Below are 71489 nucleotides of genomic sequence, written 5' to 3' on the forward strand. Positions count from 1 at the left end.
AGCTGGTCAATATGTGCGGCTGGAAGATGCATTCAAAGATGACAAGGCGGATTGTACCAACAAGAAGAAGAAGGGCGAAGCTAAGGTGACTCGCTGTGCTTCGGAAATAGTCGAAGAAGCTCTTGTTCGGTGAGCCCTTTGCGGGGGCGAAGGTGGCTCTGATACAAACGCCCCAGACAGTGATCATTCCAATGAAAGCTGCCCTATGAAATCGACTCCAGTAAAAAAAAGAAAACCAAGCGCAAATGCATATTTCAGCTAGAACCAGAGCATCAAGACAAATGTTTAAGAGAAGAAATGGAGCTACGGAGGCAGCAATTCGAGCACCGAATGAAATCGCAGATTGGCCAACCCGAGAATAACATGGCATTAGCGCGAGAGATGGAAGATCGTGAGATCGAAATGGATCAGGCCCGATTCGTCGCTTATTTACAAGCTGAAGAGCGCATGGAAAGATTTCGCTAAGAATCAGAAGATATGTCTCTGACTGTGTTGAGGCTCTAAGTGAGGCGTTTAGCAAGCCTGATTAGTGTGGGACTACCGCACTCTATTAAAGCACACGATGATAGTATTTGAGCATAGCTGTAAAAATATATATACTTCAATTTTTTTATCTACAGCTAAGATACTGTTTAAGCCTTGATGGTGACGTAATCGCTAATAGTGTTCCCACCTGGAGCATAGGTCAGGCAGCTAGTAAGAAATAGTCCAACTCTGTACATTAATCCAACGGGTTGGATCCAACTTGAACTTGTCGCTTGAAGTCGAAAGCAGGCCAATAACTTGCAACTTGCCCATAAGACCACTACACTGAAACACGTACATGCTTCATTTTCACATTAACTTGCCGTTGCTGTCGGAATACATTCCCATTAGCACGCGCGTATGTTGGACAAGACATTGTTGTTGGCCTAAACTTGATCTCTATAAATCCGGTACGGACTAAACCGAAGATCATTGCGAGTTGTCTAGGAAATACTTGAGTCTTTGAAAAGCTTTATATCGTGATTTTTCTCCCTAGATACGGGTCATAAAGATGAACAACTAACCCATTAGTGGTATGCAGCGTTTGGTATTTAAGCGCATGCTTGCGCTTGTGTCCGTTATACACAGACTTCTGGCTCAAGCGTTTGCCGTCTCGCCGGATACCCCTTGGCACAGATCTACATATACCTCTTACCGTACCATCAATGAAGACCCAAACGTTTTGAATAAGGCGCCAGCATTTTATATAGCATCGGCATATGATTGAAGATTTTGCGCAGCATAGGAATGGCTGAATAATAGCAGGCTGGTGTATTTGTGTCAATGAGGTCCAGTACGTGTTGAAAAAGACTCGATAAGCCACTTGAATCCCTGCCAAAAAACATTTTTTCGATATCCATCCAGCGAATTGGCACAGCGAGTTTATAAAGGATCCTTCAACCCCCGAAGCTATCGGCCGCTCTCTCGGTTTATTTCCTTAAATCCTCAAAGTGAATTACGAGCTGCACTATCTGTTGCTTCGAAAACCGAAATTTGTCGATGCACTCGTCGTTAGAGAGTGAGAGAGAGTTGAAGCTGAACGTGCCTGTCGAGCTGCTTCCGGTGGTATTTGACCTGATAAGAAGGTATGTATGACTGCACTTACTGTCGTATTGCCTTTCAATTGAGCTTGCTGGAGCACCTGAAGCAGGTTTGCATTCTTGTGGTGACGACGTAGACCTGACGTTAGACTACGCACCAGCAATACAGCTTTTCCGGCCTCGTCGTCACTGGGGAATTGGCGCTCATGGCTGACATGGGTACTGGCCTGCGGCGCTCTTGTAGGCAATCGGGAAGTGCCTAGAGCTTGTTGTAAATGTGGCGGATTCTCTTCCGACTACCGCCTATTCCCCCTACCCTTTACAACCTTTTGAAGAGCAGATAACACATACATCACAAACGGTAATATCGTATCGAATAGATGTGTTCGAAGGCATCTACCTGCTCAAATTAACCGGCTCGAAGATGAGGTTAGGCAAAACTTTCGCATGACATATCGACTTTTTTTAGATTACTCAGTTCTGCTACAGACCTCTGATAGTTGGCTCTCGGTACGTATGGTGTCGGCTCTAGTGCAGAGAGGCCGTACAACAATGCCCCCCTTCCAATCAATAACGGCTCTTGAAAGGTGGAAGGCCACACTTTGCCCAGGTGAATACGCACCGGCAGCGCAATCGAAGGAAATTAGTCTTCACCTTTGTCACGTAACTAGCGTAGGACGTCTACAGATTTGTAGAGCTCTAACAAAGACCAATCTGTGCCTTACGCTTTGGCAATCGACATATCCGCGTTTACCTCGTCCTTGACCTTCTTCGAATTTGGGTGCGAGGCAACTTCAAGCCACTCAGGTACCAGATCAAGCCAATTTGATAGCATCTTATCCGCCCTTGCATCAATTCCATGCACCTTCACTTCTTCTCGTGCCTAGTTCAATCGGACACTTCGCAGCATAGCGGACATAGGTTTTGGTGAGCCGCCACAATTTTCACTTTTGGTACGGCTATTCCAAGTGGTGTATCAAGTCCCACACACCGTCAGAAGTTCCAGATTTCCGAGCACGTCTTACGGAGAGGAACCCCCAGATCAGAGACAGATGAGGGAGGGATTTGGTCAGCGATAGCTGCATCCTCGAGTGCAAGCACGGTTTTGACTTTCGTCTTACGCCCCAGAGTAGGCCAACGTCACCTGTCTCACCGAGTCAACCTCTTTCTTATTCCCTACCAGGCTGGCAATCCTCCTTCTCCGTTATATCCGGAGACAGGACATAATTAGAATGGGACCCGGTCATAATATAATAGAAGATAGCGTTTTCCAGCGCAACGCACTCTTTACTGTGCTGTTACTGGCATCAGGCCTGGTATAATTGGCTTGATCGGGATACACCTGCCTCACGTAGGCTACACAGCGGAATATAGGGAGATGAATAATACAATGAACTGTAGGGAGTATTAGCTACCGCTCATTCAGTGTGCTGCCCTTGCCCTCAAACACGCCGATGGAACAGATGTAGTAAATCTGCTTATCGCATACTGTGCAGGGTTCGGTCCCACCCGACAGGCTTTCACGCCACACCCTATGCTTGATCCGTTTTAGTAAAGCTGTTGCTCGTAGATTTCTGTCACTTACTACGCGTATTTGAGAGTAGTGATCCTCCACAAGTGACGAACCAAGACCAACAACCGTGCAATTGCAAAATGATGTGACTTTGCCCATTCAGAGAACAAAATAGTAGTACTTTACGGAACTATAGTACCGCCCTCAGTGAGTGATACTAATATATCTAGTGAATATCGTATAGCACGGTAGTACATGTAGTAGTAGTGCTACTTGAATAGTAGTAATTCTGCAAAGAAAAACCGGTCTGTTGCCAAATGCCGTCTGTTGTTGAGATTGCTGATTTCAAGATTAATAGTGGTCGACAGCATCGAGGACACCTTTTTACCCTAACATTAAAATACACCAATCGAAAGGCAGATTCTACGATCTGTCCAGTTTTTTTTTAAAGACAGCTGTGATTGTTCTTTATTCAATTTAAGTATAGAATCATAAACTTTTAAATTCGAATTAATACGTGTCATAAAACATTAGATGTCATAAGCTTATACAGTTTAAATAGAAACATAAAATTAGCTTAAAAAAACGTTTCGGAGGCAAGCAACAAAACCATAGTGCATGCTCATTTCTTATGTTATTTCCCATCCGTTTCTAGCATACAAGGATCAGCATAAGTTTTGCTCTGCCTAGAACCCGCTGATTTTAAAATTGGTCAATGTTAGAGTCACCGAGTGTATCGTACTCAAGTGAAACTTAGAGCTACAGGTGGGTGTGCCTTCGCGTACCCCTGGGTACGAAGAACAGAAAAGGGGGTAATTTACTGTAAAATACCTGCAACAGATTCAGAATTTTCGGCATATGTCGAGATGTTGATGAGTGGCGTAGGCTCAAGCCCGCCACCAAGTGTTACGCGATTGGCAGCCATATAACAATGTTACTAGAAGGTATACAAGTACAAACCTTTGTAAATATCCGGGATACCGCAAGACTCGGTGTGTTTCAGGAGAAAAGGACATATTACTTAGTTGTTGTGGTAGTGCTGATGCCGCGGTTAGCATAGGTCAATGTGTACCCTCAAGTGAATAGCAGTTGGCGTAGAAGATGATTGAATGGTATCACAAAGCACATCTATACATTACTCATTAACATTCAGACAAACCCGCAGAACAGCTTCTTTTACAGTAGCAATCATGTGACGAAGATCTATTTCAAGCATTTCAACATGTATCGCAACCTTAGGAATCTCATCACAGCTGGGCTAGGCTTTGATGGCATGGTGACGTTTTTCAGGTTGCACTAAAAAAAGTCTAGCAATGCAGCACCACAGCTTTCACGATCGGGCTGGCGTGCATTTGTGTGTCTCTTGATATACAAGAGCACGCATATCCCCCCGAATAGATCTTTCAGCTGTTCTTCGAATTCATCGTAGTACTTGGACTTGGAGGCTTGGTAAGGGTAGAACAGCACGATGTCTTGACGCTCAGATCAAAAGTCGAAAACGGCTCCACACCAGTGATTGTTGTCGACATGTAGCGGCAGCAGGACGATCTTGTTTGTCTCCTTGAAAGGGCTACCAGCGTTGATGGCGCTAAGCTGTACACTCCGCTTGTTAAACCGACTGAAGATTGGGTTGATGACGCTTATATTGTCGTGTTCTTTCTGGAGCAAAGCAATTCCGTGACCCATTCAATTGTCATCCACGCCGAGATCCCCCCGCAGAGTTACAAGCGAGTGAAATGGTACACTACCAAATGAAGTTTCACGTCCACCGCGGAGTAATATATGCTGTATAGCTCGCTCCCGCTCTTTTTCTCCGGTGCTAGCGCCATCCAAAATTGTATCCGGGAGTGTGAGTCGCTTGACGCATGTGCTAACTGCCCAGTTGATAGCTTCCTCAGCTGCGGATATATGCCCCGTTTATCTAGGCCACTTAGCCATCGCAACGAAGTCGCTGGCTGTGCTGAAATATGCCAAACCTCGGCACTCGATCCCAATCCTGTCCTCGGCGCAATCGGCATCCAGACTCTTGCGAAAGCCCAGTACAGCAGCTTAGCACTTTGTAACGAACTGATTCGAAAACACGAACCGGACATCGCGCTTGCACTCGCTCCTCTTGTAAATTCCAGCCATTGCATTCTTGGTCCTTGACACTTGTCGTACAGGGAGGTTTGAAAGCATGCGCTTTGCAGCTTCGTAGGTGTAGTCAATTTTCAATAACTTGACTATGTTCTGCACGCTCGAAACTGGGTCTAGTGTACCTTGAGCTAACTTGGCTGCGTTCTGCGTACCACGCTCGACTCTCTGTTTTTTTCTCAGTGTGTCCATGTTTCTTTCGAGCCTGAGGGCGCCCTCAACTCTTTGCAATCTTCGACAAAACAAACAGCCCAGAGTGAGACGACTCAGATCAACTACCGCAGGTATGTTGACGCTTCAATGTCCGCGGATCGTCAGCATGAATCGACAGTCTCTGACCAAAGCTCTCCTGTGTGTGGTAGTATGACGCAATTGGCTTTGTGAGATGGTGTGTCTAAAGGTACGTTTGCTGTCCGCTGTGTAACTATCGGTACAGGTGGTGTAGCTACAGATACAGATGAGGTATCGTCAGGCTTTTCTGGTGCACGAGTTTCAGTGTCTCGCTGGGTTGCCAGATCGTCTATGATTTGTGGATACTTGCGCTGGATAGCGCATCTTCGCGTATCGTTCCACTTGCATCGCGATCACTCATCACAGTGTTATATCCTCGGCTAAGCGATTTCATCCTTGATAATATCTTCAAAGGTCTCCAAACCTTTCATCATCTCTTTGAACACGAGCGTTCCGTTTCTGCTCATGATATCGGCAATACGCTTGCCGCGCTCCAGGGCATGCGTGAACTTCGTGGATGCATTGAGAACTTGGTGACGTCCTGACGTTAGGGCCGAATCGCGAATTCGAAAACTTGTGCACGCGTTTTGCCTCTTGGGTGCGTCGTTTTCAGCAACAGGCTGATTCAGCTTGAAAGACAGCTTCCAATGTAGCGCAATGTGACGAATGGGGATCGCTGACTTACTCTCTATCAAACACCAGTACATGTCGTGACACAGGGTAGTAGTATGGTTCTCATGAACACGCATGAGCACCGATATTGCTGGACACATTGTAAAAACAGTTAAATATTATACTGAAAAAATGCAAAACGTTAAAATGCGTACTACCGTGTCAACGTGATACGAAGCAGCCGGGTCTCCACCGGTAAGAACAAACAAACTTAAAGGGATTTCCGGCATCTTGTAATGGATTGCGCGATCCTTGGACAGCCAGTAATGCTCATCCACCAATTTGTATGCGTAGGGTTTGGCCAGGTTTTTTAGCTCATCGTCCGCTCCATCGTACCGCATTTGACCCACATCTGTAATCTTCTTGGCGTACTCCATCACTGCTACGGCATGAAGGAACATCCGGGTATTAACACTTTCATCAAGCGCCATTTCCGGCTTTAGAAATTCCTTGATGTGCCCCCCGCGAGGGTTCACGTCTGGCAAAGATAAGATTTCAAATAAATAGGAAAACGTAAAATTCATGATTTACGAACCTGAAATTGGTGTGGTTGCCGAGGTACGGAATATCCGAACGAGCGTATAGAGCCCATCGCTCTTTCATAGAGTCCCAGTTTTTCATGAAGTATATCAAACACGGGTGCTGTGGTGGGACTGGATCATTCCGCGCGAGATGGACACTATCCAATAGGACGTACAAATACTTAAGATACTTCGTGTATTCTCCCGTGGATGATGACAGTCGCATCATGTCCACAGCATCTTCCACTTGGTCTATGTCAAAATCCGACGGTCCATCGTACTCGCTCTTCGTCATCTCAGTTCGAATGTAATTCTTCAAACGAAAGTGACATAGAATCTTCTAACATCAGAAAACTCGCTCTCTAGTAACCCCAACTCTTCCATGTCCTTGTCGATGACAATGACCTTGATCTGATCCCACGGTGGACTATTGAGCTTGAAGGCACTGATTGCGTCTGACGGACGTTCGGCGCTTTAATACTCCATGGGAGTGTGCTGCACGTATTGACCCTAAAAGCAAACAACAGTAGAATGTAAGTACATTTACATGCTCTGTATACCTTTCTTTTAAGAGTACAACTGGTATCTAGCGACACTCTATAATACATCACATGTGTCTACAGCTACAACACTAGTGCCTACAGCTACAGCACTAGTGCCTGCAGCTGCAGCACATGCCTAATGTTGTACTACGACTTACAGGACCGTACACGTCGTTCACCACGAGTGAGAATAACTTGTGCCGCTAGTTGCTGGTATTATGCGTGGCGTCGATTAGAGCAACCTCCGCGAGATCTTTGAACCACCTCGCATCTACCGAGTTTGCGTCGTAATGGATTGTGCTGTCTCCGTCTCATCTACAAACACAGTGGCTCGATCACCGCGGCTCTGACAAATTTCTCTCAGTGCCCCCCCTAATCGTTCCTCTGTCGTGGACCCCCCTCTGCGTTTTTTTCTTTATCCTTACCACCATGTTATGTACGTCGCGTAGCGTAACATTCTAGCCTAAAAGCATGAATATAAGTAGTAGTTAGAGCGCCATCTTATAACAGATTACAATACAGCTAAACGTACTAGTCTTCTTACGGAGAAACTGCATGATCAACTTGGGCTTGGACCCTGCGGCATGAAGTTCGTCCACAAAAGCCAACAAATGGAGTCTTCGACACGTCTATTGGACACGTGGCTCTCGAAGATGGCCTTGGATACTTGGTGGTTGTGTACGACACTGAATTCAGTAACACGTACCGTAAACCTGCTCTCGGCGCCGCTCCACGTTACTGCTGCCTTGACACTTGCGTGGCTCCCGGTGATTTTGTCAAAGAACGCCTTGCATATCCCTTTTCCTCGATTTTTCTCTTCCAGCCATGCGTACACACTAACTTGACCCATCAATTCTTAAATGATTCAGGAATCAAGCGCTCCGGAATATCGGAAACTCGAGCGACTGCTTCATGTGCACCTTTCGCTGCAATCACGCCCCCCCCGGAGCTGTAGGTGGTTGCGAAACGGTCTGGAACAGCCTTGGCAGGCCAGCGATTTCTTGATTGTGCTTTCTAACCGAGACGGATGTCCGCTAGCGGAAGATCTGGTACGTTTTCGCTTAGTACTCATCCATGTACGCGCGGAAAGTGCCATTCGACGTCAATGGGCGGACAGACCCACGTAGTGTCCGGTGGGACTTGTAGCTCGGGCTCACTGTAACTCTTGCTCCTACTTGACTCCAACCTACCAAGCACAACAAAATTGCGTCAGTACATATACAGCCCATCGTGATCCTCAATTCAATTTTCCTTGTAGCCCTACACTGTTGCAGAAGTATACTCTCCAAAACGCAGCTTTGTGCTGAGTTTGCGCTTTTCCGAAATGGACGGCTCAGAACGGGTGAAAGGGGGATAGGGTGCATAACTTTTCAAAAATCATGAGATTTCAAATTTTGGAGTACATGAGCGTAAATTACAGATGCTGTACCAGTTGTGTTAGCAATTAGATACGATTCTACTCGGTGTCCCGAACCAGCTCCTTTATAATTTAAAACAGCTGTTTTTCACCAGCTTAAGTTGTAATCTACACATACAGTACTGCACCCATTTTCGCGGGGGGGGGACCATTTTAGGATTTATAAATAAATCAGATTTTGGCTTACAAACTTTAGTTCATTTGGATATGGGATCATCACATCCGAAAGTTTATCAAAGGTCCAAGAGCGCGAAAACGGGGTGCAGTACTGTACCGGTATCATAATAATACCGTATTCTTAATGTGATCGACGACAGTCATACATTCATGACCTATCCGCCACCATAAAAGATACCTGCAGAAAAAAAATTGTCGGCGACGACACGAAATTAAAATTGATTGGATTGGCTGTTGCATTTGTCGCTAATGACTAATGCCGTGCTAAGCCCGGTGAAGCTCTGGATATAACGGTATTTTCAAAAGGTAATACCTGTAACTACTGCGAAATGAAGGACTTTTTAGAAGAAAAAAAAGGAGAAGAATTGCGATTTTACTAAGACTTCCAGTCTACAGTAGAAGAAGACATCAACAAACCGAGCGAGAATGATAGTCATTCATTTGAGTGGCTATCCCCGAACTTCGAAAACTTGAAAACAAGTTGGTACCCTAACTTAAGAAAGTACTGTATTTTAAAGAAGACCTGTAACGATTTTTCCACAGCATTATGGTTTCTTAATCTGTTCGATCCTCAATTGCATGAAGTCTTTGGGTTTCTGCCAGCGCATCACGGCTTGGAGTAAAATACTCCACAAACTCTTTCGTAAGGGGGGTCATGAGATACAACTGCGATAACATTTTCACTCGAGTGACGGCGGCATAGAAAGATGAACGCTGAGGAATCCTGCGAGTCAAATGACGAAACTTAGCAATAATCATTTTCTCACTGTCAGTCCTCCTTTTGAAATACCCGACGTGGTAATTCGTTTTCTTCCTCTGATGTGCGTGATGTGTGTGCGTGTGTGTGAGTGTGTGTGTGTGTGAGAGGGAGGGGGGCTTACTTACGCGTTACGTCGTATGGTTGATGTGTATGAGGATACAGTTTAGCCAAAATGAAGAAGCCGCGGTCGAACGTGCGCTGTCGTCCGACCTTGCTGTCTTGACGCGAGACGGCCTCGGTAGGAATCCTATTAGTATTCATCTATTCCCTTCTTTACTGTTAAATCATGTAGCCTTCATGTACTGTACCACCCACCATCGGTGGTATCGTATATTGGAGCAACATCCACCGAAAACCAGATAGCGTGAATGTTGACCCAGGCGGCTTGGAACGACATTCACCAGTTCTTTTATGCTTTACCGTAGTTTATTAGGTATTCCGTCCTTTTAGCCTATCACTTGCAAGCCACTATACTTTTAATAATTACAAATGTAGCACCCTAATATTTTATCAAGGATCGTCGATGGTTTTCGATCGCCCCTAAACATCTGGATATGAATATCCAGAGAACTAAGCGTCGCCAATCACATAAGGAATACGTGTACGGTACAGTGTATAGGATAGCTTGGGGTGTTCTTTCAATAAAAAAAGCAATTTGCTTGGGTACTATCGGACACTTGCGTGCAAGTAAGAATGATTCAAAGTCCCATCGTCATTGATTGACTCGTCAAATCCCTCCAAAAAAATCGGTTGTTACGTTGTAAGATCCATTTGGTTTGACATTTGAATTTTTTAGACCACCAGCTTCCTCATTGTCATTTCGCTATTCGAGAAGCCAAGCTCGAACCGAATCTCCTAGATCCAGTAACTTACCATCACACACATGCGCTGCAATCACACCCTGTGTGTTGTGGCAATAACATTCCTTGTCAGCTGGAGCCAGACGCTCTCGACGCCTGTCGAATCACGCAGAACGGAGTCGCCTCTTGTACGCAGCGTAAGTGCCACCGAAGAGAGAAATATCTTCTCACAAACCGCAGAAGCAGTCGCGAAATGGGGAACTACGACGGCATTGCTTAATCTCGGAAAAACCGACGACGAGGTGAAAAAGATTCTTGGATTGGAGAAGCTGTCGGGGGAAGCTCTAAAGGCTCATTCAAATTACCACCTACTGGACGACTTCATCACTAAACTTCGAGACCGCAAGGTGACGGGGTGGCTGCATAAGGACACCACCACAGATGAGGTCTGGAAGACATTGCAACTGGACGATTTATTTGCAAAACTGGACGCGAAAGAGTTCCGCCACTCGGACGAGTTGAAGACCTACGTGCAGTACGTCAAGAAGCTGGATGACGACATTTGGAACTACAAGAGAGCAAGTTTTGAGCCGGACAGCAGCTCTCCATTAGAGTTGGCGGTGAAAATCCACATTTGGGCCAAAGCAAAAAGACCTTCGTGGCACGTTCTTGAAATGATGGGCAACAACGCTCTCAAAGGCAGCAAGAACCGCAAGTTTTACAGAGAATATTTGTTACTGATTAAGGGTAAAAAGCCGATAATCGACTTTTAGACTCAAGCTAAAAATAAAAACTGGTCCCTGATGCTGCAGCACAATAGCACGAACCAAGTCACGCAATACAGAGCAGAGGAAGAGTAAAAGAATGACAAAAATACAACAGGAAACAGTCACTCTAACAGCATGCACATCACCAGCGCAAGGCCTGATATTATCTGAGTATGTGTATCAGGCTGTAGTAGAACGCTTAGAAAAAAAACACTGGTCTTCACTGACGTTAGTGAGCTTTTTATTTGCCAGATGCCACAAAACTGTAGCAACTGAGTTCAGCATAACCCAAGATTCCTGTCCCCGAACGATTATCAAAACTGCACGTGGTAAATGTGTAAGGCCCACTAGTAGACGAAAACGTGGCAATCCAAAGCTGACGTGCTGGCACTTGTTTGCTTTTCCCTGGTCTTCTTCCACGCATTAAACTTTCCAGGATTAAGCTCGATCTCTCGCTTACGTAGGCGTAACCACGGCCTTACCCGGATACTTCCGTGCGATACATGAAATTGTTGACGTCGGGGACACTCCTGGCCTTCGAGCTTGTCGGGGTCAATTTCAGGCAGCAGCTTCTTCTCCTCGATCAACCTGAAAAGCTGCTGCATGTGTTCAATCAGCCATACATTCTTTAGTACGCTGTGTGCCAATATTGCGGGTGCGGCTTTTCTCGAGTAATTGACGGATTTCTTTCGAGTAAGGCCCTTATTCGGCGACACTTCGAGTAAAAATTTCCAATTTGGATTTTCTACATGCCAGTAGATCTATCGAGTAAGCTAAAAACATGGGAACACCGTAAGCTCGCCGCAAAAACAAGCATGTTATTCAGCAGTGAGAACCCACTGTCTGACAATGACGGCCCATACTGCCCAATTATGCTATCAACTGGAATGTTGGGACCGAGCGATACCGTGCTCGACAAATTATACGCGTAGTAGCGTCGGCACGACGGTAAGAGAACAAGAGAAGATGGGGCAATAGCAGTGGCCTGCTTCAGAAGCGCTGTACCGCGCCATCTTGATGGTACGACTTCGACGGACTGGCTTCGACTCGAAGCTGCACCTGGGAGCAGTGCGTGTTAGTCAAGTAGTTTTAACATTTTCCAATCAATTCACTTTTCAATTTACCTTCATGAGCTCAAGCCCCCTCCACCAAGCGTCGGTATTTACCCCCGCCAATTTCCAACAAGGTATATTTGAGCGTCAATTTGACGTCGAGAGCGCAGGACAACTATCTGTTACTATAACTCCGCCCTTCTTCGAAAACATAATTCATTTTATTTAAGTGATCAATTATTGGCAGTACTTTATTGCAGTCTCATAAATATTTCAAAACAAATGGGCTCGAGATTGCCCAAACTGCTTGTGTGTTTTTACAGTACCGGTAGTACTTCGAGGTAGTATTTATCGGGTCAAACCAAATTTGGGCCAAAGAAAAAATAATCGTGACACGCAAATAACAGCAACAATCGCAACTTCTACGTCGAGAGTGAAGGACACAACGAGCCATTTGGTCAGCCACCAGGAGCCTATGTAAGTGCGAATCAGATTATTATCTACTGTAGACGAGCATCGATATGACATCTTCGCTTCCATTGGTGTGACGAGGATACGCGGTGGACTAATCTTTCGCTTACGCAAGCTTGACCACGACCTTACCCATGTTCTTCCGTGCGTACATGTAATCGATGGCGTCTGGAACACCCTCGAGGCCTTCAAACTTGACGGGGTCAATGCCAGGCACCAGTTTCTTCTCCTCGATCAGCTTGAAAAGCCGCAACATGTGCGGGTGGAACTGGTCGCGGTAGTGAGCCGAGATGAACCCACGCACCGACGCCGACTTGAAAATGAGCTTGGGCACCAGCTCACTGGCTGAAAACTCGTGCTTGTCTCCGTGGTAGCCCGAAATGTGTCCGAAAGCGATGATGCGGCCCTTGACCGCGATGTTGTTGGCAACGGCGCGGAACAAGTCGCCACCCACCGACTCGAACACGAGGTTGACGCCGTCCGGGTATTCTTTCTTCAGGACCTCGTCCACGTTCTCCGTGTTGTAGTTGATCACGCGGTCGCATCCGATGGACTTCAAGTGAGCAGCTTTCTCGTCTGAGCTGGTCGTGCCGATCACGTGGTTGCCTGCCAGTTTCGCTAGCTGCACCACGAACTGCCCCGTGCCACCAGCAGCAGCCGTGACCAGCACTGTCTCGTTCGACTTCATGTGCCCCGCCTGCTCTAGAGCAATCGACGCGGAGCTTCCGCAGACGATCAGCGGGAGCGCATCAGCAGTCGGGGCTGGCACCTTCACTACCATCGCCATGTCCACTTCGTTGTACTCTGCAAACGCTCCCAACTCTGCAGCAGACAGACGAGGTCAGGATTCCTCATTAGACACTTAGCCTTGCGTTTCTACGTACTTCTGTACGCGACGGCGTCGCCCACTTTGACGTTAGAGACCCCCTCTCCGACTTCCAATACGACGCCAACAGCGTCCAGTCCACAGCCGAACGGGGGAGGAAGTGGACCTGTGTACGCTCCGTTAGTGACGTTCACGTCGGTGGCGTTGATACCCACATAGTGGTTCTTCACTACGACCGAATTGGCATGAGCTTTCGGTATTTCGGCTTCCTCGACGATGCGCGTGGCTGCGCGGAAGTCCGTGGACTTAGTGTGCACTTCTAGACGCTTGTAGCTCGGCATGGAAGACGCAAATCCGACAATGAAGATCGCGTCAGTTGAAATGCGTGTACCAAAAGCACGGTACAAATGTGTCGCATGCATCCGTCAATGAAGTGTGCATGCAACCAGTGTTTACTAAACACACGAGCATGTACATATTATAGTATATGGTACAATATTGGTAGCTCCAAAATCGGTGAAGCTAATATTGTAAAAATATTACCTGTAGACCAGTTAATATAAAAAATATCACCTAATATTTTCTTCTGAGACAATATAATATTATTATTAAATATTAACTTAATATTAGTTAATACGATATTATATTTTCAAAGATTACGTAATCGGGCTAGCTCCACCAATCAGATGTCGTTAACGCTCGACTAGCCGAAAGTATTACTAATCAACCGTGAGGGAGGGACAATTTGTAAGAGTGACGGCAAGGTTGGCGTCGTGTATTGGCACTGCTGAGCGCATTAATCTAGCGCCACAGGCAGCAGGTTTATTAGACACACGATGTGGACGAGGAGATCGGTAGAGAACAAGAACAAATGTCTTGATTTCGCTCTATCAGAGTTAAACAGCTGCAAGCGTTTGCAGTTTTCCATCTCGATCGCCTTTGTCTGTGTCACAGTGAGATACTAGAGCAAATTCTTAAAGCCTACTGCTTTTCTAGAACCTGATCGAAAAAGTCAGAGGGTAAGCTGGCAAGAAACGTACTTAAGTGGGAAAATATCATAAAATATCATATAGTATCTAATATTTTTCTGGTCTCCGAGTTAATATAAAAATATTATGTTAACCTTTGCAAAATTTAGCTACTATTACTGTCTAATATCGAAAATAGTACTACTACTATCAAAAATATCATATGATATTTGGTTACCATTAGCCCCTGCGTTAAAGATCGACTAGCTGAAGTATTACTAATCAGCGGTGAGTCCGGGACAATTGTGAGAGTTACTGAGCGGCTGCAGATTAATGGGATGCAAGATACGTACGAGACTATCGGTAGATAACAAGAGCAAATATCATGATTTCGCTCTATCGAGTTAAATCAGCTGCAACCATTTGCTGTTTTCGATCTCGATCGACTTTGAATGTGTCAGTGAAATACTTTAGCCAATCCTCGTCAGTTTTAAAGCCTGCCATCACTTCTTCTATTTTAAGAACCTGACTGAAAGAGTGCTCTAGAAACATACTTAAGTGGGAAAATCGTAAAATACCATCTATAATTTTTTAATCTCTGAGTTAGAATTCAATATAATTTTAGTTTTGTCCTAGCTAATATTGATATTTAAGAAAGAAATAGTACTATTCCTTCAAAAATATTATATGATATTTGGCAACCTCTTGCGTCTTACACATAAAATAATGGAAAGTGACTTGTCAGTTTCTGTCAATCAAGTACACGAGTTCTCTGGCCAACATTCCAAGACTAGATGGCGGAGAACGAATCCCGTTTTACCCTTACGAGCGTGGCCGTCGTGTGTCGCCACTTGCTCGGGATACAAGCGCTTCCACATGTGGTACATCTCATCCAAGAGTTTACGGAGAATACATCACAACGGGCGTTGTTGGGTGTGTTGGAAGAAGGGAACTATCATCTATTCACCCGAGTACTTCACGCTGTGGACGAGAGTTTAAACATGATTCATCACGAGAAGCTGCGCCAGTATCGATATGCCATGCAGCTGGTTCCATGCAAAATGACTTTGGAGGAAGGCGCGTTGGGGGCGATGCAGCAGTTATACGATCGATACTCCGGTGCTCTGGACGACGAGGCAGCCAGTTATATCGCTAAAACTGCAGAACTGCCAATGATGAAATGGCTGTACAAGGTTAAACCTCGACTCTTCAAGGATTTTCCAGCTTGCAAGGGTCACATTTTCATGCACGCCTCGCTGAAGGGTCGAGGCGATGTCATTCGCTGGTTGGTGAAGCTTTTTCCTGATGCTGTGTGGAGTCTAGTCAACGCGGCTCGAGGTGGCCATCTGAAAGTACTGAAGTGGCTGACGAAACGTACAAACTGGGATGATAATTCGGTAAGCGATGCATTGCAGAGCGCAATCGAGGAAGATCACCTAGACACCGCCAAATTTCTTTTACAGTCTAAACCTGGCAGAGATCAAGAAGTCTCCGAATATGAGACTTGAATCACTCGAATGAGCCATGATCCGATCGAAGTTTGGAGTCACAAAGCTTTGTGTTGTATTACTGCGAAGACAAGGAAGACTCGATTGCTGCAGTTGCTGCACACTCCACCATCCCGAGTTTTTCTCCAATGAGTTGATGGCTGTTGCAGCCGAGAATGGAAATCTGGAGATAATAAAATTTCTTCATCAAAATTGTCGACACGGATGCACCTCGAGGGCAATGAATTCAGCCGCAAAAATGGGCCATCTAGAAGTTGTGCAGTGGCTACACAACAACAGAACAGAAGGATGCACTAGTGCTGCAATGGACGAAGCTGCTAGAAATGGCCACTTGGATGTGTTAGAGTGGCTCCACGCTAATCGAAGCGAAGGATGCACGCCACAAGCGATGAAAAACGCAGGAAGGTATGGGCGCATGGGGATTATGAGATGGTTGCACGAAATATTTGATCTTAAGCTACCAACAAACTACGCGGACAGACTAGCGTCTCTTGGTTGCTTGGAACTTTTATCATGGTTACACTTTAGCGGCAAAGGGCAGTGGTCTAAAAGCACGATGGACGCAGCAGCAGGTCGTGGACATCTCGACGTCGTCAAGTTTTTGCATGAGAATCGACATGATGGTTGTACCAAAGAGGCCATGAATACGGCAGCACGGGAAAATCACCTGGAAGTGGTCAAGTTTCTGCATGGAAACAGAAGGGAAGGGTGCACGAAAGCAGCGATGAACGCAGCAGCGAAAAATGGCCACTTGGAAATGGTGAAATGGCTTGTTGAGAATCGACGTGAGGGCTGTACGAAAAGTGCACTGCCTGCAGCAGCTCTTGGCGGCCATCTGAAGATCATGAAGCTGCTGCATGCGAACTACAACTTTGACTGGTCCCATAAGGCGATCGACGACGCGTCGTCGGCAGGACACACGGAGGTCGTGAAATGGTTGTATTATCGCTTAAACCAGACACTTCACAGTAAGTTCGCTGTTTCTGCTGCTCGCCACGATAACCTCGGCGTTTTGGAATTTATTGACACGGTATCAGATTTTGCGGCCAATACGTCCGTCTACTATGTTGGATGCGGAAATGGGAATCCCGAGGTGGCGAAGTGGTATATTGACCACCACGGAAACCCCCGCAAGCGCAAGCGGTAGGGGCGTCCCAAGGAGGGAGGTTTACTCTCGACGGCCGGATTTGATAACGCTAATTCATAAAACGAAAATTGAATGGGTTGTGGTACATCCGATTAATCACATGATCGCTGTGATTTTTCTATGCAAATTAACCGGACGACCCTCGAGGGGGACTTCTGTACGTAAAAATACTCATCATTCACGATGCTTATTCTAGCTGAAATCACCGTAAAGGAGCACAACAACCTTAAAATTGACAAAGCGCTCAGCGGCAAAAACCTGGAAAATACTGAGCAACAAGAACATGAAGAAGAAGCAAATTATCCACAAAACCCTCAACAGTAAGACTCAGCTGTCCCAGTTTTAAACGTTTTAAAGTGTTTATCGGTCCGAACGTGGCCGACTTGTTCCAGACTGCGGTCTCGTTTTATTCTTGATCTTGTTCTCACAGAGCCGTGTTTCATGGAGAAGCTCTGGATTATACTACGGTGTGTAGGGCGGTTGTCTCGCCACTTTGGGAGAAGGTGGTGCTTGCATAAAAGAAATGGCTGCGCAAATACAATACTGCTCGTTAAAAAAAGTTTCTGAAGAATAAATCAGAAATATAAGAAAAACTGTTGATTTTTTTCAGCTACAAGCGAGGTTGTTATTCCGACGATGGTTCCAATCCAATGCTACCGAAGAATAGAAAAAGAATGAGCGCAGTAATGGCTGTGAGGATGGTGCCCTTGTAGAGTGCTGCCGCGTTCGGGTTTCTGTCAATAATCGTAGCAACTCTGCGCTTGATGTTGCTGTTTGTAAGCGAGATTCTTACTACTGAGAGCTTTGTGGAGATTTTTGTCACTGAGCATCTTGTTCAAGTTCTTGTTGCTTAGAATTTTATCAGCTTCTTGTCGCTGAGGGTTTTGTCGATGTTCTTGTTACTGACTGCTTGTGCGATGTTCTTCTCGTTGACGGCTGATAGATTCGGTGTAAAGAGGTTATCGACTCTCGACGCGATTCCCCTCTCTTCGGTGTATTTTATCTCCGTTCGAGTATCGACAACCCTGAGATTGTGCGTGTTATCATCGCCAATAACACTTTTGCTGCGCTCAATCTCTTGTTCATGGTTGGCGCTTGCTATCTTTGCGCAACATACCGCTAGAATACAAAACAGCAACGCCAGAAAACTAGTTGAGCGCATTCCAATTATTAACATCGATCTTCAGGTCCTGCGTGGTAATCGAAATGAGAAGGTTTGAGCTAATTTTGCGTAGAGAAATTCATACCACGAGAGTGTTGTCGATCTGTCGAAGTGTATGTTGAGTACTGGGCCATTATACTAATATTAAATTTAAACCATCTGCGAACCAGAAGTGATCTGTTCGAGACAATCTAACGAACACTGCACTGTACAGTCTGTAGCTAGGATGGTAGCAACACATTACTACTTGTTGAGCATGTAGTACTTTGTTTTTAGCAGCTACTGTAGTAGTAAGGGTAGTAATTACTCATACAATACATGGTACTACAGTAGTTGGAGCCTGACTTGCTACTTTTCAAAACTTTATTGTAGAAATCGAACATTCGTGTTTTGGAAAATAAAAAAGTCTGATAATAGAATGCACTACCTCGTTTGTGGCCCACATTGATATAGTACACCAGTGAGATTATCTACTCGAGCTTGACGACCAGCTTGCCGATGTTCTTGCGCGCATACATGTAGTCAATCGCCTCTGGGATGCTCTCCAGACCGCGGAACTCGGTCGAGTCCACTCCTGGGCTCAGCTTGCCCTCTGCCATCAGCTTGAGCAGCCGCTCGATGTGCGACGGGATGAACTTGTCGTGGTTGTGCAGAAGGAAGCCACGCACACTCGCCGACTTCATGAGCAGCTTCGGGTTCAGCTGATTCACCAGCATCGGCTCGGCCGACTTGTCGCCGTGGTAGCCCGAGATGTAGCCAAACACAATCACTCTTGCGTGCACCGCCAAGTTGTCGGTCACAGCCTTGAACATATCGCCACCGACGGTCTCAAACACGAGGTCGATGCCCTTCGGATACTCCTTCTTAAGCACTGCACCCACGTCTTCCTTCGTGTAGTTAATGACACGGTCACAGCCCAATTTCTTCAGGTGACCCGCCTTCTCGTCCGAGCTGCACGTGCCGATCACGTGGTTACCCGCGAGTTTGGCCAACTGCACGACGTACTGCCCGGTGCCTCCAGCAGCAGCCGATACAAACACCGTCTCATTCGTTTTCATCTCTCCGATCTGCTCCAAGGCGATAGACGCCGAGATGCCGCCCACCGTCATGGTCACTACAGCGGGGGACAGTTTCGGTGTCTTGATGAGGTTAGCCGAGGGCACTTCCACGTACTCGGCGAAAGCTCCGAACTTCTGATACGCCACGGCGTCACCTACTTTGACGTTGGTGACTCCATCGCCAATAGCGTGCACGATGCCTGCAGCCTCGAGACCGCAGCCGAACGGAGGCGGCAGTGCACCCGTGTAGGCGCCGGCAGTTAAGTTGATATCCGTGGCGTTGATACCCAAAAACTGGTTCTTAACAACGACGTTGCTGGCTGAAGGGGTGGGGATTTCAGGGACGTCGACGATCTTGGTGGCAGCACGGAAGTCCTTGGACTTGGTGTGCACTTGGACAGACTTAAAGGACGGCATGGTTGCTAGGTGGGAAGTGAGCTCTTGCACTCAGATTGTAGAATGACGTCAGTGAAGAGGTGCGACCAAATCGAGAAAAAAGTGTTGATGAAACAAAATGCTGGACTAAAAATGAGACAAACGGGTCGGAATGAAAACCCGGGTTTGTTTGATTGGGAGTTTGTAAGTGGACGAGAACAGCTGGTTTTGTGATTTGTTAATCGGCATGTCGGACGTCAACACTCCGATTAAAAAGTTGGTGAAAGAGCTCAGCGTACGATGACAAGGGAATCGCATGTTCTCATCGTACGCTGAGTCTTAAAGGGATTTTGTTGCTGACTCGTATTATAGTAGCTGTAGTCACGGTAGGGCTGACGAGACTCCAGGCTGGAGTCCGCTGATTGGCTTTAGATCTGATGCAGTCCATACGAAGAAGCTGTGCGTGATTCTCTACCTGTAAGCTTAAATGAAACAGGGCATCATATTTAGGTGGCGGTGTGATGAACACCGGGTCGAAACCGTCACTTATTATAGCAAACGTGAGTTGTAGGTAATCTCCACAGCCTTTGTTTGAGTTGACACTGTCAATACGGGAACGAGCGTTGAAAACGTCACGCTTCGTCACCTACGCTAGCATTTAGTGTCAAGGTGACCAAGCCTGAAGAAATATGTTAGGAATCGAATCTTTGCTAATTGCACAATAGCACACAAGTATCCTCTTTGCAGGACATTTTTGTAAAAAAGCTTGACTATGGGACCGCTGGTTGGAGATCTGCTTGTCATAGTCATACTCGATACTCAGATGCTGCAATAAAGAAATTTTTAAAAAGATATTCCGAAGCTCCCTTAGATTTACGCGAGACAAAAAAATAGAGAATGCTTGCACATACCGAGTTGATCCATGAAATACCCACACCAAGCCTTGTAGATCTCTGGTTCACTTGTAAACTTCCCGCCGTTCGCCTCACTCTCTTCCCGGGCAGCGACGATGTTTGAGCGATTCCAGCGAGTGGAGGCATCCGACAGGAGCTCGTACTTGAGTTCGGTCAAGTTCTCTCGGCCCGATACCTACGAAGAGCTGCCTTCTTCTCGCGTAGAAGAAGGTCGTTACAGCAACGACGGAGCTTTACGTGATGGTGGAGCTCCGAGTCTGTTCTCCACCGAATCCTGTGGCTTGTTAGCACAATACGCCGCAGTAGGTTTGATGATGGGGGCGCTGCCAAGTGCCGTCACGCCGTTCCTGGGCTACTATCTCAACATGGAAGGCCAAGTCACGACCTCAGCCCGAGCGTTGCTTGGCATCCCGTGGTCAGTCAAAGTTTTTATCGGGATTGTCTCGGACTGTTTCCCTCTTTGTGGGTTCCGTCGTCGTCCCTTCATGATCATCGGCTGGATGCTCTGCACCATTTGCCTCGTTGCTATGGCTACATTCCCTCTGGATAAACCCTACTTCCCTAACGCTTCATGGAGGAAGATCAAGCCAAGTGATTATACAGCTGATGAAGTCTCCGCTATTAACTACCACGCTCCCTCTACGGGAGGGAAATACGTTGTCTTCATGATGTTAGCGACATTGGGCTACGTCATCGCTGACGTGGCTGCAGACGGTGTCGTGGTTGAGTATGCTCAACGAGAGCCTATCGCGATTCGAGGACGGACCCAGACTGCGATCTACACTGTTCGTAGTATCTTTAGTATTTTCGGGAGTGTCTTGGTGGGCTTCGGCCTCAGTTCACCACCGTACGGAGGGGACTTTAGCTTCGGGGTCAGCTTTCCGGTGTGTATTTTGATACTAGCAATCTGCTGCGTGCCTGTGGTCCCAGTGACTTGGTATTTCGTCAAGGAAAAACAAGTGACTAGGCCAGATTTGCGACAGTATATGGGTGTTCTGTGGGAGTCGCTACAGAGTCGTGCCGTCTACCAAGTCATCGCGTATAGCTTTTTCTCGGGGGTATTCGGGGGTATCAGCTACGTGGCGTCTGACCCAGTTACCATGTATTGGGCTCGAGCTACCAGTTTCAACATCTCAGTATCTCAGGTCATCGGATCTGGCGTGACAGCCGTAACGCTGGCGCTAATGGGACGCTACGGACTGGACTGGGACTGGCGTCGTGTCGTAGTCATTACAACGATCGCTGTGGTTGCGCTTGACGCCGTGTGTACAATGCTCACTACGTGGGCTGTCGTGCGTAACCAGTGGTTCTGGCTCGGATTACCAATTGTCGAAACTATTCCATCAAGTGTCAACTTCATCGTCTCGAGCTTTGTGGTCGTGGAGTTGGCGGACGAGGGAAACGAAGCTGCTATCTATGGTCTTTTGACGACGGTGGGTAACCTCAGTAACCCATTCTCAGCGACAGTCACCAAGGCTATCAACGAACCGTTTGCTGTTAGCAACCGAGATATCCTGAACGACTCGCACGCTACCCGTCGCGATGTCACCATTGTTGTGCTCATTTCGTACGCGAGCAAGCTGCTGTCGCTGTCGTTTCTTGTCTGGCTGCCGAGACAGAAGGCTGAGACCCAAAGGCTGAAGCAAAGTGGCAGCCGCAGCAGGTTGCTGGGTGGGGTTACAATTGCGTACTGCTTGTTCGCGTTAACATGGTCACTCCTTATCAACTTGTTGGGTATTTTTGAAAGCACGAGATGCCTGAAGATTGTAGGAGGATGCTAACAACATGTTACTCTGGCAGAGGGATGCTTTAATTCACCAATTCGTAGCTCGAAGAACTATTGTTACTATTAAATACATGTAGAGGATTGGGTTGGAGGGAAAGGCAGTAACGTATTACAACATTTAAAAGTGAAATCCAATGGGCACTATAATAAGATGCTACTGAAGTAACTGTTAAAGCAACTGTATCGGTAGAAAAAAAAAAACGGCTTGACGACAGCTTACTCTACATGTCTACTAAGGTGCCAACAGTGAAAATTCCACTATTTAGGTCGTCAACCATGCTTCTTTCCTTTACAGCTTCAGCTCCAATTACCACTCTCAATTGAAATACGTGCTCTAGAGAAGTATACCCAAAGTGCCGACATACACCAACAGATTCTGCAGCAGCTCATATTGCATTGTGTAAAGCAGCTACCTCTTGCAGGAACGTCAACTTCAAACATGTTAAGCTCGTCGTACCCACCTCCCACCAACCCGAGCACCAACGTTATCTTCACTGGAGATAACGTTGGCCAGCCTGGATATTCTCCGAACTGTTTACGCACCAACATTTTTTACACTAACTGTGTCACCATGTCTCTAACAAAAATGCAAAGTGAAGGAATGTGGCCAAGTCTCACCCCACCCCATCAATACTTAGGAAATATCACAATAATCCAAAATTTCGTGGCCGTGGAAATGTCATCCACATCATAAAACTGAGAACGATCTGTTTCTTTGACATATTTACCTACGTACTGCGCTTTATTTATCTTCGTAACTGTAGCAGATCAAGGGATTGTAGCTGTTATCGACAGTTGGATCGGACATGCCTGACCGAACAAGACAGTGTGTGCTGCCGTCGGACACGTGAATGCGCATCCACCGCTTGCGCATTCGCCAGAGGAGTCGTTCTCAGTCCCCTGCATGGCAAACGAGGTTCAGTAGACTTGGCTAAGACACTCAATCAACTCACTTTTGATTTTGCTTTCAACGGAATGGACAGCAAGTCAACTTTAGCAGCTTCAAGTCCGTCATATCTGGCACGACTCAGCACGACGCTGACGGAGACGTCGTTATGGCTGTGAGCCAGCCGGTGTTTGAGCTCGTCCAAGCCCCGAAGATCGAGGATTGGAGCCAGGCAGAAATCGTCGGTCTAAAAACATGTTTTGACAAAATTCTATTTTTCCAAGGAGGCATGATTCTCTGAGGCACGTCGCTCGGTAAGTTTCTTACATCTGAATGCACTAATCGAAAGGGTAGATCATGCTCTTTCCAATGGCCTAAATCGCGATTCGTACTTAGTTTTGTAATCATCTTTTCGTTTGACACCGTATATTCTGATGATGTACCTGGCATACCCCGCCGCCCGTCTGGTGAGACGTAAACCCGGTCTCAATAAATCTGCGGGGTAATATCATTGTACACACTAACTTCTGGCAACTAAACAAACTATATCTTAAGTTTTGTGATGAAAAGTACCTTGTGTCCATCACCATCCCTTCCTCATTGACAAATCATCGACATTTTGTACCTGTGCACTCTTTATATTTAGGGCTATTAATAAATTTAGAGGTTGCATTTGACACCCTGGTATGAGTAGCGTCCACTAATAAAAACATTAACGAGTACAATAACAAAAAGCGCGCGCCTTCTTTACGCCCGAACGGAGCTAATGAAAATTTTATATCATACGATATTTTTGATAGTAGCTATATTATTTCGATATTAAGTAGTAATAGTAGCTATTATTTTTTAAAAGCTAATATTATATTTTTTTAAAATTAGCTCAGAGATCTGAAAAATATTAGGTGCTAGATGAAATACTCCCTCTTAAGTACGCGGCGAAGCTATCGGCAGATTACAAGAATAAGGTATTAATAAGCCATCGGTTCACAGAGGGTAAGGTGGTCAGAAACGTACTTAAGTGAAAACATATCAAACAATATCAAATATTATCTTAAATTTTTCAAATGTCTAAGTTAATATTAAAGTGTTTTGCTAATTTAATATAGACTGAGTTACTATTGATATTTAATATCTAAAGTATTACTATTACTATTGGAGGTCCTCCAATCCAAGTACATTTATGTCTGACTACCCCTACCCGCTTTTAATAAATAAGTCTGACTACCCTCAATAACTAAAACCAATTTCTCTATTAAATACCTCCACTTTACCTAAGTACTGTAAAACAACACAAAATTTGTGTTGTTTTACAGTACTTGGAGGTCAGAGCTGACTTTACTGATATGAACCAATCATCGTCGCCGACGACCTGGAATCTGGGATTTCAGCTTTTTTTTGCAGATCTGATTAGTTTAAACAATCCTCTTTCCAAGCAGATCATCGGACAACATCCCTTCAAATGCGTATTTTTTTACAATATATTTGAACCAGAGCACCTAGATCAATTGGAGACAAGAAACTGCCGATCGAATTTCTTTTGTTAAAAATAAAACAAAAAATAATCAGTTTACTGTCCTTTATCTTCTTTGAAAAAGAAGAGTGCGGTCGTGAACAGCATGTCATCTGTTAAATGTCTTTCATTTTTAACTTCACTTTTAATCACACAATTACCGAATTTCTTGTGTCACAACTCACTCTTAGGTGGATATGGTTGCTTCTGATATGTCCCCATGAAGATCGGCAGAGGGTTTGGTATTATGTTAAAATGAAACGTAGCTGTCCTACCAATCCATTCAGTTCGGCGGGGTCCACATAATCTTTTGCATTGTAAACAGCTCTCTTTGAAGCTACTACTGGTACTGCTATGCACCCATCTATGTGTACAGTACATGCATCTTTTCCGGTTGGTATCCAGTCTGCAATTTACCATCTTAAGCCACAGTGGACTAACATCGAAGTTGAAACACAAGCTAACCAACCATGCGACACTGGAATGCAATGTTAATTGCAGCAATTTTCCTTTCGTGTCTGTCGTTCTCTGTGGCGATAGACTCAATAGAGCGGCTGAGGACATCTACAACGGCTGAAGTGGGGGAAGGAGAGAGGGCAATTATCGGTTTGGATAAGATCGCTGATAGCTTAAGCGATGTTGGCGTGTCTGGAGTGTTGTGGTTTTGGCTGTTATTTCAGAAGAAAACTGCTGATGATGTTTTTGCGTATCTGAAGCTGTGGGAAACGCCCTTTCCGATAAGAAATTGTATACTTTTAGCAAATACGTGGACATTGTCAACACAAAATACCCAGAAAAGAAGATGTCGGTGCTCGGAATGCTCACGGCAAAATATGGGGAGGTTGCAGTTGCCAAAGAGCTTGTGACTGCGAAGCGGTTCGCCCTATCCAAGGATATTGCTACTAAGCTGCAGACGGAGCAGTTGCGCGGGTGGCTGAATGGCGAAAAGCCTGCCAAAGATGTTTTCACGTTACTTAAGATAGTTGATGACGATGTCGCGTTTGCGATAAGTCCAAAGTTGGAAACGCTGGACGAATATATCAAACTGCTCAATGCTAAGAGCTCGCAGCACAAAACAGACTTGTTTAAGACGTTACGGGACGGTTTCGGAGGTGAAGACAAATTTGCAGTCGTGGTTTCGAAAGCTGTGGCGAATGCTCCAACTGCGTCTAAAGCAGGGCATGGGAAATACAATACCCAGTGTTATTTTGCGTGAATCACATCCGTAATAAAGACTACAATACCTGGCAACACAATAATAATCACTGCAATAATCACAATATATTGCTATCACTTAGTCTTCGATGCAACCGAGAAGGGTGGAGCAGTTCCACATACGGCGATTAGCACGAAGAAACATGGCCGTTTCAAAATTAGCTGGTAAAGTAGATGAACGTAGCGATGTAAAAACAAGCTTACACTCAGAGAAAAGTCTCTCGCACGTGTTGCTTGTCGGAGGAGCGCAGAGCAGGAGAGGATCATACTCGACAGACGCCTGCGATGCAAGCCGCGGCTTCTTGGCTTGCCGGAGGATGGAGGTCGTGAAGTCCGCCGCAGTCGGCACTTCCTCTTGTGCGGTAGACGGAGATAAAATAAAACTGTCGACTGCATGTAATTCATCCGCGGAGAGGGGTAGGTCGTTTTGCAGCTTCACTACTTCACTATTGCAGACTCGAAATGGGGCGAGTGAACAATCTGAGCTGTTGGCGCTAAGTAGTTAGCCGTGACAGGATACTTAGCAGCACACGCATCAAACAACAGGCGCACCTCGGCAAGCGTGCATGACTCCGCTTGATTTTTTCACACACACTGTCCAGCTCACGAAGCTTGTCCAATACATCTCTAACGCGGCGGTGCGCATGTCCACGAGGCACAAACTCTTCAACAGCCTCCACCGTCAGGATCGCATCACGGATCTTGCAATATCGGTCAATCATCTGGAATGTAGACGACCAGCGCGTAGTGTTTGCCTTAACAGGCTTGTAGTTGGTCGCCTTTGCCAGTGCAGTAGCATTTTTGACATGACGCAGCTGAATCATCAGGTTTTGAATCAGATCTATCTGAGACTGATAATCCTGTAGAAATCGATTCACCGCGAGGTTAAATCGATGACTTGCACAGCCAATGAGGGGGACGCCCATTCGTGTAGCCATACTCTGATTGGTTGCACAATTGTCCCCCACAACATAGCGCACCATCTGCAGGTTCTTCTCGTACACGCTCAGTACGGTGGATATATGATCCAGGTGGGCTTCAGCTGTCTGGCCGTCTTCCATTGGCGAAAGCGCAAGAAGGCGCTGGTGGCGCACACCATTGTAGACGTAGATCGCGTAGATGCCGAGGAAGGGAAGTGAGTGACTAGTCCAACCGTCGAACATTAAAGCAAAGGAAGTTCCCATCTCCTTTGCAATGATTGCTCCAACGGCTAGAGCCACATGACGCATGTACCGCTTCAGTGTCTTGGTAGTCGTAGGCTTCATTGTAACTACAGCACGCGTAGCCTTGTTTTCCACTTCAGTGATTGGTAGATTTCTCTCGATCACCCATACCATCCATTGGTAGATATTGCGCGTCACATCGTCCACAAAACCAAACGTGGTAAGTGCTGGCGTCTGCGTGGCATGAAGTTCTGCAAACCCAGCAGCATACCCAGCGTGCTTGCTGTTAAGGTGGCTGAGGAGGTTGCTGTACCCCGTGCCGGGCGTCTGCTTCCGAGGAAGCCCACAGGATTTACACTCAAAGCGACCTTCACCGAGGTCGCTGAAGTAAAATGCGCAGAGTTGACGGGAGGTCATCGTGGGTAGCGTGGTGGGTAGCGTGGCTAAGAGTGGTGGCTTGTTCTCTAAAGAGAAAATTGAGAAGTGGGGAGTGTGTGAATCAAAGCGCGCAGGTGTATTTGCAAGGCAGTAGAGAACTGTTGGTTGTCAGCGCTCCTGGAAATGGTTGGAAGCGTGTAAAATATTGTATTATTGTGTACAGTTATGTATTATATTTATCTTGGAAAAATCAATAGTAAGTTGCTCCGTAAATATAATACCCGTAATATTGTTATTATACTTTTTTTCCCATGCCCTGGTCCAAAGAAGCGCTCGAATTCCAGGAGATGATGTTTAAGCGGTGGGTCGCGAGCGACTATGATCCCATGACTGTTCTTACAAAGGTGTTTTATGTTCCAGAGAGCAATTTAGCTTCTGCTACGAGTGAAATGAGACTAGTCGCAAACCAGTATAGACCGGTTTTTAGCAGAGCCAACGGTATCGAGGTGCCCAGCGTTAATCCTCGACAGCTGACGACATTCATAGCAAAATACGAACGATAACAGAAACATTTAAGAATGCCACTTGCTAGCTGATAAACGATTTTTTTTACTACTCGATATTAATAGGGCATTCCTACCAAGAATGATCAATACTTTCGTGCGATACCCGGTTGCACGCAATCTAAACATAGTTTATCCGCACTATTTTAGTGTACAACAACAATTTGACGACTAGTACCGTGATAATCCGTTGGGCCCTCGTTCTTCGGTATCCCCAGTACGTATGCGTTTCTATTAATAATGAAGAGAACCTTGTGCACGAAGCGACCTCGAAGAGGGGGGAGTGTACACAAGCTCTACTTGAACTGTATCAAAACGTAATCAAGTGGAACAGTAAACTTGATTTCCTCCCAGGTTACATGTACCGACATGTACGGCTGATAGCATACAGTAATTTGCAGCACAATAGCTGACACGTCAACAAACGGATGCACGTAACCGACTACATGTACCGACTTGTTTACACTAAAAGATACCAAGGCTTGGTCACCAAGCCATTTCACAATTTGTCTATTTTTTTAGATTTTAAACGATATTTAAATTTTGATTTTGCTAATATTAGCTGGTTACGTACACCAGTAACACATGACAGTAAGGCCTGGAGCCCACCCAGGAGGTATGTGTAAAACAACCCCTGTACCGCCCCTCCTAAGTGCCCGGACCGATCGACGATTGAAAAGGCACGACGGCTTTAGTTCGGAGGAGAGAGGTTTCAACGCCATGAGCATTACTGAAGTGTTTAAGGTTGGCGGCAAAAGCTCGACGATCTGACTCTAGAAATTGATTACGGAAATAGAGATTCAACTAGGTACCGTAAAAATCGGCCCCAGTGCGACATCGATTTTGGTCAAAGTCAAGTCAAATATAAAATCATCAAGTTTTATTCAATGGACCCTTTTGATGACATCCGTCCTAAGCAGGTCTTTTAGAGATCTGTCTCTGGAGAATGTGCCATCAATAAAAATGGGAACGTCGCACTAAGGCCGATTTTTACGGTACTCGGAGTACGTTAATCCAAACTGACCTTTTTTACTCGATAAAAGTTTTGACGAGAAGGAAAGTATCTTAATATTAGTAGTGAAAAACATTAAGATGTAACATGCGTTCTTAGCAACACAATGAAAGATGGTACTCAGATGTTGGCGAAATTCACCGTCGCTGTCTATATTCTATAGGGGAAATGTGATTTTGCCCCATTATCAACCGCGGAGCGCCACCCCACGCAAGGGGCGCTGTCTGTGTACGCGTTAGCTAGAACTAGTAGGCAGCGACGATCAGCACACACGTAATATATTGTCACACAAGCGGTTAATAAAAGTTGTGGGCCCTGGGGACTCATATTGCGTCTTGAATAGCCATTCTAGAACTTACTGCTAGAAATATGATGTTTATAGCTTCGTAGTACGTTTATGATAATTTTACTTACAAGATTTTTTGCGTAGTAAATGTCTTTCATATTTTTGCGTGCAATCGTTTGTAGTAGTAGTACACGTAATTATTAAATTAGCGTTAGATAAAAAATACTACTAATACTAAATACAACAAATTTTTATTTCTATAGTGGCCTCCCACCCTACACGCACACAGGCCACTCCGTCGCCGCGACCAAAATAGCATATTCCTTTGTATTTGCGCGCGTAGTGTGCGACCCTAAGAGCATGTGCACCCTTACGAACACAATACGTAGGGTACATTAAACGCACTGAGCCCGGGTTTGTCATTGAATGAGCGCGTAGGCAAGTGATTAAGCAAGAGCACGAAGCGTGGAAGAACACCAAACCAGACTATGTACACGACGGAGTAGAAGTAGCAACATGAAATAAGGAAGTCCACGGACGATGAAAAAGGACTGAGTCTTTGTTGACTGCGCAGTTTTATGCAAAGCACGAGCCACGGCAGTCATTAAAAACACAGAATGACACCTATTTACGGAAGCGGATGAGAGATATAATGATTCTCCACATGCTGAAAAGCACGGGCCACGAAATAGCGCGCACGTTCGAAGCCAACGTAGAGCGCGTAGAGTGCACGGAAATAAATTCTCTCATAGCGTCACGGTAGTGCATGGAGCACGGTCGACGAACCAGGCATTAAGCCGCGGGGGACCATAGACGTGAGATCATTGAGCCTTGCAGCAGGCTACCAGGGTAGAACCAAAGCTCACCGAGCCACGGAGCACGATATTACGGCAGCGCACGATAAAGCAGACGACAGACCAAACGCGATACCACAAGATAACACGATGGTATGGACGGTTACCCAACCACTAATCCATGATACAACATCCAGCCACTGGCGCTACAGACGGGATATCACCGAGCCACGGAGGGCGATGCATGTAGAAGGGCGCATTCCCCGAACATCTGATACCAACGAGGTTATAAAGTACGACTAAGTGGTTTTTCAAGCCGTCATACACAGGGAAGAGGACACAGACAACCATTGTATACCGCATCAGTGTCGATTCACATCAACGCACACCCAGACGAGTTGCGGATCCTGAGGGGCGTGTGATTGTCATTACTGTATCGTGTAGTGTAGCGACAAAGTGTAGTTCCGTCACCTGTTCTAGCACTCTGCAACTTCCAGTTTTTTTGCATATATTGTAGTATACTACTGGGTGGAAGTGATGCATCAGACGAACAAAGCGATGTATATATCGGACTTGAAGAAACGTACCGAGTCGAACAAACTATTTACACTGCATGATTAAATCACATGTTTTGGCATAATTTTCTTCATGATGCTTGTGGACAAAGGGAATACGCCAAAATTTGGGACCAGCAGGCTGTAGACGTCAATGCTTGAGGAAACCATTCGGGCATATACACAGAGATGACGCTTGGGTGGAAGTGCCGCATCAGGCGAACAAAGCGATGCATTTTTCGTGTAATGGGCCTACTTTAAGCCCACTGTAGACGTTAGCGCACGTGTATGAGATAAAGTTTCGTTTCACTTAGTTTAACAATACTTTCGTCCGAAAGTAAGTATTTAATTAAATAGAAAAACAAAGCCCATTTCCAGTAAAATGAGAGCGGTGTTTTTGTTTGTTTGGGCTTCCTTCGAATCCATCCAAGCTAGAACTACTAGAGCTGGATAGGGTCTTGCATGTGCAATACGGTAGGTTCATCGAGCCATGCTTTTCGGTCGTGACTTGATACGGATTACCAGCTAATTGGCCACAATGGATTTGTCGAATACAGCACAACAGCGTACCGTGAACAGTACCTGGTTTCGGCGCAGCAAGTCATATAGCACTTTGTGCCGTACATGGACGGCTTGTCCTTATTGTAGACGGACATCGGATTGTACTGGCTGCAATTCGGAATGGTATCTTCATCAAAGCGTACTCGTGGACCCAGCCGGAATCCGCGGCGGAATGTCTTCTCGATTGTCTGCAGAATGGGTCGAACTTTCCAAGCTTTGTCAATCAAACCGGTTTGACTGTTATTGCTGGTAAAGTGAAGAAAACGCGTGATCGTCTTGAATGTCATGCTTCATCTACAGACCAAATGTTTGACGAGGAACGGCTCAATCTTTCCGCGATGACCAATGACCGCTCAACCCGTCTTTGTGTCCACAAAGTGTGCGAGCCACCAGCAGACCGATAACATGAATAACCTCGTGAACTTTGACGGCCTTCGTTTTTCAAGCTTCCGAACCATGTCAGCAAGGTCGACGACATAATTCTGCGGGTCCTTCTAACTCCCGTTCTCGTTGATTATGAGCAATCCCAGGGATGCACTCAAAACGATACGCCTCTGTCTCCTCCGCGATTTTCATCCGCCGCTTCTTTGAAAGAAAATAAAATAAAATTTCAATTGGCGATTCAGCATACACAGCTGCTGATCGAGTCGGCCCACATGAACCACCGTACAATTCAGCTACATCCAGCTTCACATCACCTACAGTGAGTACGGTACAGAGTTAGACTGTACATTATTAGTAAATTCTGTTTAAAACAGACTTTACGCCATGGGCTTCATCGTAGATATCCCAGCGTGAATTACCCAATACGCGCATCTCATCGTCGTCCTGCTCGAAAAGAACGCTCTCATCTTTAAATTGGGGATCTGATTCAATGTCACTCTCGTAATCACCGAAGTCATTTCCTTGTTCCTCAAATGCACTTTCGTCATCTTCGAGGTTATACTCGTCCAAAATTGGCTATTGATATTGTCCGACGCGGTAGGTTCAAATAGGGCCTCTGACCGGAAAGCGGCTAAGAATTCTTCGCCGTCAAAGTCATCCAATGTGTCAGACCTTTCATCAGGCTTGGTATACACCTCGGATTTTGCAGTGTCGGAGTATTCTTTATCATCCGGAATATAGACTTAATCGCTAACGACGTGTTCTGTATAGTCGGGAACCGGCTTATCTTGAGCGGACGGTAGCGCTCCATCCTGCACCTCAGACGTCTTTTCGCGAGAGGAAGAGGTCGAAGACAGCACCAAGCCCAGCGAGGGAGCTGGTACTTGCCTACGTAAGCCACTTGCTTCCCCATCGGCGGCCTCTGAACAGAGCTCAGTCTCGGGATGCCAACTTCCACTGGAAGATGAAACAGACCGGCTTGGCGCGCATACTTCATCAGACTCTCCTCGCCTGTAATGCAATATTCTGTTAGCAAAAGGTAATGTATCTGTTCATCAATACTGTAAAGCATACCGACAAAATAGCCGACGCCATTCTTGTCTGCGCGTAGTCCGCAAGACACGCCTGGTTTGACGTAAGAGTGGTGGCTGCTATGACCCGAGGGATTTCTCGGCTTCCATCTTTCCTTGACCAACTCGCGCCACAGCGCCTTGAAGGGTCTTTCGCCGGGTCCGTTCATCTCGTCTTGCAGAAACTAAAAAATGAGTGGCAACGAGGGGGAAGTGGTGCCATTGATTTAGAATTTCAAGCCTCTGGGTCATTTATATTGTATTTTCTATGGCGGTCGAATAATGCCCGTCAATCTTCCCTTCTCTTCTTAATCCAAAGCGATAAGTTGACCAAACCCCACTTTTACAAATACATATACGGAGGACTGGACTCCTTCTGTTATAACGATATCTCTGTAAAATGCAGAATATCGTCTTAGAAGGGTAAAGAGACCTAGCAATTTGCAAGGTTTCACCTCCTGATGGCAATGTTGCCTGTTGAAACCATCTCATCTCAACATAGTCTTAGTTGTTTGTGGTGCTAGACGCCAGCCGCTAGCTCACGCTTGCATAGAACCGTAGTCGGCAAGGTTTCACCCTGATGTGGAGAACAACCTTCCTAAAGCGAGTCGCTCAATGTTGCCTGTTGACACCATATCATCTCAACATAGTCTTAGTTGTTTGTGGTGCTAGACGCCAGCCGCTAGCTCACGCTTGCATAGAACCATAGTCGGCTACGTCGTAGCCGCGCCTCTATCTAACTAGAATATCCTAGAAAAAGCACGACCCCAACGCTCTCTCCGCAAAATTGGCGGTGTAGTTGTTCGTGGCGTTAGCGCTGCCGCTACCGAAGAGCATGGGCGTGCACGAGCGTACAGGGGGCGCGAACTTGGTGATGCATGCGGGTGTGGTGGTCGTCTAGGCGCGCTGCGGATTTCGACTCGCTGAGCTTATGAGGAAAATGGGGATTCAAAGCTGGTAACAGGCAAAATCAGCCAACCATACTGTAATAGTAGCAGATTTTTCATGTTATATGCCAATATTCCTTGATGTTTTACTCTGCCCCCGATTAGAAATAAATGATACTGGTTATTTATAATGGCCCGGGTGGTCAAACTGGCGCGTTACCTTACAATGAATTAAGTTTACGCGCAACCGGTGGGATGCCCCACAACAGATCGGACCACTTCTAAATTTTTCTGTCTGCTCCTCGGCCCACACTAAAAATGCTTACTAAAATCGTCACTGTCGCCGCTGGACTTGCCGCAGCGACGGTATTTGCCGACCAAGAGCTCTGTGGCGAGTGGAACTCCACGGAGACCGATGAATATATTCTGTACAGCAACCTGTGGGGAGCATTCGACGACCCCAATAGTAGTCAGTGCACGGGTCTCGATAGAGTCGTTGATTCGACTATTATTTGGCATATGAGCTACAGCTGGGCCGGGACCCCGTACCAAGTAAAGTCGTTCGCTAACGCGGCACTCAAGTTCCACCCAGTGCAGCTTTTACGCGTCAAGTCGGTTCCCGCGACCATCGAGTACGAGTTTCAGCACAGCGAAAACACCATCGCTAACGTCGCGTTCGACCTTTTTACCAAGGCGGCCATCGATGGAGAGGTCGAGAACGAAGTCATGGTGTGGACGGCAGCCCTGGGTGGTGCTTTACCTCTGTCGACGTCGGGCAAACCGATCAAGACGGCAACCATTGGCAATTTCGACTTCACCCTGTATCAAGGCATGAACGGGAACATGACCGTATTCTCGTATGTTCCCGACAAGATGATAACAAGTTTTTCGGCCGACCTCAAGAAGTTCTATGACGGGCTTCCGAAGAAGTACAGGATCAACCCGGCTCACTATCTGACGCACGTGCAGGGTGGCGCAGAGATTCTCATCGGAAATGGCACGTTGACTGTATCCAAATATCAAGCGGCAATCCACACGACTAAAAGGCAATGAATCCAGTACAACTAGCTAACTAACGATTGTAGGCAATTTTACTGCTAAAGTTGGATGGTAATGGTCAAACTCTTCGATACCACAGGAATTTCGCTGGCTTGAGTGATTCATTCGAAGATGGGATTCTTAAATAAATTCTCGACAGTTGTTGTTTCCATTGTTGTTCCGCGACCGATCTCTTGATGGCGCAAGCCTTTCCAAGCCCTATCCTTGTTTGAAGTCTGTAAAATATAACTGCATACTTAAGTATATAGTAAAATACATGCACATTCTATTTATACTGATTACCATGTTCGACGCTGATTACTCATATGGGAATCAAACATTAACTTTCACTTGGAAACGGGCAAAGTCCCAGTCAGAGCCCGAAACGCCCTCTATCGGAGATCACTGGTGACTCTTGCATCATTCCTCAACTTGCCTAGATGAAACTCTCTGCTGCCCTCACCACCATTGCAATCGCCACCGCTTCCGCCGAGACGGAATTCTGCGGCGAGAAAAACAAGACAGAGACCGCCGACTACGTCCTATACTACAATCTATGGGGCGCTTTTGACGATCCCAACGGCCACCAGTGCACGGGCCTTGATAGTGTCGACGGCTCAACTATCTCTTGGCACACGAGTTTTAGCTGGAACGGAACTGCGTGGCAGGTCAAGTCGTTTGCTAACGCGGCTCTGAAGCTCGACCACGTTCCAATCGCAAACGTCACATCGATTTCCTCGACTATCGAGTTCCTCTTTGACTAAGAAGAAAAAATTGGTTGCCAACGTCGCCTTTGACATGTTCACGACATCAAGTCTTGGTGGAAACGCAGAGTATGAGGTCATGGTATGGCTTCAGGCCATCGGTGGGGCTGGTCCCCTTTCAAACACTGGTAGACCGGTCAAGGAGGTGAACGTGGGTGGCGTGGATTTCAGTTTGTATCACGGCAAGAACGGTAACATGACGGTATTCTCCTATGTCGCCGCTAATACCACGAATAGTTTCTCGACTGACTTCAAGCAGTTTTTCGACGAGCTTCCATCCAACAACACGATTGCGCCCGAACAGTACTTGATCAACGTTCAGGCCGGCACCGAGCCTTTCGTCGGAAACGGAACGCTGACTGTATCGAGGTACTCAGCTGCGGTTAACACTGCCTCGACGTAACCTTACAGGCGGTACTCCATTAAAACAGATTACTGGACCTGTGTAGCGTTTGACAGAACGAGAGGTTTACTATAGTATTGGCAACATAATTTGACGCCCACGTACAGTTACATGTAGCCCGATAAAAAGAGTAAAAAGGGTACCGCTTGCTTCAATTTCATTTTTTGCTCTTTAGTTTCAATTTTTAATTTGATGTGGCCCTATATTTCATGTAACGGGTTCTTCCAAATAATATACGGTATACCATTCCATTAGTATACCCAAAAATTGCATACTTTTGGAGTGGAATTAAAAATTTGAGGCGGCACCAGTTAGCAGACTGTGGTCGGTTGTTTTTCAATATACCGAAAGACTTTCTTCGCTTCGACTCTGGGACGTCCCAGCGCTGAACAAATAAGTTTTGTGCTGTGGATTTATGATATTGAATTGCTCTATATAATCGTCCAGAGCTTCTAGCTTCCCACTTGACGCAAACCAATGAACATTAACTTCACCTATCTTCAGTAACGTGAAAACATCTTTGACGGTCTTATTGTTCTTTAGCCAATCGTGTAGCTGATTAGCCTGTAGCTTCGTTGCAATACACGTGAACCTGGTGGCCTCCTTCGCGTTCACGAGACATTTGACAACAGCACCCTCGCCATACTTTGTCGTGAGCACCCCAACCACTGACACTTTCTTCTCTGGGTACTTTGTGCTGGACATTTCCACGTAGCTGATCAATACCTGCAGCTTTAGACTGGCAAGAGCCGCATCCACGCCTCTATTCAGCTTTAAGTTCGCGACTACGTCAGCAGGTGTACTTTCATGGCCAACCAACATTCAACTTCGTTCCTTCGGTAGCTCGAGAGAATTTCGATTTCATAGGAGCCAAACCGATTGTGGCCCTTTCTTCGTTCTTCTCTGTAGTTATGAGTCCTATTTGGATATGCACTTTAGTTCGTATGACCACGACCACACACTTAGAAGAGAAAATGGAAAGTAAGATTAAAAACTCATTGGCGGTGTTTGCCTCGAAGCTCCAACATTCTTCTCAAGCGAGCTTGAACAACTTCTCAAGCTGACACCCACTTCACTTGACTTCATTATGCTCCGACGCACTGCTGCGCTTATACTTATACGCAGAGTCCCATAGTCCGTTGATCTTCAACTTCACCAACGGCTGTAATCGACCAATGGATTACATCTGCACTCATGGTGCTTCGCCAATATTCATTCCAACACGCCTCCCACGAAGCACATCCTGCTCAGTAACTTGTACTTCGTAAAAGTGATATCCTTCATCAGGCTTGACAAATACCAATGAGCTCCAGCAGAATGCGCAAGCGATTCTTGTCCAACGGCTTTGTGAATGCGTCTGCGGGGTTCTTGTCGCCTCTGACCTTATGCGGCTCAATGATTCCCTTTTGAGCTTGTTCTCGAATGTAAAGCCATCGAAGTTCGATATGTCTTGTTCTGCGACTGTAAGTTGGATTGGTCGCCAAGATATGGGCAGCCTGATTGTCAATCCCGAGCTTCAGATCATGTTTGCATTGTGGAACTACTTTTTGCAGTATGCTACTCGCAGCTGTAGCTTCCATAGCTGCCTCACAAGCTGCAACATACTCGGCCTCCGCTATTGAGGGTGCCACGATAGACTGACGTCGCGACATCCAGGAGATCGCACCTCCATCAAGCGAGAACACGAATCCCGTTGTACTCTTTCGCGACTCTGGGTCGTTAGCCCAGTCACTATCACAATAGCCTTCAAAGACTATAGCATCAGGTACTTTATCCGCACGATTGTACGTAATATCATAGCGCTTACCGTTCCAGCAAGATATCTCAAAACACGTTTTAGTGACCCGACGTGCTTGGTTGACGGTTTGGCCACAAATCGACTTAACCGTCCTACTGCAAAAGCCAAATCCGGTCGTGTACCAGTAGCAAGGTACATTAGCATCCCCACGGCCTTTCGATATTCGAAACTGGTGTCGGACTCTTTGTTCTCACTGAGCGATGACAACTTCACGGTAGTCTCCATCGGGTTCCCAACTGCGTGGGCCTGATCATATCCGAATATCTCCAATACCTCACGTGCATACTTGCTCTGTCCAATCGTGATGCTCTTTGAGCTTTGAGCTACCTCAATGCCCAATTGAGGTAGCTCAAAGTTTTGAGTCAACAGACCTTGATGTTTGTTGCCATAAACCATATCCAGGTCCTCGAACAATCTCTCCTTGACCTCCTCATCGTTCGTAGCCACCATGATGTCATCCACGTAGACTAGGATCAGCATGACGGTGCTATCATTAAAGCAATAATACAGACATGGATCGGTCATTGATCGTTAAAAGTAACGCTCAAGTAGCCATTTGTTCAATTCAGAGTTCCACTCTCGACCCAATTGCCGTAGTTCATACAATGCCTTAGCTACCATGTAGACCTGTCCGTCAACTGCACATGGAAAGCCGTCGATTGATCTTAGATATTGTCGTATCCTTAGCAGCGCATTCAGATATGCGGTGCTGATATCCCCACCGTACAACTGCAAATACAATGCCGCAGCCAGAGCCACAAGCAAGCGAAACGGCGACATACGAGCCACCGGCGAAAGGGTCTCACAAAAGTGAATCCCTGGTCGCTGGTAGTTACCGAATGCCACAATTCTCGCCGTGAAGCCAATTACATACCCCTCGTGATCTGATTTAAGGGTATAGACCCATCCAGTAGTAAGCATCTTGGCGCCTTCGGGAACTTCCAAACTTGGTATCTCCACAATGACACCCTTCGCTCTCAACGCGGTTATCTCATCACCTTCTGCTAGCCCCCATAAGCCTGCAAATTTAGATCGTCTGGCTTCGCACCTTTTTCGAGGAATCTTCACAGTGCTAGCTTTGATATACTGACCACTCGAATCCTTGATCCGAGATGTACTCTGGATTGCATTCACGACATAGTCATTCAGGTACGCAGGCCGACGTCGTTCGTAATATTCGCAAAGGTCTGTACGTGTGCGTTTCGCTTCCGGTTTGTCAGCAGGACGCTCAACACGCAACTCTTCCGAATAAGTCTCATCATGATCAACGCGTTTTCCGGTTTGCTGATGATAGAGTAAGCTTATATCCATAACTTCACGGCTCCCGATTGTATAATCCAGGTCATTGTTCATCTTTTGTATCTCAGTAACCTAGCGATCCAATCGAGCTAGCCACTGTAATATCGTCCCCATTGGCGGCATCTTCAGGCAACATATCGAAACAAGCTGTTTCCTCATCATCCGCAATGGATCCGCACACTCCAGCCACCGATTCGTTTCCATCACTAGGCAGATCAGCATACGAGACTACCTCCCCATATGCTGATCTACTGATTTCCTGCGAATGCGCCTGGAGCTGCTCAGTGCTCAGAACATTCATCGTACTCTTATCCAGCGTGTTCGACACCTTGTCACTGCGTGAATTTGTCTCCACAACCGCCTGTGGATCATTATCTGGAGTTACATGCCCTTCGGATGCATCACTGTACTCACTTCGTACATGCCCTGTACACATCTCGGTATACGCGTCTCCTTCGTGTACTTCCGATACTACTGTACCCGGATGGTCAATCTCAGAGGCTTCGTCCACTTTGCTCACCTCGAGATCCATGGTTTCTTGGGTCTCAGCCACACTCAAATCGGACGAAACTGCCGAGGTTCGCATGTTGAACGCATCGGTAGTACTCCCCAAGGACACATCTATCTCATTGAACTGCTCAAAGTGTAGTGACACTAGGTCAGAGTCATCCATAGACGCATTGTGACGATCTCGATACATCACGTCTTCAGATAAATCAGCCACAAACTTCGCTGTTCGGTCATCTGGAAAGAACACTTTACACCCCACGACATCTTCAGCATAACCGAGAACAAATTTTTGTTTGGCATTACCGTGGTGTTTCTTGCGTCCAGGGGTCACAGGTACATGTACGTAAGCCAGTGCTCCGAATTTACGGATATGATGTAGATCAGGTTTACCCCCCCCCCAACATCATCTCGAACGGTATCCCTCGAGTTCCTTTGTTGAATACTCGATTCTTTATGTAGCCAGCGTTGCTCAGAGCCTCCGGCCGCATACTCTTGGGGAAACCAGACTGATGCATGGTGACTTTGGTCATACCAATGAGCGACTGGTCAGTACGCTCACATGGATTCCATTGCGAGCTCTTCGGAACGACGAGAACATGCTCGATACCGTGTACTTTGTACCAACTCTCCATTTCATCGTTGACAAACTCACCACCTTTGTCCGTCAAAATCCTCTGAACCTTGTATGCCACCTTCTCCAATTCACTATGTTGTCTACCCGCTTGACGCTCTGCCCACAACACATACTCCTTGATGTGGCGGTTAATAACAAAGCTTAATTTGCAAGTCAGCATGGGAATTTTGACAAAGCGCGAGTAACCATTCAGGATCACAAGGACGGCTTCGAACCTAGTTCCATAAACTTTGCTTGGAATCAGAAGGTCGACGTATACCATCTGATTCGGAAGCCCCAGGTAGATTCCTGTGGTGCTGCCACAATCACTGTTCTCCCCTCATCCATTACCCTGAAGTTCATGGTCTCACGATCATAATCGAAATCAAAGCCCTGCTCAGCAGCGAGGCCAGGAGATAGAAGTGCATGTTCAGCTCCTAGTAAATAGAAAACATCATATAGGTACACCGCCACCGGTTTCCCGTCAACTTCGGAGACAAAAGCAGCTGTTCCAACACCGGCAATCATCGATGCAAGTGCTGTGGTAACCCCATGAATACTCTGTGATTGACTGGTATTTTCCGCGAATGCCACGCAGTATGATTGATTACCAGTCAAATGAATGTTTGCAGCTGTGTCGAAATACCACCAGCCATTATTGGTGTTCGCCGGACCTTGGTTCTCATGAGCTTCACGCACCTCTCTTATTGCATTTCGCCCGAATGAGGCTGGCTAGTAACACTAACCTCTCCCTTAATTCTAGCGTCGATCATCATGGCATCCAGTGCACCGGTTACTACTCCGTTTTTCACGGCTCCATGTTCTGAATGCTGTGGCGCGTCCTCACTCCGGCGTATAGTCACATTCCCACGAGGATTTCGCTTTTGCTCATTAACAGTAGGTCCTCCACCATTATGAACCCCGCACGCTCAGGACAATCGGCCTTCAGATGCCCCGTACTCTCGCAGATGTGACACTTTTTCTGCTTTTTGAAATCTTTAGACGTCTCCTGCAGCGATCGATTATTCTTCGCACTGTTGTCCTTAGCTCCATCACTATTACCATCATGCTTCTGATTACCAGGTTGTCCTTTATTTTATTCCGGAACTCCTTTTGTCTTGGAATCAGCAGCACGAATCATATCGCGGACACTATCTGGAGTGAAGGCACCATAATTCGGATTATACCGAATAGTAGCCTTCATGTTCTCGAGCTCAAGTTGGTTTAGCAAACGTTCAAGCAGTATCTCCATAATGTCAATATATTCCACAGTATACTGCAATGAAGCCAACTCTGTCCGCAGATTAAACATTTTACTTAGGTGCTGATTCACTTCTTCACCAGAACTCAACTTAGTGTGCCAGAGCTCATTTCGAAGACAGCGAATACGATGGGTCATTACCGCCTTGTTCGCTGTGCCCTCGAACAGATCACACAAGGCCTTCCACTTCTCTTGTGACGGGATCACACAGCACCTTGCACAGAGGAGGTGCTTAAGGGTATTAACTACCCGAGTGAACGTAAGTCCACGTGTTCCCGGCCTCAGCGGGAACGGTTTGCTACTTAGAGGAGTAGATTTAAGACTGATGTATTTATATGTAAGATAAGCTTAGGTCTCATACAAACTAGAGGTTACCTATAGTGAAGCTAAGAAGTCATGCACTGACTGGCTCCGAGAGCACCTGGTACCGTGTACCAGGTGTCTACAAGAGTGACGGATCACTTTTTATGTAGCATGGGGCACACTGGATTGTACCCCGTTACATCCTCCCGCACTTTACTGAGAATCACCTGATTCTCCAATCACAACCGATTCTCCAATCAGAAGTGAGAGAATTAAACCACCAAAAGGTGAATTCTCACACTGAGCAGCCACGAGACTGGCGCGGCTCTCAGTCACACCCACAGTGACTTGTGCTGCCAAAGCTCACTGGGATTTGCATCCCTATGCTCACGACTGTGTTGGCCGCAAAGCCTACACTCAGAGCTGCCTTAGCTCCTGCGCTAGCGCGCGTACAGTGCTTTGGCACAGGGTGCAATAGCATCCGAGCGTGTGGCATTCGCCCACAGCTCGCACCACAGGACACGACAGTCCTCGCGAACGCTTCCGGAGCATGGTGTCTCCCGCGAGGGACGACACCAAGAAGGGCAACACCTTCCCCAGCTCTAGACGGAGCTCTCAGCTCACCTTGGGCCATGCCGTTGGCTCCAGCAAGGATCCATCCTTGCGGGCGGAGCTTCTGCCACGCTCTCTTCGCGTCTTAGTCACCATACCAACGGCGCGTAGGTGTACACGTCGGTCAAGCTGGCGCTGGAGCTGCTTCATTATCAGATGTATCTTACGGGGACGATACAGACGGATAGATCAGGTTACGCTGCTGGAGCTATCATTACGAAAAAGAAAAAAGGTGAACAGGCGCGAGGTACTGGTGCCTCCGCAAGGTACTATCAAGCTGGCTCAAAACAATGTGTTTCCGCAACTAACTGCTGCCATGTGGATGGACCGTAAACCCGGTGCACCTGCTCTCAAGTGGGGGCAGCCGCCGAACCGGCACCGTGAGTACGTACTACATGCACTGGGTTCCTATTTGGTTGTTAGCACTAACTGTATTTGTATTTTAGTGAGACGCATCCACGGTGAAATGACGCCGGTGCCGGCTCCAGAGTTTGTTCGCGACTACCACTTCTGGATGGGTGGAGTCGACGTCCATGATCAACTCCGGTTGCAACGTTACAGCGTGCAACTTTGCTACAAAACACGCAAGTACTACAAGACTTTGCTTCTGGGGCTTCTGGACATGGCGCTCGTGAACGCGTTTATCGTTCATCGACACTATCGAAAGGTGAACAACAGGCGCACGCCAAACCACTTCTCGTTTTTTGAGGAATTGATGGAGCAGCTACTGGCAGTCGATTCAATCGAAGCGTTTGCCGAGATTGACGTAAGTCAAATGCTGACCAGTCAACATAACCGCATCTGCGTCAGCAGTCTTTCAACATAACAACTAACTTATGGTGGGTTTGACTGTATTGGTGCAGCAAGCGACATCTGCGCAAGATAGAGCTGCCACCTCGTCGGCAAGAGGATATTCAACACAGCTACAAGGAAGCGCATCGTCAGCTATCGACACGCATTGTTTATAGAAAACCCCAGATACTCTCGATTGCGAGCAGGGACGCCACCGATCATGTAAAGTCCGCACCATCTACAAGGTCAAGCCTCTCACGTTTACGAAATACTTCTGCCCGGAGTGCTCAAACGGGAACAAACGGTGCGTAGCTTGCTTGGTACCTTTACCATAAGCTTTGGCTAACTCGTTTTAATTTAGTAAATACCTATGCAACGTTCCGCGTGAAGGCAGGGCCAGTACGTGCTTCAACATTTGGCATGCTGATTGGAACAACGACAACGACATTCCGCGCGACCTACTGCAAGAGCACAGGACACATGAGCGACCGCCAGCGTCGCGGCCAGGCAAGAAGCGGAGACGCAGGCAGCAGGTACAAAAGAGCGGAGCAAGTGCTGGTACGGTTCTGGGGAGTCGAGCGAAGAAGAAAGATGAAGCGGTGGAGGAGGAGACATAGTGGTTGCGCCGTCTACGTGAGGTCGTAAATGTCTATGCAAGGAGCAATTCATTGATAGAGCACTTGATCTTTCTTGATATTGGCTATAATAAATGAACTCACCGCTGCTGGACGTATGCAACAACACAAAGATGGTCTAATCAATAAACGGTGCATATCTTACGTTTATTTATACAGCATAGTCGCATATGATCGTCTCAATGTACTACATAAACCCTCCTTTATGTTGGAGAATCCATACTATACACACTGGCATGTCATTGTTACCACCCCGAACCCGCGCCAAGATATCCGGACTAAATTGAAAACCCATACAAATTCCTTTATATCTGTATATGGGACGAGGTCAAAATATACCCTCATATTTTAGGTCGGGAAATAGAGGGTTAAGGATCTCAGAACCCAAGCGCATCAGACGCTGCTTGCTCACAGCTTCTAGGACGTCTTCGTCCAATCCGGAGGAGGAGTTCAAATTTTCCCGAGTGGTCTCTGGTCTTATCTCGGCAATCTCCCCAACCTTGAGGCTGGCCAGGAAAGACTCGGTCGTCATTTCCTCGAGGTTTAGTATCTCTGCAACCTCTGACAACGGCTCCAAGTAGATGCTTTGATGGGTAAACCGGTCTCCCCATCAAAGCTTTGATAGCACTCTTCCTCCGGCTGGGTCGGAGGAGTCCGGGCCCTGGACGTCTAGTCGCTTGAAGCGACATCGATCTGAGCGAGATTCAGATCCGATTTGTGGCGGCGGCGTCGTCATCGACGGCGCCCGTGACGTTTAACTTTATTACCCACATCTGGGGATGTCGTGATGTCGACATCTGAGGCACTTCAGGCCTCGTGTGTGTTACCTACACAGGAAGCGCACCCCGCGCCTTCCTCTTTAGTTATGGTCTGGGCGACCGCGTGGGACTCTGTGTTACCCACACAGGAAGAGTATCCAATGTTTTCTCTTCAGTTAAGGTCCGGGCGACCGTGCGTGGAACTCTATTACCCACCTTGAAAACGCTATTATCAGCGTTCGTGACAGCTGCGGCTGTCTGCGGAGCTATGTTACCCGCTTGTGGATTTAGGTTACCCACTTGGGCAGCGCCTCCTAGCGCCACCACCATCGAAGCTTCGTCGAAGTCGTCATATACGTCAGCTAATGCCAAGCATCTGTCGGATGCTTCGGTACTCTGATAGCCCTTGAGGGCGCACCGGGTCCTGACAGAGGTGGGAACATGACTCACCAATGCTGTGACGTATATCGCAGGGCGGCCGGCGCCGATTGCATTGCCTCGCCAGTCGATCCAGGGATCGTGCTTTTCCAGCCAGAGCGTGCCCAGGGTCAAACCGTGAAGATCCATGTCGAGAACAGTAAACTGTTCTGGGCTGTCGAAGTCTTCGAGCTTGACGGCCAGATCCATTTGGATCTTGGGGACAATGACGACCTTTGTCGGTCAGTCGCACTGACACTGTCCCGTTGTCTTTGCTTTCTTTTAAAGCATTGGACAACTAGTTGCTATTTTGAGCAATCGTCTGGCGGCGTGCGAACTTCTTCGACGCCCCAGAATCGACCAAGATTCTAAAGGGGTGATCGTATCCCCGTACACACCCGTGTACTATAAGCCGCCGTCCGCTGCTCCTCGCCGATTCGAGAGTGCGAAGACTCCCAGGGGCAAAGTATCCGTGGTACGCGCCACCCGCAAACATCTCACGAAGCCTTAGCACTCCCGAAGTAAGGAGCCCCGCCCCTACTGGTCTCCGGCGTTCCCCTGGCCCAGGATCCTGGATTCTGCCAGCGACCCTTGAGGACGGGCTTAGAAAAAGTCCGCCTGCGGTGTCTCTCCGCGGGACAGTCACGCTTTAAATGACCCAACTTCCCGCAGCCGAAGCAGTGAATATCGCGCTGTTCGGCGGACCTGAGTTGGTCCGGTGGCGTTGGCCCGACCGGGATTCAACACAGAATTCCCTGGACACGCTGAGGCCTGCGCACGCGCCTGGCGATGACTGTACACCTCTTGAAGAGCCACTTGAATCGCATCTTCGAGGGTGCTTGACTGCACATGGAACCGCTGAGTGTGCGCCTGGCCCACTCGAAGGCCGTACATGAGCACTGTCCCCTTCATGTCCCCTTCGTGTGTTCGCTGAGCGGTTGCCCACTAGGGACACCGTGAGCTCCTGCATCCCTTGGACGTACTCATGCAGCTCGCGGCTTTCTTGCTTGCATGAGAGGAAGCACGAGCGCTGCCGGTACTCGCAGTTCGCCTGGACGAACGCGGCTCGAAGCTGTTTGCACAGCTGAGCCTAGGATGTGAAGCTTTTCATCCAGGCGATTTCGCCTCCCGCGTGTACGCCTAGCTCTTAGCACGACCGCTAAGATTGGAGAACGCAAAACCCATGCGGAGTTGCTCGATCGAGATCAGAGCCGCGTTCGTCTCGAGCACTACCTCTCGAACCCAGAAGTGTATGCTCTTACCTTCCTTCCCTTCATACGCCTTCACCTTCAGCCGTATTGCCTTCAAGTGAGACGGACTTGTTTACGCCGCCGGAGCCTGCAGATTGCATCGCACATGTGCGATGAGCCCTGGCTCGTAGGTTATAAACGCATTGACGCGCTCGAACTACTCGGCCGGTGTTGACGCCACCAGGCTCTGCAGGGCCTTCATCCCGAAGATGCCAGCCATCTTCCGAACCGACTCGAACTAGGAGAAGTCGTTCCTACCCATGGCAACGAGCTTCAGAGAGGTTCAGGTAGTCTACCCGCGTTGGCGTGGATGGACGGCACGTGCTACCAGTGTGATGGAGTCACACAGCACCTTGCGCTGGAGGAAGTCGGATTTCGAGAGTATACAAACTCTCAGTGAACAGTAGTTCGCATGCACCTTTTGTCGCATAGAGAGCGAAGTGACCAGATTAAGGTAATTTGTAAACTGAATGTATTTATAGGTAGGCTAAGCTTGAGTTACATATACAAAATATAAGTCATCTATTGCGTGCCCAGCACGAGGTCGATCTCGTGCTGTATACCCTTTTCGACCCTGGTACCAAGTACAGGTATCCCAAAGTGTTGACGTGTCACACTTCATGTAACGAGGGGTACACTTGGGGTTACGTACCCCGTTACACTAAGCGCGATGGCGGGAGCTCCCAAAGCTCGGCTGGACATCCAACAAGCCTTCAGGACTCAGCAGCGACTACATCTACCTATTTCCAGGCAAGAAGAAGAGAGACGGCATCCGGGAAAGCGACTACTTCATCGAAAAGGAAGAGCTGATGGGATATCTAGACCATATCGACCTGGGTAAGTCTGATGAATGTTTGGTTGTGTACATTACGGCTCTGACACAGATGTGTGTGTAAAGGTTAGCTGAGCTACGCGCAGGAGCGCAGGGCGCAATCGAGCTCTCGGAAGGATGATCAAGTAACAGCAGAACATCTTATCTCTGTGTTATCCTGACTGTTAGACCGACCAACACCAGCACAAACCGTTGCGGATGTGTCGGTCACTCCTCCATCTTCGCACAGAGACCCTGAAATCATTCCAGGCGTCTCCCCACCCGGCACAACTTTCGGCGGCGAGGCTGGCAGCTCCGTTGACGACAACAACACCACCACTGGTATGTACCTGTATATACATGCTAAGCGTAGAAAATTAGCTTACAAACGTGTATGGTTGTCATATCCTGTAGCTACTTCGCCCTCTACTCGTCAAAGTCTGGACGGTGCTTTTGTTGACGTTGTTGGTAGTACAATACTTGACACGAACTATCCATCTCAGACTGAGACCCCTGCTGCAGCGTTTTATGGTGCATATGGTAAGCCAGCATATGTCACTTAAGGTGTATATACATGATTGGATACTGCTGTAAATTTGTATTTACATTTTTCCTATTCAGATATCACAACCATTCCCACCAAGACAAAAGCCGAGGATGTGAAGTATGCCGATCCTAAACCAGACGGTGATAATGACAAGGGCACCGCATGGGGCGTTGACGAGCTTACAGAAGATCCGGACTAGCGTAGGACGTCGATGACGATGCGTCACCGCCGCCTGAGTTGCAATTTGATGCATCACTGCTTCATTTCGTCGGAGGCGTTGATCAAATTAGCTTCGGCGATGTACCAGATCAATTGTTGAAATCGATGGCAAAGATTGGTTGAGGTCCGCTCACAAAGCAGACGCCTTATAAGTGCCTCATGTGTCCTTACGAGCCTCGATTTTCAGCTGCAATGCTGACCGATTACCCAAGACTGCACGATGGAGAACATGGCCCAACGTCCAGAGCCTTAGCCGCTGCTGCCACCCCGTCCGGTGCCTTCTGCTTTTCATGCGGCCGACGCTACGGGAAAACATTGCCGCGGCAAGTAACGACTACTTCTTGGAGAAATTGGATGAACGTGTTAAAGGCATCTACAGCAAGCAAGTTGCCAGAGAGAAGATGTATTCTAGCTAAAAGTGTAACGGTGTTACACGCAAGTGGAGCCACTTGGTCACGAAAAAGGGTTTCCACGTGTGAGATGTACTAATGGCTACATTTGGCAGATTATTAGTCTGTATGTATTTATGGCATTCACTGGTTGAAAGTCATTATCTTCAACCAATTAGAATTGTAGGATTCTGTCAGCCATTCGTTGGATAAATACCTTTCATTTTGAATTGTAGATTAGGAGGAAAACCTAAACAAAACAAACAGCTCTCATTTTTACCAGAAATCGGATTTGCTTTCCTATTTAAGTAAATCTATACCTTCGGCCGAGAGTATAGTTAATGTTTTTTAAGTGAAATGCATCTTACCCTTCCTCATACACGTGCGCTAACGTGTAAGCCGAAGTAGTGAGCTTACATTAGGCCTAGGTGGATCACGGTCCAACACTATGTCAAGCGGCATTACATGGTTTCGAAACACCATGTCAACAAACCGTCGTGCAATCTACACGACCGTGACTTCAGCTGGTACTGCAGCAAGATAAACCGTCTAGCTGAATCGGTCAACAAAGACCACAACGTCAGTCCTCCGTTTGTTGTCTAGCAGAAAACCGAAAACAAAGTCCATAGAAATTGACTGCCAGTACTCCGACGGTGTCGATAGTGCTTTTAATAGAGCCTGCGAATACGCAGCAGGCTTCACGCGTTGGCACACGTACAAGTTCGCACACCGTCTTGTACTGGTAGTTCCAGTGGAAGTCACTCGTGATAAGCGTGTATGTCTTCTCACGGCCCGGATGCCCTGGCGTAGGGGCATCGCGATACTCGTACATGATTCGCATACGCAGTTCCTAATCATTCGACACGATGATGCGATCCGCATCGTCATCCACTGCGCTGTAAGACAGCGGTCCTTCGTGCACATTATTTAGGTGTGCACGAGCTCGTAGATGTGGCGACAGCTTCCGACGTGACACGTCGGAAAGTGCTCAGATATAGTCTAGCAGTTGATCCGCGTCTGTGTCACTTGTATGTTTGTTTTTTACGTCGTCGATCGATGTCGACGACGGAGCACTTACTCGTTCGACGCCAATCCGATTGTCGTCGGCTGTCTTAACAGCATAATCAGGTCGACGCGACAACGCATCGGCCACCACAAGCAACCTTTCAGGTTTGTACTCAACCTGGAAGGCGTACTCCGCAAATAACAACAACCCTCTCGTCATTCTTTCGATATTTGCGAAGTCTTCACTGGTGTTCGCAGTGAAGCGTGCTCGGTGTAGACCACGAACGGTCTACTCCCAATTAAATACACTCGGAGCTTCGCGAGTGCATACTTCATGACAAGGGGCGCCTTGTCACGGACGGGGTAATTACGCTCATCTGGCTTCAGCTGACACGACTGGTGGTAGATCACACGATCACGACCCTCTGGATCGTGCGGCATCAACGCGCATCCGATTGCAAAGTTGGATGCGTCACACCCGATGAGGAGCGGGCGATCTTGGTCAGCCACTGCCAAGATCAGCGCCTCGGTCAAGCCCTGCTTGACTGTATCGAAGGCTGGCTGACACCCAGCAGTCCAAATCCACTCAGCCTCCATTTTCAGGAGCTGTGACACCCGCATAATTCTCAAGGTACTTGCACAAGTACGCTGCAAGTCCAAGGAACTGTCTTAGTTTCTTCACGTTGGATGGCGTAGGCCATTCATGAATAATTCTGACCTTTTCTGGGTCAGGGCGTACGCCGCTGTTCCCGACGAGACAACCAAGGACGGGTATCTCGTTCGCCCCAAATCTACATTTCTACAGGTTCGCAAAGCGATTATGTTTACGCATAAGCCATAGCAGTTGACGGAGGTGCTCTTTGTGCACCTCAACGTCAGTCTTCCAGTTCACAGCCCGGCTGTGAACGAACGTCATCGAAGTAGCTCGGTACAAAGTCACGCACGGAGCGCAATAGATTTGTTACACATCTATTGAATGTTGCAGGGGCGTTCTTCAGTCCCTGCAGCGTTACGATCCACATTACGATCCACTCCCAAAGCATACCGCTTGGAGCGTTCACCGCCGTGAGAGGGGTGTCTCTCTCACGCATCCGGATCTGACAGAGCCCGTCGCGCAGATCAATAGCACTATATAGATGGTGCTCCTGACTATCGAATCGATAATAACATCTTTTCGTTGTATCGGCGTCTGCGCAGGTATCGTCGCATCGCTCAGCTTGCTATTAGCATGAGCGATACGCCATCCGCCCTGTGGCATTTTGACACAGAACGTTGGTGCGCTGTGCGGGGACTTTGATTCTCGCACTTGACCCGCTTGACGAGGACTTCCAAAGAAGTCGTCGATTGCCTTTATTTGATGACGCGGCAGTAGCCACTGCCACGTCACACAGTACTCAGTACCCGGCGCGAGGTCGATCTCGTGCTGTATACCCTTGTCCTGCGGACGTTCTACAGGAATTGGTTCCGGGAGCACGTTCTTGTGCTCCAGCAGAACTTCGTAGAAGGGAATCGACTTCAATGAGTCCCAGCTCTGCTCGTCGAAACACTGCTTCTTCATCTTCGCGCTGCTTCTTCGCCTTCGCGCTGAGAGTGCTCTTACTCTCAGCGGTACTCGCAGCGTGGAGCTGCCTAAACGCCTCCGCCTCACGTTTCATCATTTCGATATCTGAAAGGATGCATAATGTCCGATGCGTTCATCGTATAGGTCCCTCGCAAAGCGCATCCAGTTCCTGACTTGAAGCGACGTCAACGCCGACGCATACGTCGGAGGATTCTCCAATTGCATTGACCACTACTGGAGACCAGTACTGGTCCGTGCCAAGGCTTTCAACGTCTCGACGCACGACGTCTTCTCCGAAGGCTGCCCGGCAGACATCGCTCGTGTCGTCGCGGTCCCGGACCAAGCCTGGCGCAGCTTTCGTCGCTTGCGTCGTCTTTTGTTCTTGTGAAGCCCGGCTTCACATGATTCTCGTCCAGGTCCGGCCTTAGAGGAATTTCCGCTGTAAACGTCGGCGGATTCTTTCCGCGGACGCGAATGATCAAGCCCGGCTTGATTGAATTCCACTTCGTCGTGCAGTCCTGCTGCACGCGTGCACGCAAGCGTTTTCAGTGCTGGACGTTTTCAACCGCCAACACCGCTTGCCGTGTCGTCAGCTCCCGGAGCTGACGAGGTTAATTCATGTAACGTGAATTAACCCTACCCTCGGATGGACAGACGGACACCACACTCCACTAGGGGGTAGATATAATAGTACGTGTGTACACGTCGACGAAGCCTACCAATGCAAAATTAACCCGCACACACGCAGCACCCTTTGCGTGAGGTGGCGCTCCAGCGTTAAAAATGGGGGCAAAATGAAATTTAAGCGGTGCATTTAAGTACAATGTGTAGACCACATACAGTGTGTACACAACACAATGTCGATTTTCGCCAATGGGGGCCGCCTTCTCTGCGCTCGAAAGCTTTTTAGCGAATCGAAGCCGCTTTCGCTGCGCTCGGCAGCCAGTAGAACGCCTGCATTAGCGAAGTTTTATTAGCCCTAGGCGCGGACAGACAGACAACACACTCCACTAGATGGGGTAGATGTAACGCAGATGCGGGCGTTCTACTGGCTGCCGAGCGCTGCAAAGGCGTCGTCGATTGGCCAAAATTGGCATTGTGTTCCGTACACATTGTGTGTGGTCTACTCATCGTACTTAAATGCACCGTTCAAATTTCATTTTGCCCCATTATCAACTGTGGACCGCCACCTCACACGAAAAGAGCGCTGTCTGTGTGCGCGTTAGTTCGAATTAGTAGAAGGCGCGGATGAGCACACATCAACTGTATCGCCGTAGGAGCTGTTGAATTTTTTTAAAGGCTCTGGTGACATATACTTCGGCTTAAACTGGAGCTTTAGTACTTATAGGTTATAATACGATGTTTTAAGCTTCATAGTACTTTTGCAATCATGTTTCCTAATAAAAAGCTACTCTTAATATATTTCATATTTTTGCTTGCAGCTATTAGTAATATAGTACACGTATTAAATTTAGCGCTAGATAAATATAAATGTGTTATTACTAATATTTAAAAGTAGACACGTTTTAGTAGTAGTACACGTAGTTATTATATCAGTGTTAGATAAAGTACACAGCTTTTAAATAATAATTACTAGATACTTTCCAAATGTGACTATAGTGGCGTCCTCACACCCACACACACCACTCCGCCACCGCGAGAAAAAAGTATTCCCTTAGCTGTGATAATTAGTTTGTATTCGCCCGTGTAATGTGCGAAATAAGATAGTTGGCGCACTTCCCAACACGTTACGTAGCGTACATCAAGCGCACTGAATGATCGAGCTGACGCGGGGCCACTGAAGAACACGAATCCAGGTAAGAACACGAAACACTAAACGATATTGAACTAGACAATGTACACGCTGGGGTGGAAGCGGGGGACGGGTGGGCACGAAAAAAACAAAAGCCACGAGCTATTCAGAAAAAGACGAACCACGGGAGAGCACGCAGCCATAAAAATTGGAAGGACAAGATCATGACGGGAGTTTACATACCACGGAAGAAAGCTAAAATATTGACACCCCAGCATGCTGCAAAGCACGGGTTACAGAAGATCACGGACGTTCGAAGCCACGGTAGAACACGTACCGGTAAAAATGTACAGAAACAATTCTCTAACGAGACCACCGTTAAACGTGGAGCCCAGTCAACCGACCATACTTGAGTCCGCGGGAGGCCAGAAACGGGAAATTTTTCAATCTTTGGAGCACGATGCCTGGGTAGAACAGAAGCTCTCCGATCCGCGGAGCGCGCCACTACGGTAGCTAACGATAACACAGACGACAGACCAGCCGCGACACCAGAGATATCACGATAGCATGGACGGTGACCCAACCACTAAATCGTTGTAGAAAACGCAGCCGAAGAAGTTGTAGACGGAAGATCACCGAGCCTCGGAGCACGATACCAGTGTAGAACCTGAGCTTACCGAGCCACGGAGAACAGTAGTAAATTAGAACTCGATTGCATGGTCGGCGGACCAGCCACAAATTACACGGGGGGGGGCTTGGGGTGGCCACGATTGCAAACCGTGGAGCACGATACCATTGTAGAACACGATAACACGGGCAACGCAGGTGCACTACGCGAGTACAATACCATAAACAGCATTACTACACCGCGATTGCACGATAGCATGATCACGCGGTAGATGGAACCTCACGAGGAGAGGACGACACACGGGCGACGGACAACACGACTGGTTGGAGGCACCAATCCATGGGATAGTACCCTAAGGCTAGAGTACTGGCGATGGGAGGCCAACGCCCATGAAAGTATATATATCACGAAGCCGGTGCAACTCACGAATGCGTTTGAGAAAAGAGAATAGATAGCAGCCACGAAAAAGACCGTACTAAAGAGAGTAAAGCCTAAAGAGAGAGCGCGTTGCCACTAAGCAGCGTATGCCACGGGTGAGCAGGGCGCCACGAAGCCAGGAAGATCACGGAAGAGCACCGGCCATTGAAGAACATGACGTCCAACCTGTTGTACGGGGTAACGGAAGCGTACCAACACACGATATTATTCGGGTCCACATGGTACTACAGAATGGTAAGTGGTTAAGCTCACGAAGCCATGACCTACTGGGGTGAACGACGCTCACAAAGCACAAAAACCAAGAGCACTAAATTTGTGGCCACCCCACCTCCAACAAACCATGCCACTCCGCCGCGTAGCGGCGGCGGCCGACTAGTCCTAAACTATCAATGCTAGCACGGTGTATGTCCGTCCGTCACACGAAACGCTTAGGATTTTGAGCTTTATCATTGGCTGTCGAGCGGAGCGACGGCGGCTTTGATTGGTTAAAACTAAATTATGTAACTTACATAAGTAAATTAGTGTGGTTCACAGAGCACATATGGAGATTTGCACTAGGCTATCCATTATTCGATGGCGGCATCGTATAAATACTACGAAGTTTTAATTTGTACTATTTTAATATGGGAGGCGCGGCGTTGTGCTAGAATATCACTATTATCGTATTTGTAGATCTTAATAACTATAAAGAGGTCTGTAAACAAAGCTGTCGACCGTCCACCTCTAGCCCTTGTTCGGTAGAAGCTGCAGTGGTTTCAATGCCTTGCTGCTGCCACTTGACGCAGCATCGATACGCTGAGGATCCTAGACATGGTGATTTTGGAGCTCTCGGGATTTTATGCGAAGTGATAAGTCCGCTCGTATGTGTCGTTAGGCCGTATCGGGCCAGCCACCGCGGGCGTCACTAGTGGTGGACTCGACCGGCACAAAACTTCTCCGAGCAGAGCGGAGATAAGTAAATAAGTGGACGATAAGTAGACGAGCAGAAGAGTAGAGTATCACGTAGGTAGAGCAAAGATAACCGCAGCAGCTCACTCAACGCCGCGGCGACGAAATATATTGCCCTCGGGTGGTGGTCGCCGCAGCTGGTGAGCTCGCTGAGAAATTGTGGTTGTGAGCTCTTGAAAGAAACAATCTTTCCGGTGATAGAAAATGATAACCTCACTCAAATCGTAACACCTTCTTAAACAGAATTAACAAATTCTGAATGTGCTGGAGTTTAGTGTGGTAATGCATCTTATCTGTATATGATTGCTAGAGCAGATACGGTAAAATTCAACCGATATACAAGTGATCGAGTCTAGGTTTAAAAATAAGGTGTTAAAATCTGCAAAATATAAAGCAGCAATTAAAATGACTTCGAATTTGTAAGTTTTCATTAAAAGTAGTGCGGTAAGAAAGTTGGTGCGAAGCCTTTGGCTTTCCACGGCTACTAGCGCTGCGCAGCAGCACTACCAGCCCAACCCTCTAGTTAACGCTTTTTTATGGGGTCTACTTAACCAGCTATATTTTACCTCTCGTGTTGTGTTGCTGTCTTACCGCTCCAATTAAATCGTATCCAACGCGCTTGTCGGCGACACGTCCGCCCGTAAAGTAGTATCTGATTTTGTCTAAACAACTCTTAGAAAGCAATGGTTTACAGCAGTAACACATATGAGTTCATTTTGTTAAATATAAGATTATCTATCATTATGGATAAAGTGACAGCGTTTATTAGCACAGTGTTGCTCTTACGGCAGCTTCTGTTGTACATGTACCTCTATTTGGCAGCTCAGTCGGTTACCTCACATTCAGAAATGTTCTTAACTGTTATGTTGTAGTATTTCTACAACATAACAGTTGTAGTCATTCTTTTAGTCTAATAGTATGGCACGCATTCCTACGTGTACGCTAAGCACCTTGCAGCATAGGAAGCGTCTTTAGGGGCTATTTCATTTGAGAATAAGTAGCACTCAAATATTAATAGCAACATCGTGTAAGAAAAACTGAAAAAAGTAAATTTTCTAAAAAAAACATCTCTAATCTTTTTGTAAAGTAAGCAATATTTTCTTTCGTACACCAAGGTTCTATAGGTTTATACCCATGCCAAACCTTTACTTGGAGTGAAACCTGTGAAGTTTATACGAACTGGTAGAAAGAAAAAAAAATTCGCATTCGAAATTTGTATGAATCGATACCTACTATTGGTGTGCTCACATAATCTCGAATTAATTTCTGTTGGGCTGTACGTACTACTACTCGTAGCACTACCAGGATAAACTTGGAGCCTAAATGACCAATAATCCTGAATCATCGTTAAATTATCAAATAGAAAACACTTCCGTCAGCAGCAACAGCAGCAAGGCGTCTTGCGACACAATATCCAAGTGCTTCAATCAGTTGATTCTGAATCAGCACAAAATGAACGCTACATACATTAAAAATAGTACAATTTGAATATTTTTTAGCCTTCATTGAGTTTGATATGAGAAGTGAAGAGTCTTTAGTTACTTACAAGCAGTACGAGCAGGCAAGTAGTGCAAACTGGACAGGCCAGTACTATCGTTTGCGCTGATGTGAACTAAGTTCCATAGCGGCTCTAAAATGTCCCTTAATATCGAGCACGACGCAAAGCTAAATATATTGTGTGGCGTTTGTAGACATGCTATTTGATGTGCAGGTGATTCTGACAGTAATAGCCAACAATAATAAAGAGACTGTGTCAAGACCACTACATGTAGGATAATCATTTTTAAGCATGGTAAGTATGATGCTACGGGTTTTTGTAGGAATACTTGCACGGCTACTGGGAACTCAGTATTTTGTAGCGAATGGTCTAAATAAAACCCAAATTTATGACATTTAAGAAGTCGATTTAGACACATTGGGGCTCATAGTTTTTAAAATAATTATCCACCCGAAGCGAAGCGGGAAAGGCAAACAACTTGAATAAAAAGCCTAAGCTACCGCCGCGTAGCGGCGGCGCTCGGCTAGTTATTATCTATTGTAGTAGTTTTTAAAACTAACAGATGGAGTTAATAGCAATGTCTGCATGTATTAATACCGCGTATATTTCAGAAAATACTAAAAGATTAAATTTGCAAAATCCGTTTTTTCTTTTTCTTCTTTGCTTCTACAAAGCATGAGCAGATACATGAGCAGTAGCGATGAGTCCGACGCCTCTGTAGCCGTTTCTACAAGTACCCAGCAAGAACAGGGAAATGCGTCGCCGATAGAAATCCCTGCCGACGAGTTGGCCACGAGCGATGAGGAGGAAGAAGCGCCCAAACCACCGCCAACGAAGAGTCAGAAAACGCCGCGTAAATCTCCCATGTCAAAGCCCAACACTTCAAGCCAAAGCAAGAGAAAACCTGTTAAAGTTGGTGGGAAATGCTCCTCCGGAAACTGCAGTAAGAAAGCACTACAGGGCGGTCAGTGCTTCGAACACGGTGGAGGCTACAAATGCTCGGAAGCAGGTTGCTCCAAGCAGGCCAAAGTAATGGGAAAGTGTGTGTCTCATAGCGGCGGGACTCGATGCACCGAGCCAAAATGCACCAAGTTAGTGAGATTAAGAGGGCTCTGCATCGCTCACGGAGGTGCAAACGTGTGCTCAGCTAAGGGCTGCACCAAGAACGCGCAGTCGAAAGGCAAGTGCATCGACCATGGGGGAGGGAAGAAATGCTCCAAGAGGGGGTGTCACAAGCAAGTCGTGTCGAAAGGACAGTGTTTTGAACATGGCGGAGGTCAGCAGTGCTCGCACGGAGGATGCACAAAGCAAGTTAGGGCGGACGGAGTGTGTTTTGAACACGGCGGAGGCAAGCCGTGTTCAATTGAAAAGTGTTTAAAACAAGCCGTGACCAATAGCCTGTGTTATACTCATGGCAGGGGCGACCCGTGCGGCCATTTGGGCTGTGTACGGGTAGCTGACTCGAACGGCTTTTGCTTTGAGCACGGCGGAACGCGTCAATGTGCCTCTGATGAATGCAACAAGCGAGCCCATACAAACGGCCTATGTGTAGGCCACGGTGGGGGGAACGAGTGCTCGCATCGTGGCTGTGGGAAGCAGGCACTTGGGAAAGGAAAATGCTTTGAACATGGCGGAGGCACCAAATGTGACCAGGAAGGATGCAACAAGCGAGCTCTGTCGGTTGGCATGTGTTACAACCACGGCGGGGGCGCGCAATGCATGCATCCAGGGTGCGAGAAGAGATCGTATTTGAGAGGTTTGTGTAGTGCACACGGTGGACCGAAGAAGTGCTCGCGTCAAGGATGTGACAAGCGTGTCAAGTCGAAAGGACTGTGTTATGCTCATGGTGGGGGCACGAGGTGCTCGGAGCGAGGGTGCGAAAAGAATCGCAAACTGGACGGCAAATGCATGCAACATGCTTCAAGTAGTGCTGATAAGTAGTGGAAACTACGTATATTTAGTGATTTTTTTTTAATTTGTTTGTGGCGTCACATAATTTTTTGACGGAGCAAGATTGCCCCAGCACGAACACTAACCGACAAATGGTGATGCAACGATAATTCGTCACTAGCTGGCGCGACTGTTCCAAATTTTTCTTCAAGTTGCCGATGACAGGCAACGCGTGTACTGTACCCATGGCTTGCCATTCCTAAATCCGCCAGCTACCGTCCCAAGCCCCACGGTAGATCTCTACCCATGAGCGATTTTTTGGACGTCCTGGAACTCTCGGGACACCTCGACTTCCTTGGATCGGTTCACTTTCACCATGTAGCCACGCCCATAGCTAAGAGTCAACACAGAGCCAAGCGTATCGTCGACGCCTCCGACGACACTGTGTTCTTCGATAGTGGCAGCAGCAATATTTAGTCTTCGAAAGGCAGCTGCTCGGCAATTAAAGCGGAAAACGCGAAGAGTACGAAGCTACGTCTACTGCTCAAGTGGCAGAATCAGATCACAGAGGAGGAACGATGGGGAAAAAAGAAGATAGCGAAGTCTCCTAGTTAGTTTCGGATGAGGACGTCCCAGAGCCGAAGCGTATAAAGTCTTTCGGCCCATTAAAAAAAATCGATCACTATCTGCTAAATTTACTACAGGTCTGTGAGTAGAACTTGACTAGGAGGCACTCATTGGATTTTTAGAACGCCCCAAACACTGTGCGACGTGTTTAGTGTGAGGATGCATCAAGCAGACTTCATAGTTGTGTAGGGTTTGCTACTAGCAAGCTAAATGCTGGGGACATGCGAGAGAAAAAAAAAACACGAGGGAAATCTGCAGGGAAAATCTGTTATTCTGATTTAGCGAGGACGTCAATCGACTTAAAAACGTCGAGGATCTACAGCGATAGGCTCCTTGATACCGTTGGCCTTGTTGTAGACCGGTCGATACTGATCTTTATCCAACTTCATGGTCGAAGTAACAGAGGCCATGTTATTCTCTTGGACCTTGAACACCTTGGTAAAAATGCTAATGGGATCAATGTCTCTATCAATCCATTGCTCAAACAGCCTTATCTGGAATTTTAAGGCCTCCTTGGATGTCCATGGCGAAATTGCCAGGGCTCTCGAAACCACAACGGCAAATTCTGCCTCACTGCCGAACCCGTTCCGTAGAGCGCTGAACAAATCCGTTTTATGCTGCGGATTCATGGTATTAAACAGCTTAATATATTCGTCCAGAGCTTCCAGTTTCCCACTTGGCAGATACAAATGTACGTCAACTTCAGCGATCTTCAGTAGCGTGAAAACGTCTTTGACAGTCTTCTTGTTCTTTAACCAATCGTGTAACTGATCAGTCTGCAACTTCGTTGCAATATCCTTGGACCTGGTGGCCTGCGTCGCCCTCACGAGGCCTTTGGCAACAGCACCCTCGCCATACTTTGTCGAGAGCACCCCGACCACTGATACTTGCTTCTCTGGGTACTTTGTGCTGAACATATCCACGTAGCTGACCAGTGCCTTCAACTTTGGACCGGCAAGAGCCTCATCCACGCCTCGGTTCAGCTTCAGTTTCGCGACTGCGTCAGCAGGTGTATTTTTCATGGCCAACCAAACATTCAACTTCGTTCCTTCGGTAGCTCGGGCGAATTTCGATTTCATTGGAGCCAAACCGATTCTGGCCCTCACTTCGTCCTTCTCCGTAGTCGTTAGTATTCTTGAGTTCATCGCTATAAAGGCACTCACACACGTCGAAATAATTGCTGCAGCTATTACTAGTAGCCCAATCCAGCTGCGCATTGTACTATGTGGTGAGTAACCCAACGTGTCTACCGTCAGGAGACTGCAGAGCGATGGCCAAAATTTCATTTCAAATCCCCCCAAAATACTTGAAGTAATCCAGAAAGATTACGATATTGACAGTTATCCAGAAAGATTACGATATTACATGTAAATTTTAAAAACCTCACACATATTTTTTTAATTTACCTACTTAAAGTGCACTCAAAAATGTACTTTAAATATAGCTACCAGTATTTGCGGAATAGCGTTAAGGCACCCTAAGAAGACGACAACACAACAACCTTAGAGCGCCCTTAAGGTGCTTCCGCACCATTAGCACTGATCAGCGCCCTTATTTGTTAAAATAAATTACCAACACAGGCAGCCGACAGAGGCGAAGTTTCACGATAGTGCCGTCATATTGTCAATTTTGCATTTCATCACATTTAGTTGTCACATTTGCTTCTCTTGTTGTAGCAGCTCATCCATCAACAACTTTTTTTCTGAAGCACCAGGTATTTAATAACACCAGGTACATGTACGTGGTGCACGAGCTGCGCACTAGAGATGAGCGCGAGAGGCTCGACGTAGCATTTGCATTTTACGGAGAGACAATAAAGGACTTTCACGTGAAGCGAGCGATGCAATGGCGCTCTGCAACGCCGAATGTAGAAGTGAGTTGTCATGGAAATGCTAAACACACATGTGGTTTGTTATATTGATCAGGAACAAAGTAGTAGCGCGCTCCTGAATGTAGCACGATGTTTATATTGATGCGGCGAGCCTGCTGATTTCTTCATCCGTCTTCTGCATTTCAGCTAATTTTTTGGTGCTTGTCGGTACCCGCTTTGTTGTACACAGCAACATCCATGCGAATCTCAATCGCATAACGCGTAAATATGCGTCAGTGACACGATGACGCCCAAATTTGCGAGCGTTGAGCACATATGAGTAAACCATTCCCATGATCATCACTACACAGCAGATACCATTGAGCTGAGTCGGCTCACGGATCCAGCTCGTAGTTTCTTCTTTTGGAAACGATTCTTTTGACCCACTATCAGTATGCCACCTTTGCAAGTACGGCAGTAACTCATTTTTCCATGCGCTCAAAACTTCTTTGCGATAGCATTGCTGATGAAGCGGCTCGTTAAAGTTCACCCTCAGCGTTGTTGGGAGCAAAACTTCCACGACGATAACTTCCCAGTGATCCGTACTCAAGTGAAGCGGCAGAAACACAAATTGCGTTTGAGATAACCATTGTTCCGGTGGCTTTGGCCATCGCAATGTTAGAGTCAGCGATGAAAAGGCAGCCGTTCTCGTGCACTCTATGCTATCAAAGTGATTGTCATGTCGATGGCAGCGTCGTTTAGCCTGCCGCGTAGGACTCCACAAGCAATATCGTTGAACTTTACAACGCAGATTCCCGACTTAGTCTTCAGCTCTGTCATCAGTGATTGTGTCGAAAACTTCTTGATCACATCATCGGACAGTGCTTCGTGCATTTGTGCAGATTCGAATGTAGCAACCCATTCGTTTTGGTCTCCATAGCAAATAATTCAGCTGGGGGGACTTGAACAAAGCGCCATTCCTGTTTTATCGACTTAAGGCTTCAAGGAAACCCTTCGATTTCGACTTTATGTCGTAAAAACACCTCTTTTGGTACAAGAAAAAGCTACATAGACATCACCAGTGTTAGTAGCAAACACATGACTTAATAATTGTGCTGAGACGCTCTTTGTACTCCTCGAGCCACCTTAATACTCTTGTAGCTCCCTTGGTACTGCAAAGAAGAAACTGTTGACGTACCTGTGGAGAGCGATGTCGCTTGAGCCGAATGAAACCAGGAGACCCCATGGTGCGCCTTCCTGATTGGCAGCAAGACCGGCCCTCATGTTCAGCATCGAAGCCGCTGCTTTTTTCAAAAGAACGTCTGGAATAACAGATGAACGTTCCTTGTGGCTGTTCGCGCTGGTTTCCGTTGCAATTTCACACCTAACGGGACGAGCTTGGATGAATTTGTCAGTCATTCGCACTGGGCACAGGTCGAGCACATTCAAGACTTTCTTCACGTTTGGATGATAGTAAGACCACTGAATAATTTCTGTCATCGCTGTCGTCACCTCAGAAGAAAACAAAACAAGAGCAAACTTCAGTTTTCGGGTGCTCCATCCTCGATTCTTCTTTTTTCTTGTTCGAGGTTTAAGGGCTGGGAGCTGGAGAAATTTTAGATCTGGAGGTTTGGGAAGAATGCCGATGACACGGTAGCCTCACCAGGCAGGACTTTGACATGTATTTTCTTATGTCAGATGTATCCACGTCCTCATCGTCTGGAGAGAGTTGTAATGCAGGTTGTTCAGAAGGTTGCGCAGGTTGTGTTGTTTCTACAAAACAATATCGGACGGCGCTGTATCTTTGTCTGAAAGAGAAACGCCGTGCATCGAAATTCCCTACTTTCGAGCGAGGTCAGCTAGAGATTCAGCCTTCATGGCCTGTTCTTGATCAACTTCCATTTCGGCCATCACATCTGCGTAATTGAGCTGGTCCAGGTAGCTTCCCGTATCACTGTCGAAGCTATCGTCAATGGATCCACAGCCCCCCCCCCTACTTCTTCCTCGAGCACTGTCTTACACTTGCTCATATGCTGGTAAAAATCAACTGTCGGTAACGCACTACGTTTTCGAATGATTGGTTCAAACATTGCTTGTGCTCTTGCGTATCTCTCAGCGTCGGACAAGACAACCATATTTGCCTGTTCTTTCCGTCGTAGACGCACGTACTTAACAGAACGTGTTCTCGTGCTCAGAGCCGCAGCAGAAATAATCTTTAAGGGTGCTGCAACGACTTGGGGCGCCATAACCGGAGGTGGTCGTGCCTTCACCATATTAACCACCTCACGAAGCCGGCGCAACCCAGTTTTAGACGTCGCGTACAATTCTTCAGTCTTTGTCATGCTCCATCGAGCAGGTACTGATTCTGCTGAAAGTGATTCGAATCCATGAATTTTGCGATCAACAATCATTACGTGCTGGCAAGGAAGTCGGCAGCTTTTATAAAACAAACAAGTGCACGACCATAGTAGATCGACAACATACCATTCTTGACCATACAAACACACCTTCCATTCGGATTGGGCCAACCCGACGTGCCGACATGTAGCTTCACTCTGGTGCACCATGAACAAGTTCCACTAAAACGAAACCTTCACAAATGTGTCGTTAAACAGCTTCGTAGCAACTCGTTGCAAGAACCGAGGAATATCATCTGGTGGACACGACTGACTTAAAAACTAGCGCAACGATGTCAGGACGTGGTTGACATAATTGTTTTGGTTTTGTAGTAATCCCGCGATTGTTCGATCAATCCGTGATTTTTTACCCCAAGAAGCCGTTTAAGCTGGTTCCAATTGCTTTCAATCCTATTCGTCGTCGTATTGCCCGCTGTAAAGTAATTCCCACGACCATGGTTCGACCACATATCGCTACACCACTCCCAGTTGTTTTAAAAGTACGTAAGAAGCTTTGGGCACGGCATACTACAAATATCGGAGCACTTTCCTTTACAGAGTTTCTCGAATCCATCTCTTGCTCTCTCAAAAGGTTCTCTGGTAGTACTGTACATCATCTGCTTGATCGAGATCTCCACTTCATCTCGCTGAACGCCATTAAGCCCATACTCTGCCCGCTTTATAACGTTTTTCCAGCTCGCCATGGTGTCAAACTGGCAGAGTAGCACTGTGGCTTGGGGGAAGCATCTCTCTAGCACTTTCCACTCCTTGAAGGCTTTGTCTATCACAAAGGTCTCGATGTTTCTCCACGAATTGTTGTGCGCCTAAAAAAAATCCAAAATAGTCTCCATTGTCTCCATCTTTTCGTTGAGAGCGATAAAGTCTAGTACAGGCACGCCACGTCCTGTTGCACTAGTCACCAGTAGGCCACCTGCATTTACATAAAAATAAGATACAATTAGTAAGGATGCTACACCAGAGATAAGGGCGCCCTAGAGATAAGATTGCCAAGCATAAAGGGCGCCGCAAAGATAAGGGCGCCGAACGAAAAACATTAAAGGAAATTTTATGACTTCACACAATTTATTAGTAATCTTACTGAGATGAAACCCAAAGTTGTTCGTGCCGTAAGTCCAGTCCATGCATAAAGTGTCACCCCATTGCTCAAAAGCCACCTTTTGAGTGGCACTTTGCATCACAACACCGCACGTCACGTCGTTTTGATCGTGGATCACAAGTACCGCATGATTCTTAAACTCCGCGAGGGTATCAAGTATGCACCTTAGCCATTTATAAGCGGAAGTACTTTCCCGTACCCTTTGCACAATATTACGCGCTTGCTGGAGTGTCACCTGACAGTCCAAGGCGCCCAATACCAACTTTTGAATGCGACGTGAGTCTGTATTTGCATCGGCAAGAAGACCTACTTGTTCGAGAACCAGACTATCTTCCGGTATTGACCCGGCTCCAAAGTAACTCGCGTAAATCGTTGCGTTCGTCCGGTGATTATGTGTCCATGTTTACAATCAACGACATCAGCTTGTTAATAGTTCATCAAACCCTTCAATAATTGTATGGCCACGCCAGTTCCGTAAACCAATTTTTTACTCTGGTTTTTTCCTGGTGCGGCAGCATTTCTTACTGCAGCTGTGAAGCGGGCTTGACATCCAGTAGTGGTTCTCACGGTTGGCAGGTAGGTTTGAACAGCCAATCACATCAAACCTTCCTGTCCTGTTTTTTTCAACTAAAACCTACTCGGAAAACTCGGTAGGTTTGGCCAAGAAGTAAAGGTATAATGTTATTGGTGCAAACGACTAGGAGAAGGTTTGATTTGATTGGTTGTGGCACAACAACATCGCGACCACCAACTTTAGTATTTCATTCTGCCAAAATGGTTAACAAAAGGTGGAGTGCTGAGGAAGAATATGCTCTTCTCGATTACCTGTCTACACATTTAGATGAGTACACGAAAGGAGTCAAGTCGAAGCTCTACGAAGCTGCTCTTACAGTGCTCCCGCAGAAGTCAGCAACGCAAGTTAAGACCAAATGCACGGACCTCGAAAGCACCTACAAAAGTTACAAGACTAAACTCAGTCGCTCTGGCTTTGGTTTGAAAACTACTGATCCTACGTCTATCAAAGGTGTGTTTGCTTGTTATGCTTTTTTTGTTTTATTGGACGATTAATGTTGCTACATCGACAGACATGCTACTCAAGAAATGCAAGTACTTCTACGAGATGGACGAAATCTTTGGTTCGAGACACAACATGGTCCCTCCGTTTGTGCTAGAGCCGAATGCTGCTGTGCTGAATGGACAGGTTTACACTAGGTCCAACACTACCGTCACGACGCAGACACCAGCAATGGTCAGCACCTCCACCGTCAGCACTCCCCGTCCCCAGCAGTGGCCATTGCCAGCATTGTCAGCAGCCCGCCGACGCCAGCAGCAGCAGCAGTCATCAGCACACCAGCAGCAGCTGATAGCAGTACGCCGACACTAGCACCAGGAGAGAGTATGAATGTGTCGGAATACTTTCCTGCCGACAGCTCGCTTACCATACGGTCGCCAACGGCTAAGATAAGCAGCAAGCGTGTCTATAACGATTCGCCGGGATCGTCTATCGCTAAGCTCCTTGCCCAGATTCGTGACGAGCGTGACACGACCCGAGCAGAACGCCACAACGAGGAAATGTTGATGCGCAGAGAAGAGCTGGAACTGAAAAGGCACCAGTTCGAGGCATACAAACTTGAGTTGAAACTTAAGGAACAGAAGATGGAACGCATGTTTTCAGTTATGACGCAGAAGTTGGACTTGCAAGCCAAGAAGATGGAGATTGAGTTGCTGAAGTTGCGTACTACTTCTAAGCAACATGAATAAAAACGTTTTTGTTTTAGTTTTGTTTTCTATTGCTCTTCAGTTAGCCTAGGTGAAAACCTCTCGAACGCAGGACAATTTCTTGTATGCATGTACGCAGATCTTCACTGTCCTCATTGTACCAATCCACTGCTGATGCGTTATCCTCTTGCTGAGTATTGTATTGATCCCTCGGTACCTCGAAGCTGTCCGAACTATCGATGCACAAGTTATGAAGTATAAAGCAGGAAACGATTTTGCTGCAGACCTTCATGATATCGTCTTCATCGACAATTCTGTCTCGGATTCCATCGAGAACAGGAAACCGAGCCTTCAATATCCCGATGGTGTGCTCAATTATAATGCGCTGTTGCGCCAAAAGCCAATTGAACGTCTTGTTTCGCGGTAGTGTGCTAGCTGGCATTTTATATGGGGTCAAAATGAATGGGAAGCAGCACGAATACGCTGTGTCGCCGAGAAGATATTGACCAGCGTCAAAATATGCAGCTGGCTGCTCAGCCATAACCGTCAAACTCATTGCCCGTTTATCATGCAAAGACCCTGGCTGGCCGACCTGTATCAAGTAGAACTAGCATTAGCGTAGTACCAAATGCAATGAGTCTTGCACCTTACCTGGTAGTATGTAATACGGCGGCGGTGATCGCATACAATTTGAGCACCAATGCAGTAGACTGACTTTCGGGAATAGTAACACTCGAAGTCAACAGAGGGAGCGCTACTCAGCTTAAACGCTGTGCCGTCTACACACCCAACGCAGGATGGGAACCCTGAACGCGTCTCAAACGTTTGTGCTATTAAAACCCGTTCCTTCTTGCTCGGCCAGCGAAGAAACTCCGGCTCAATGGAAAGAATTGCACTAGTCACTCGGTCCCTGAATTTATAAACAGAACCTTTTGGACACACCACCGTAATAGAATAGCTAGCAATGCCACTAAGACGTCTGTAGCTGTGAGCTTACCTTCCCCAATGCCAAAATGCTGCGCAATGCGATAAATCGTCAAGTCCTGCAGCGCGAAGAGAAAAACCACCAGCTGAAGTTGGACAGGAGCTTGTTGCTGCTTGCCGGGTACTCGAGCGAAGGCAGTGTGGGCCTCGATGCGTCCCAGCAAAAACACGAAGGTCTGTCTGCTCATGCGTAGGTCGCGGCGAGCACGAACGGCATCAAGCAGAAAAATCCGTTCAGGGCTCCATTTCCCAGTTTTTACGACGTCTGGACGACCCAGGTAGCGGTGGGAGACTATCGCGCAGTAGAACATATCGTCATCGTTTTCGTCGCTCTCGCTTCCCTGGTCACAAAGCTGATAGCTTAGAGCCGAGTGCTGTAGGTGCAGCAGCAGCGCTGCTCGTAGAGATCGCCCCATTCTCACCTTCAGCGCTCACTTACCAATGAAGTCACTGGCTGCGACTGTCAGTAGCCCCTGCACACGCTGCTCACAGTTGAACAATGAAGGTTTGATTTGATTGGCTTACGAAACCTTCGTACCTTCTAACCGTGAGAACCACTAGTGTATCGACTTGGCGTACTGCGCCGACCTTTGCTGCGAGACTTTTGCGACCACCCATGTGTGCAGCGGAGCACCTTGTAGCTGTGCTCCATACTCGTTGGTATCTGCAGAGCGTTCAATCTAGTAAATCATATCAACATGTTATCAGTATTCAATAATATGATGGCACAATCTTTAAACTTACGAGTTGTGCTTTTTCACGGTCTGAGTATCACGGGCTCGGAATAACAGGAAAACATCGCTGCTGTACCTCTCTAAAACGCGGTTAACCTCACACCACGACGAAAAAAACCAGCGTAGGTAGTGGAGGTGTCTTGTTTTAAACGCCTTCACGGTATGATTTCATCGCTATACGAGCTGAATACGTTTCGGTACACCTGGCGCGGGATTGTGGGTCTTGAACATACCGTTTGAGTTGATCGTCACGGGTATCGGCTGTTGCTCCCATCGACAGCGTCTCTGCTCCACTTTCTTCGCCAGTGCTGCTGCTCGCTCCAAACTCGATCGCCGCCGCCGCCGCTTCCCGGATCTTGCTGTACGTCGACGGCAAAACACTTTTCACTTGAGAGCTTGTCTCTCCGGCGAAAGTGATTTTGTAGCGCCTACATTATTTTGTTTAATAATACACAGTTGGTATTTTTGTGATTCAGCAGAGCTCCAAGAAGCAGCAATACAAACCTTGTCGATGAGAGTGCTTTGGCTTCGATTCTGCGCACGCCATTAAAATTAATAGTAAACAAACGTAGAAAGATGTCTAGCAACCGATTGTTCTCACCGATCTCTTCAAGAAGTTCCTGCAACTCCTCGTTTGAATCGCTTATGTGTATAAAATCTTCGTCGCGGTCGTCGTCTGGGGCGTCACTAGAAGAATTACTATCCATCGAGCTCTCGTCTACGGAGAAATACACGTCATGATACCAATCAGGGCCAAGCCGTAAATAAACGCACGTACCCTTCCGCATTGACTTTATCCTCAGCGAAGTGCACGTGCTCGCAAGCGACTCCCGGCGACAGATACTTCAGTTGGCGATCGTCTGGAAGTATCGCGCGCGGAGCCTCCTTTTCCCGCGCTGCGTGTTTTCTAGAATGTTCACTTAAAATCCGACGGCTAGTATTTATCGTACCTAAATGAAAATGTATTGTACTACTGAGTAATTTAATTTAGCACGGAAATTTTATGTTTTACGTGTAATCTTTGAAGCTCTTAAAAATTAAGAAAATTCTTAGGGCGCCCAAACACGTTTGAGCTAACGGGACTTTTTTTATGTAAAAAACTTAGGGTGCTCCAACCACTTTGGTATTTGCGCCGACAGAAATGCAGGTCTCATACTTCTACTTTGCAAATGATACACGACACTGCTGTGACGTAAAGTGCGGACAGACCACGACAGTATGATGACGTGGATCAATGAGGAAATTATATTTAATTTTTTTCTTTTTTAGTTTCAAGTTTTTTTTTTTTAATTTTGATCTTGTTTATAGGTATAGTTGATGGACCCAAGTGGTAATGTTGGAAAGCTTAAGTTCCTAAATGCAAGATATTAAGGAAGACTTGGAGGGCCAATAAAATTTAGTACTATAGCATTGGAATCAGGGGTTCCGAAAATGTTATTTTTATTAAATATAATTTTTATTTTGCCGTAAAATAACTTATCTGCGAGCTTCCATTTCAAATTCAAATAATTTATTTCGCGCTCTCTCCAGGCAATAATCTTTAATCGAGCTCGATGGAGCCCTACGGACCAGCGGTCCAGCTGAACCGCAATCTACAATCGATCTGCCGCGCTCTTGCCCTCTCATTCTGATGGCTGGTCGCCGACACTCCGCGAGAGCCACCTGCATTTTGTGCAGCATTGTCATTGTCCAATCTGTCTCCAATACCCACACCCACCGCAATGCCTCCGAAGCGCACGAAGCGCACGAAGAGCCAGCCGCCCACAGTCTCGGCCACGAGTCAGCCACTATCGCGCCCACGAGGCCGTTAAAGAAGGCCAAGCACAAGGACTAGAAGGCCAAGCAGTCCACAGCTCCGCTCACCTCGAAGGAAGTGGCAAGGTTCTACTTCAAGGTCGTGTTGGACGATGAAGGTGAGGCCACCGTCTTCTATCGCTTTCGTTGTGGTGTCCGCGCAAGATAGAGCCCAACACTGGCTACACAAACCTGCCCCAGCACATATTTCAGTGGCATGCCTACTTCGTGGCCGAGGTGACGGCAGCTGTTGGTGAGAAGGGCACTCTTGTCGGCTTCATCGACGACAAGACGGCCAAGATCTTCGCCTGGATCGACACGGTGCTCACAGCCAACGTTCCATTCAACTTCTGCGAGTCAAAGGCCGCTGTCGACTACGTGAGCATCGACGCTTTGTCGACCAACAGTCTGGTGAAGTAAATGACGCTACTAACTCGTGAGGTCGAAATCATAATTGCCGATATCCTCCCTAAATCGTTTAAAACCATTTTGAACGGGTGGACCTTTCGTTCGGAGCACTTCGTCGCGATCTTCGCCTCCTTTCACCACGACGGGGAGACTGAAAACGTGTTGCTAGCCATTGGCCCCATCGGTGGATGACGATGTGGACGACCATACGGCCCCTGCATATATGTCTTTCAAAGGGGTATACTTAAGCTTTTCAACAAGTCAGCCGACAACATTGCGTACATCGTTGGTGACAATTGCAGTGTAAACTGTAAAATTGCTGAGGAACTCAGTGTTCCTTTGGTGGGTTGCGCCAGTCACCGCCTCAATCTGAACCTCATGCTCGCTGAGCACGATCACCTTCTTGATCAAGTCCAGGCCGTCATGATCAAGCTAAAGAACGCCCCGATCGCCGCTGCTCATTTACGGTAAGTCCCCTTTTAACCTTACACTACTCTGCGATTGAATTCCAATATTTTATATTTTAATTTTTTTATGTTTTGTATTTAGCCGAGTGACCACCTTGCGTCCGGCACTTCGTCAGGCGACTCTGCATTTGCGATGGTCCGCCGCTATGTAGAGCTCAAGGAAGTAATGGATAAGATTGATGACGATGAGATAACGTCGATGCTGCTCTCCCGTCGTGATGAGAAGGCTATTGGGGGTGCTCTAGAGAGCCTTAAGAAGTTCGAGTCAACTTCGAAGCAGCTTCAGCAGGCTGATAGTGTGACGCTGCTGGATGTGCGCGACCTGTTCGACGCCTTCATCAAGTTGGCACCAGACGTCAAGAAGTACCTCGCGCCTGACGCATCGATCGTCAAGAGCCCCGGGTTCGAGGAAGCTTGCGTCCAGGTTCTTCTCGGCAACGAGGCAGCCATCTTAGAGGAATCGTCCGACGTGCTTGTCAAGGTCGTGCCTGATGGCCCCCAGCCCACAGATAAAGAGCCCCCAGCCAAGGCTGCGAGAGAGAATTTCGCGAAGGACATACTTGTGGAGGCACGTCGCCAGAGGGAGAAAGCGCCACGCTTTAAAGGCCACGTAGCCTACATCGTGCCGACCTTTCCCCAGGTGCCAACTTAGGCCGGGCAAGAGTCTAGCGATGGGGACTCGAAGGTAAGGCGCAGGAGGCTACTGATGTTCCTCGAAGAAGGTATATTGGAAAGTGAGCTTGAAATGGTTAGATGTGGGTCGGCTACGAAGCAGTGCTTGTTATCATTCCCTTGGTATCCTATGTAAGTATATACATTTAACTGAACTAGATCCTAAGTAGTCATTGAGTCGAATCTTGAAGTAGCGTAGCGTAGTAGTGAACCGCTGTTCATTCGAACCGGGTCAGAATCTCCATAGTGAATTCAAATGAAAAAGAATGACTGTCAATAAAGCTCCAAGTTTGGCGATACTCGTCCAAACATGGTGATTGCCTTCCGGTCAGGCGTGTGTCTGCCTGGCCGTTCATTGGCAACTTAAGAAGACAGCCGGCAGTCAGCAAAGACAAGCAGGAAGATAATCGAAGAAAGTGGGACGCATTGGTACCAACGTCATGGCTGTGACTTTAGTACGTCTTTACATCCTCCCAGACTTGACTTCTCGTTGACGCTTGTTGAAGTTGGAAAAAAGAGAACCTTCCAATGCGACACACGGCGGATGGCGTTTTCGCGCTCCCAAGTTGATTCGTGATCTGGTTATCCGTGCCATTTCACAAGTCATTCATGTTTGCGATTGAATTGAAGCTTGCGAAGAAGCTTCTCGATGATGTGCATCGTTGCACCAGTGTCGCGTCAATAATCCGTCTTGAGGCCTTTGGAATAGGACGAGTCTTAAAACGCGACGGATTTTCTACGTAATGACTCAACATGTCCACATTGAATGTGGAGCTCAGACGACTCATGCATCGTGGAAGATTCAACTTGGCCACATTTGGGTTTATCATTTTCACAATATAGAATGATCCAATCATGCGAGCAGCGCGCTTACCTCGCTTCTATTATTGTCTTGAGTCACATGAGCGCAAGGAATGCGACGAGTATCCAGGAATCAGTATTAACGCGTCGATTCGTCAGGTTTCGAGCAGCACGGGCATGACAGCGCGTGGT

General features: G+C 47.1%; 10 protein-coding genes across 10 annotated transcripts; 6 read left to right on the forward strand and 4 right to left on the reverse strand.

Moving 5' to 3' along the window:
• Positions 1–10414: 10414 nt before the first annotated feature.
• Positions 10415–11104, forward strand: PITG_14054 (secreted RxLR effector peptide protein, putative; the record flags this gene model as incomplete). Its single annotated transcript, XM_002899144.1, has 1 exon — positions 10415–11104. The coding sequence occupies one exon, from the start codon at positions 10415–10417 to the stop codon at positions 11102–11104; it is 690 nt and encodes a 229-aa protein (XP_002899190.1).
• Positions 11105–12618: 1514 nt separating this feature from the next.
• Positions 12619–13788, reverse strand: PITG_14055 (alcohol dehydrogenase, putative; the record flags this gene model as incomplete). Its single annotated transcript, XM_002899145.1, has 2 exons — positions 12619–13443; positions 13506–13788. The coding sequence occupies 2 exons, from the start codon at positions 13786–13788 to the stop codon at positions 12728–12730; spliced, it is 999 nt and encodes a 332-aa protein (XP_002899191.1).
• A 1421-nt stretch (positions 13789–15209) lies between these two features.
• On the forward strand, positions 15210–17070 carry PITG_14056 (uncharacterized protein; the record flags this gene model as incomplete). Its single annotated transcript, XM_002899146.1, has 4 exons — positions 15210–15812; positions 16186–16328; positions 16452–16891; positions 16961–17070. 4 exons carry the CDS (start codon positions 15210–15212, stop codon positions 17068–17070), a joined length of 1296 nt encoding a protein of 431 aa, XP_002899192.1.
• A 1632-nt stretch (positions 17071–18702) lies between these two features.
• PITG_14057 (alcohol dehydrogenase, putative) lies at positions 18703–19707 on the reverse strand (the record flags this gene model as incomplete). The annotated part of the gene is made up of 1 exon (XM_002899147.1): positions 18703–19707. The coding sequence occupies one exon, from the start codon at positions 19705–19707 to the stop codon at positions 18703–18705; it is 1005 nt and encodes a 334-aa protein (XP_002899193.1).
• A 967-nt stretch (positions 19708–20674) lies between these two features.
• On the forward strand, positions 20675–22360 carry PITG_14058 (Folate-Biopterin Transporter (FBT) Family; the record flags this gene model as incomplete). Its single annotated transcript, XM_002899148.1, has 2 exons — positions 20675–20736; positions 20800–22360. 2 exons carry the CDS (start codon positions 20675–20677, stop codon positions 22358–22360), a joined length of 1623 nt encoding a protein of 540 aa, XP_002899194.1.
• A 2871-nt stretch (positions 22361–25231) lies between these two features.
• Positions 25232–25627, forward strand: PITG_14059 (uncharacterized protein; the record flags this gene model as incomplete). The annotated part of the gene is made up of 1 exon (XM_002899149.1): positions 25232–25627. The coding sequence occupies one exon, from the start codon at positions 25232–25234 to the stop codon at positions 25625–25627; it is 396 nt and encodes a 131-aa protein (XP_002899195.1).
• Positions 25628–35106: 9479 nt separating this feature from the next.
• PITG_14060 (glycoside hydrolase, putative) lies at positions 35107–35833 on the forward strand (the record flags this gene model as incomplete). The annotated part of the gene is made up of 2 exons (XM_002899150.1): positions 35107–35388; positions 35435–35833. 2 exons carry the CDS (start codon positions 35107–35109, stop codon positions 35831–35833), a joined length of 681 nt encoding a protein of 226 aa, XP_002899196.1.
• A 20720-nt stretch (positions 35834–56553) lies between these two features.
• PITG_14061 (uncharacterized protein) lies at positions 56554–57819 on the forward strand (the record flags this gene model as incomplete). The annotated part of the gene is made up of 2 exons (XM_002899151.1): positions 56554–57608; positions 57645–57819. 2 exons carry the CDS (start codon positions 56554–56556, stop codon positions 57817–57819), a joined length of 1230 nt encoding a protein of 409 aa, XP_002899197.1.
• An 875-nt stretch (positions 57820–58694) lies between these two features.
• On the reverse strand, positions 58695–59612 carry PITG_14062 (RXLR effector family, putative; the record flags this gene model as incomplete). Its single annotated transcript, XM_002899152.1, has 1 exon — positions 58695–59612. One exon carries the CDS (start codon positions 59610–59612, stop codon positions 58695–58697), a length of 918 nt encoding a protein of 305 aa, XP_002899198.1.
• A 6724-nt stretch (positions 59613–66336) lies between these two features.
• PITG_23013 (uncharacterized protein) lies at positions 66337–66837 on the reverse strand (the record flags this gene model as incomplete). The annotated part of the gene is made up of 1 exon (XM_002899153.1): positions 66337–66837. The coding sequence occupies one exon, from the start codon at positions 66835–66837 to the stop codon at positions 66337–66339; it is 501 nt and encodes a 166-aa protein (XP_002899199.1).
• Positions 66838–71489: the final 4652 nt, after the last annotated feature.

Source organism: Phytophthora infestans, genomic scaffold (genome assembly GCF_000142945.1).
Source record: "Phytophthora infestans T30-4 supercont1.32 genomic scaffold, whole genome shotgun sequence".
In the NCBI taxonomy this organism is placed as follows: Eukaryota; Oomycota; class Peronosporomycetes; order Peronosporales; family Peronosporaceae; genus Phytophthora; species Phytophthora infestans.